Source organism: Triticum aestivum, chromosome 3B (genome assembly GCF_018294505.1).
Source record: "Triticum aestivum cultivar Chinese Spring chromosome 3B, IWGSC CS RefSeq v2.1, whole genome shotgun sequence".
NCBI lineage: Eukaryota > Viridiplantae > Streptophyta > Magnoliopsida > Poales > Poaceae > Triticum > Triticum aestivum.
The window spans coordinates 699,883,415-699,955,240 of record NC_057801.1 but is presented as its reverse complement, the minus strand read 5'-3'; the positions used below and the strand labels follow the sequence as shown (position 1 = coordinate 699,955,240).

The window sequence follows — 71,826 nt, the reverse complement described above, 5'->3', positions numbered from 1 at the left end:
ATGGGATTCACTCGAACTAGCTTGATCTCACTTACGAATTCAAGTCTGTGTCTCGATTACAGAGGAATTAGGTTTACAGAATGGGGAATATCTGAAGAGGAGAACTAGGGTAAGCCGCCGTCGCCGTTTGCCTTGATCCACCGGATGACCTGATCTCCGAGGGGTGTGCCTCAAGTAGTCGGCCGGGCGGTTGGGCTCAGTGGGCCCACTGCGGCCCAGAGTTGGTTGGGTTGGGCTTCTTGGTCCTGTTGGGTCGAGAGGCAGCGATGGAGTCGCTGCCGCCTGGGTCCTTCCTATTAGCGATCAGAGTAGGGTCACCTGGGCTAGGGGCGCTGACAATAAATTACAACCGGATTTTACTTGTGCCCAGTAATATACAACTGAGAAGTTCTTCCCTCCGTAATCCTATGCCGCACAGTTTTGATGTTCCTGTAATCCTGCATCTTTCCATTTTCTCCGCTGACTGCTGGAAGAAGACAGAGATGGATCAGGAGCAGCCGGCGGCGCCGTTGCCCTCCACCGCCACCATCTCCTCCTCCTCCTCCCTCCACCACCACCATCTACTACTCCTCGTCTGAGCACCCGTCTCCAATGGCGCCCTCTGCCGGGGACGAAGCTGACCTTCCCGGCCGACCCATTGCCGAATGCCAACGGCCACCCTTTGGAAGCCCTTCCCGGCAGCGACCAAGCCGCCCTCGTCGGCCTTTTGCTGGTCTCGACGGTGTCTGCAAGCCGCCTGCTCGTCCTCGCCTCAACTCGCCGGCCGGTGAGAGGTCAAGCTGTACGGCGGCGCCAGCACCGGAGACCAGCGCGAGGCAGCTAGATGCCCCACCAGGTCCAGGCTCGTGGTCCTCAGCCCTTCCCCTGTGGGCCCAGGGTGTACGACACGGTCCAGTCCGGCGGTCCGGCTCGTGGCCCGCTCGGCTCGGGCCGGCTCGGTCCTGGCCCGCTGAAAAAATCGGCCGGTCCGAGCTCAGCAAACCAGCCCGACAAAGCTTCGGTCCGGTCTGGGCTTTAACCGAGCCGACCGAACGGACCAACGAACACGAGCTGTGGCATGGAGAGAGCATGGCGGGGGCATGTTAGGACGAGGCAGGGGCGTGGCGGGGGCGTGCCAAGGGCGTTGCAGGGGCGTGGCGGGGGCGTGTCGAGGTCGTGCCGGGCGCGTGGCGAGCGTGTGGCCAAAGCGGCGTGGCGGGAGCGTCGGCCGTGCACTGGTCTGCGCCGCCGTCGTTCATCCGCGCGGCCACCGGCCTCCCTGACGCTGGAAAGCATGTCTAGTGGATGCGCCATGCTCGGATCTATCATCTGGAAGGTAGAACTTGAAGCGGGAGGCCCTACACCGCCGTTGTACACCGGCCGTCGTGCCAGATTCGTCGTCGCTGTTGCTGCCCGAGCTCTGTCTGGCCGCTGTGCCGTCCACCGTGAGTCACAGAAGTCGCTGGACGTCTCCATGACGAGCCCCGCTGCCTCCAGCGCCCTCCCCGCGTCGCCATGCTCCGGCGCATGCTCTGTGGTGAACTCCGGCCAGTCCAAACGAGCCGCTCGGTCCGGCTCGGGCTTCGTCCCTGCCGGTCCGGTCCCTGGAAACAGGACCGTGACCTTGCTTGGTCTGGTCTGGTCCGGACCGCCGACGGCCGGTCCAAAGGACGGCTCGGTCAGGGACCGGACCGGCCCGGACCGTGTCCACCCTGACCTGTGGCTCCGGTCCTCCGAGATCGAGATCGAGCGAGAAATACGGGGGAAACGAGGGAAAACGAATGACCGAGAGGTGTTTTGGAAACCTGCGGAATACCAAGGCAATACAAGTGTAATTTGTAACCACGTGTAAAGTTTACAACGCAAAAAGATGTTTTAGTTGGATGCAGAAGAAAGAAAGAAAACCTCGGTAGCCACTTTCCCTCGTGATTTTGGGCGATTTAGAGTTGGATGCAGAAGATGTTTTAGTTGAAGAAAAGATAGATCAAGGTAAGATATATCCAATAATTAGTAACTGAATATTGTATTATTCGGTTTGACTAATAATCAAGTGGAAAAACATTTTAACATCCGTATTTACGTTTGAAATAATCAATTTTTATTAATATCCTTCGGTTCCACTGTAAACATAATAATACAATGATAACATTTAAATATCGTATGACTTAAAAAATAACCGTATTTCCGTTAGCAATAATCAGTTTTCTTTTAGTATCATTTGCTTAGAATTTAAACATAATAGTTTGTTTACGGATAATAATGCGACAAATATTCAAAGCAGCGGTAACATCATTCACAACAGTACATCAATATAAAAAATATTCACAATATTACACGGCGTCATTTATACCTCAGCTTCAATATGGATGTCATTCCGAATAAAATTAACCGTCACAAAGATTCGAAAATATATCCGTCAGCATGCACATATCACCACTAATATATCAACGAGTTAACCTATTATCACATGAACATAAATATTAGCCACGTATTATTTCCCCTATCAACAACATCAAAATAGCACTTGCATGAATCGTGGTCATCACCTCAAAAGGGAGATAATCGAGGATCGAAACGCAATTTCTTCAACTACGTCATCTCCTCCTTGTTTGTTACTCAGATGATACTTTTTTTTACCTAATTACAGACATTATTAATGATATTAGCATTTTAATATACAAAACTTAGATTATTAACAAAATAGACCTACTGTTTGGTAACAATACAACTTATTAATAAACTTACCACATGAAATAACAACGCATTAAATCATCCAATGACCAATAACAACACAAACTTTTTCTTACTTACCATATTTATAAATTCTTGCATGTCAAACTAAATCGATACATTTTAAAGGCCTAACGATGATCTACAATACTGTTAAATATTTGCTTTACTAATTCCTGCTCTAACACAAAGGTTAATGACAAAATTAACAACATCGTACATGTCAAGAAAATAACTACTTACGGACATGGCTAACATTGATCTACAACATCTTCAACCTACTCTTCTAGAAAAAATTACTATAAATGCAGCATATCTCGTCTCAAAACTTATCTAACTTCTAGGCGGTAAATATTGCATAACTAATGACGAACTTAAAAACTAACTTATTTTTACCATGCATGCACCAGAAAATCATTGTATTGCAAAGCTCATACCTTGATCTTCAACTTCGTAGTTCACTTCGCATGGAAAATCCTGCTCCAGAAGGTCCAAATGACTCCACAATGTGATGAAATAATACCTAAAACAACAGAGAATACACAATTAGGAACTAATCAAAGAGAACAAAAAGATCATGCATGCGAACCAAACACACAAAAACTGGATATATCTTACCTTGATCTATCTTTTCTTCAACTAAAACATCTTCTGCATCCAACTCTAAGTCCCCCAAAATCGTGAGGGAAAGTGGCTACCGAGGTTTTCTTTCTTTGTGTTCTAGGTCACTTAGAGAGAGCAGAGAGGCACTGAGGCAATCAGTGTCAGCATGCAGCAGTAGTGGCCGGCTAAAAGCGCATGCAACAGCAGTACCAATCAGCAGCAGTGGCCGGCTAAAAGGGCATGCAGCAGCAGTACCAATCAGCATAGTGCACAGCAGAACGGCAGGGCCATGAACAGGGCCGCGAGGCGGCAGCGCCCCAGGTACAGTACTGCCGCCACGCCCCTTGGCGGCTGGGCCCCATACGCCGCTACCGTTCCATCGCCAGCGCCGATTCCTGTTGGTACAGTGCTGCCGCCTCGTTGTGTGGCGGCAGGTGCCACGTGTCGCCTGCCGCACCTGCCATCACAGCCGAGGGGGTCCTTTTTGTCAAATTTATCAGCAGGTGGTCCTTTTTGTCAATTCGTTCGCGCAAGTGATCCTTTTCAACAAAAAATCAGTAACATTCACATACATAGGGGGGTTGTGCTGATGTGATCGGCGCAATAATCAGGCAAACCCAGACTCATTGCATTAGGGGTTTCGCCGTTGAGGTAGGTAGGTTAGGGTTTCTCGCATTCTGTGCGCGACAACGGGATCTAGTGTCATGTTGGAAACATGCCCTAGAGGCAATAATAAAAGCATTATTATTATATTTCCTTCTTCATGATAATTGTCTTTTATTCATGCTATCACTATATTATCCGGAAATCGTAATACACGTGTGAATACATAGACCATAACATGTCCCTAGTGAGCCTCTAGTTGACTAGCTCGTTGGTCAACAGATAGTCATGGTTTCCTGACTATGGACATTAGATGTCATTGACAACGGGATTACATCATTAGGAGAATGATGTGATGGACAAGACCCAATCCTAAGCATAGCACAAGATCATGTAGTTCGTTTTGCTAGAGCTTTTTCAATGTCAAGTATCTCTTCCTTAGACCATGAGATCGTGTAACTCCCGGATACCGTAAGAGTGCTTTGGGTGTACCAAACGTCACAACGTAACTGGGTGACTATAAAGGTGCACTACAGGTATCTCCGAAAGTGTCTGTTGGGTTGACACGGATCGAGACTGGGATTTGTCACTCCGTATGACGGAGAGGTATCTCTGGGCCCACTCGGTAATGCATCATCATAATGAGCTCAAAGTGACCAAGTGTTTGGTCACGGGATCATGCATTACGGTACAAGTCAAGTGACTTGCCGATAACGAGACTAAACAAGGTATTGGGATACCGACGATCGAGTCTTGGGCTTGTAACGTACCGATTGACAAAGGGAATAGTATACGGGGTTGCTTGAATCCTCGACATCGTGGTTCATCCAATGACATCATCGAGGAGCATGTGGGAGCCAACATGGGTATCCAGATCCCGCTGTTGGTTATTGACCTGAGAGCCGTCTCAGTCATGTCTGCGTGTCTCCCGAACCCGTAGGGTCTACACACTTAAGGTTCGGTGATGCTAGGGTTATTAGGAAGACTTGTATGTGAATACCGAATGTTGTTCGGAGTCCCGGATGAGATCCCGGACATCACGAGGAGTTCCGGAAGGGTCCGGAGGTAAAGATTTATATATGGGAAGTTGTCAAACGGACACCGGAAAGTTTCGGGGGCATATCGGTATTGTACCGGGGCCACCGTAAGGGTTCCGGGGGTCCACCGGGAGGGGCCACCCCTCCCTGGGGGCCACATGGGCTGCGTGGGGCAGGAGCCAGCCCCTGGAGGGCTGGGCGCCCCCCCCCCTTGGGCCCATGCGCCTAGGGTTGGAGGGGGAACCCTAGAGGGGGCGCCCCCCTTTGCTTGGGGGGCAAGTCCCCCCTCCCTGGCCGCCGCCCTCCTCTAGATCCCATCTAGAGGGGCCGGCCCCCCTTGCCCCTTCCCCTATAAATAGAGGGGTGAGGGGAGGGTTGCATACCCAAGCCAAGGCGCAGCCCCTCCCCTCCCCAACACCTCTCCTCCTCCGTACGTGCTTGGCGAAGCCCTGTCGGAGTACTGTTGCACCAACAACACCACGCCGTCGTGCTGCCGTTGGAGCTGTCTTCCTAAACCTCTCCTTCCTCCTTGCTGGATCAAGACGGAGGAGACGTCGTCCGTACCGTACGTGTGTTGATCGCGGAGGTCGCTGTCCGTTCAGCACTTGGTCATCGGTGATCTGAATCACGGCGAGTACGACTCCATCATCACCATCCCCGTGAACGCTTGCGCACTCGATCTACAAGTGGTATGTAGATGCAAACTCACTCCCTTGACTCGTTGCTTAGATGAACTCATAGATGGATCTTGGTGAAACCGTAGGAAAATTTTTAATTTTCTGCAACGTTCACCAACAGTGGCATCATGAGCTAGGTCTATGCGTAGTTCTCTATTGCACGAGTAGAACACAATTTAGTTGTGGGCGTAGATCTTATCAACTTGCTTGCCGCTACTAGTCTTATCTTGCTTTAGCGGTATTGTGGGATGAAGCGGCCCGGACCAACCTTACACGTACGCTTACGTGAGACCGGTTCCACCGACTAACATGCACTAGTTGCATAAGGTGGCTGGCGGGTGTCTGTCTCTCCCACTTTAGTTGAAGCGGATTCGATGAAAAGGGTCCTTATGAAGGGTAAATAGAAGTTGACAAGATCACGTTGTGGTTATTCGTAGGTAAGAAAACGTTCTTGCTAGAACCCAATTGCAGCCACGTAAAAGATGCAACAACAATTAGAGGACGTCTAACTTGTTTTTGCAGCAATTGTCATGTGATGTGATATGGCCAGAAGTTGTGATGAATGATGAATGATATATTGTGATGTATGAGATCATGTTCTTGTAATAGGAATCACGACTTGCATGTCGATGAGTATGACAACCGGCAGGAGCCATAGGAGTTGTCTTTATTTTTGTATGACCTGCGTGTCATTGAAGAACGCCATGTAAATTACTTTACTTTGTTGCTAAACGCGTTAGCCATAGAAGTAGAAGTAGTCGTTGGCGTGACAACTTCATGAAGACACGATGATGGAGATCATGATGATGGAGATCATGGTGTCATGCCGGTGATGAAGATGATCATGGAGCCCCGAAGATGGAGATCGAAGGAGCTATATGATATTGGCCATATCATGTCACTATTATATAATTGCATGTGATGTTTATTATGTTTATGCATCTTGTTTACTTAGAACAACGGTAGTAAATAAGATGATCTCTTACAAAATTTCAAGAAGTGTTCTCCCCTAACTGGGCACCGTTGCTAAAGTTCGTCGTTTCAAAGCACCACGTGATGATCGGGTGTGATAGATCCTTACGTTCACATACAACGGGTGTAAGACAGTTTTACACATGCAAAACACTTAGGGTTAACTTGACGAGCCTAGCATGTACAGACATGGCCTCGCACTACAAGAAATATGTCAACTTATGACCTTCTGTCAGTGACCCTAGAAGAACTGGTCATAGATTTATGACCATTTGAGACCAATTGGTCAAAAGCTGTTCGAGGGGCTCCAAACCCTAAACCATTGCGACCATTTTGGTCAGAAAGGTCATAATTTCCTTACATGAAATGGTCATAAAGCTAACAGCGCTAGTCCACTGCCTTATTTCTAGTTGTTAACGACCAATATAGATGGTCATAGCCTTGTAAATTGTGGTGGGTTGCTATGACTAGGCGCCACCTCATCAGTTTTGCCTATGTGTCATGTCCATGTGGCAGTTTTTGCCCTAGGTTGTGAAGCAACCTATATTTCTGTCATTCCCAAAATTCCCAAAAAAAATCTCATAAATTCTTTGGGTCATATCTTCGTCAAATATGTAAAAACCTTCCTTGCCTAGTTCAAAAATAATTCAAAAATATTCATTTTCCTATTCTGTTCAGAGTAACAGTTTGTGAAGGAAGTACCACTTTGGCATGTCCAAATAGTATCCATTTTCTACAGTGCTTTCCTATGCCCAAATAACCATCCTCCACCAAATGCCAGCTCAATCCATTCATTATTTTGAGCCGAGCTTCAACATTCGTATTTATGTCCAGTGTGGTGGTTTGCAAAGCAAGTACCACCTAGGCTCCTCCTTTTGAGATGAAAATTTATGAAAACGGTCTTCTTAGTAACTGATCATCCTCAGCCAAAACTCACGCCCATTAGCCATGTACATTTCCCGTACCGCTAATCAAACACTTGGCTGCTAATTCATGTTTGAGCATCGATTGGTCTCCTCGTGAGAATCTTATGTTGTAATTTTCTTCCTAGCACCAACCTGGGGAGTGCCCAACCCACTAGACATGCCTAGGCCACCCAGAACACATGGCAACGCCACGGTCACGCGGTGACCACGCGGCGGGCATGCGAGTTTACGCGCTCTAGAGTTGGGGCCCTCGGCCACCGCCCAAACCTCGACGTATCGCCACCAAACCATGTATTTATGATTAAATAGGTCCTTATGTAACTAGAAATGATTTTTGGAAAAAATAAATAGCAAACTATGAGGCAGCTGCAGTTCAAATTTGACCCGCTTCCAACTGAATCGGCAGAAATTTGTCTTTTTCACGAGAGGTGGATCAAAAATTTTACACCAGACCATTTTGTCAATTGTGCATTAAATATGGCCTAGTATTTTATAAAAATGATTTGGTCCAATTTTGCAACAATTATTTGGTAGTTCCTTCACAAAAAAACCTCCTTTCAAGCACTCGAAAAATGGAAAATGGTTTTTTCGTCCAACGAAAATGAAAACTTCCTTAGGCAACATTGTTTGCTATTCCAATATGCACCCTTGTGCACAATATGAGATCATTTGAACAAACTATGCCATGAATGTGGCCATAAGATTGATCATTTGGCTTGAAAGCCATGAATCTTCACACTTGATAGCTCATTTCTGAGAACACTTTTTTAAAAAAATTACCGTATTATAAGTTTATTATTTTTCCTGGAAACTTGGTCACATATAATGACACAATGCGAAGGTTTTCCAATTTTTTGATTTTTTTTAATTTTTTATGCCCGTTTCAAAATGCGGTCAAAACGGCGGGCTTGACCGTTCCTAGCTAGTGGTTGAAACTTGGAATTTTTTTGGTGTTTCTATGATTAAATAGATACTTATGTACCTAGAAATGATTTTTGGAAAAAATAAAGAGCAAACTATGAGGCAGCTACAGTTCAAATTTGACCTGTTTCCAACTAAATCGACGACAATTTGTCTTTTCCATCAGAGGTGGATCAAAACTTTTTTCACCCAACCATTTTGTCAATTGTGCATTATATATGGCCTAGTATTTTATAAAAATGATTTGGTCCAATTTTGCAACAATTATTTGGTAGTTCCTTCACAAAAAAACCTCATTTCGGGCACTCGGAAAATGAAAAATGGTTTTTTCGTCCAAAGAAAATGAAAACTTCCTTAGGCAACATTGTTTTCCATTCTAATATGCACCCTTGTGCACAATATGAGATCATTTGAACAAACTATGCCATGAATGTGGCCATAAGATTGATCATTTGGCTTGAAAGCCATTGATCTCCACACTTGATAGCTCGTTTCTGAGAACACTTTTTTAAAATAATTGCCGTATTACAAGTTTGTTATTTTTCCTGGAAACTTGTCCACATATAATGACACAATGCAAAGGTTTTCCAATTTTTTGATTTTTTTTTGAATTTTTTATGCCCGTTTCAAAATGCGGTCAAAACGGCGGGAATGACCGTTCCTAGCTAGTGGTTGAATCTTGGAATTTTTTTGGTGTTTCTATGATTAAATAGATACTTATGTAACTAGAAATGATTTTTGGAAAAAATAAATAGCAAACTATGAGGCAGCTACAGTTCAAATTTGACCCGCTTCCAGCTGAATCGGCGGCAATTTGTCTTTTTCACGAGAGGTGGATCAAAACTTTTTTCACCCAGCCATTTGGTCAATTGTGCATTAAATATGTCCTAGTATTTTATAAAAATGATTTGGTCCAATTTTGCAACAATTATTTGGTAGTTCCTTCACAAAAAAACCTCCTTTCGGGCACTCAGAAAATGAAAAATGGTTTTTTCGTCCAAAGAAAATGAAAACTTCCTTAGGAAACATTGTTTGCCATTCTAATATGCACCCTTGTGCACAATATGAGATCATTTGAACAAACTATGCCATGAATGTGGCCATAAGATTGATCATTTGGCTTGAAAGCCATGAATCTTCACGCTTGATAGCTCGTTTCTGAGAACACTTTTTTATAATAATTGCCGTATTACAAGTTTGTTATTTTTCCTGGGAACTTGGCCACGTATAATGACACAATGCGAAGGTTTCCCATTTTTTTGATTTTTTTTTGAATTTTTATGCCCGTTTCAAAATGCGGTCAAAACGACGGGAATGACCGTTCCTAGCTAGTGGTTGAATCTTTGAATTTTTTTGGTGTTTCTATGATTAAATAGATACTTATGTAACTAGAAATGATTTTTGGAAAAAATAAATAGCAAACTATGAGGCGGCTGCAGTTCAAATTTGACCCGCTTCCAGTTGAATCGGCGAAAATTTGTCTTTTTCACGAGAGGTGGATCAAAACTTTTTACACCCAACCATTTTGTCAATTGTGCATTAAATATGTTCTAATATTTTAAAAAGTTGATTTTGTCCAATTTTACAACAAATATATTGTAGGTCCCTCACAAAAAACTCATTTTGGGCACTTGAGAAATGAAAAATGAATTTTTAATCAGCTAGACCAATTTTTTAGTCAATTACGACCAATTTAGATGGTCATGACATCGTAGCCGTGTGCTGCATTTTAATTGGTCTGTGGGCGTTTCACGCGGATCGTGGATGGACACCGTCGGATGCTCGCGAATCCAACGGCAGTCCTCACCGCAAGCCCACCTAAGGCAAAACCCTAGTCCTCGTGGACATTTTCCATCCACCCCCCCCCCCCGCCTCCATTCTTTCTCCCCTCGCTCTCTTCTCCGTCCGCGCATGCCTCCCCTCCCCGCTCCCTCCCATGGCGAACCCCGTCGCCTCTCCTCTCCTCCTCCACTCCCCGACCTTCCCGCCCCGCTGCCTCACCACCCCCCAGCACCACGGCCTCCACCACCAATCCGCCATGCCGTCCTCGCTCCGCTGCTGCCGCCACCTCCATCGCCATCTCCCTCTCTCCCTCTCCCCGATCTCTGAGCCAGCCACCACCCATGGCGCCAGCCAGAGCAGCCACCAGCTATGGCGACAGCGAGGCTAGAGGCCGCCGGATCCGGGATCAGGGTGGCGCATAGCCCCTCCTCCCATGAGATCCTCTGCATCGAGCAGCTCCTCTGCACGCTGCACCTTGTCCCCATCCAGATCAAGCAGTTCCTCTTTGTCCGCTCTACCAATCCCCTCCGTCAGCTGTTGCTACGCAGTACACTTCCACCGCTTCCGCCGCCTCCCAAGTCGCCGTCCTCCTGATCCCCTCCCCTTCCCCTTCCTCTGCTCTGGACACCCCATCTCCGTCGAGCCGGGCGCCCCATCCACCTCTACGGGCATAGACGGCGTTGGTGTATGAGCAATGGCGCCGCCCGGGTCGCGACGGTGGGCGTACGTGCGGATCATGGCCGGCACCATCGTCGGCGGCGGCCTTGGCTTCTACGTCATGCTCGGCATCGAGACCTCCTACAAGGTACGGCAACTCCCGTCGCACCAACCTGCCGCGATCTGTGGACCATTTGGTCGAAGCCGCGGTGCTTACTCCCGCTTTTCTTTGTCGTGTGCAGGTGAGGATGGAGGAGAGGCTGTGTCGATGGCAAGCTGGAGTGCCTCTACCATGGCTGGCAGTTGGACGGCCAGGGCAAGTGCGTCAAGATCCCACAGGTCCCACCATTCCACACTTCTTTTCAGTCTGTTGTGTTCGTGTGAGTATGTATTATGATATGGTTGTCCAAACTATTTCCATGCATTAAATTGTCACAGCGATGAAGAGCTGCTAAGCGCCTCTCATTGAATGATGATTTGCAGCGTGTTCTAGCAAAACATGATGCAGTTGCTGTAGGCATAGCTGTTCGGGTAGAAAAGCCAAAACTACCACAGGCCCCTGTGAATAGTTCCCCACCAGCAAAGCCAGAGGGGCCAAAAGAGCCAACTCAAATGTACTCACGTTTGATTGTTCTCATCAATAATCATCTGTCCAATACATGATGTGATCCGTTCTGAAATCGTGCTAGTTATTTAGTTTCGCCAGGTTAACTGTCTACATCAGATCCATCATTCATACTCAGGTTGACTGTATGACATACTACTGCAATTTGCACTAGCCTAGCTCTGATTTTTTTTGCTAGGAATAGAATTGACATGCTGCTAGTGTCCATTTAGCAGTTTTTTTACTATGTTTTGGCCTAGTCTTGTTCACGTGTATAATAAGCATCCTGAATGCTCATTTAGCAGTGTATAAATAACACTGCTAGTTTTGTTCACGTGTATTCAGATTAATACACTGTGTTATTAAACTGCACAATGCTCATCCTGTTGGCTACTTGTCGATGTTCTCCGCATAACTATAGGCTGCCATGTCTTTTCCACTTTCCTTTAAGCTTTCTGTAATAATAACTTGACGGTAACCCTATAGTTTGTTGGCTGTTGGAACCCAGCAGCGGCGCTTCCATTTTAACACATGTACTAGTGTGCTAAAACTTGCAAAAGACACAAATCTTGAGCTTTCTTTATCGGCTTGTTGCTGCTGCTCCTTGTGTACAATGATTGATGTTGCTCTAGCTAGTGTTGTAGAGGAAGAAAGAGGATGTATTTATATTACTTGCTTCTGCTGCTTATATATAGACATGTATGTATGTTTACTTCATTTCTTCCTTGTTTCTCCGATCCCCTCCTAATGAATTTGTTTGTTCGATTTGGATTTGCAGGCTCGTCCCTGGACCAGATGTTCAAGTACAGCCCCATCCACCGCATCGACCTGGAGTCAGGTATGTACTCGTCTTGTTGAACAAATCGGACAGATGCTTCATGGCCTAATGCTTGATGCTAAGCATTAATACATGGATCTATAGCGGTCTAGATGAAGAGTGTGATTTGATTTGTTTGGGTTTGAATTGATCGTGTGCGTGTGTGTGTGTGTGTGTGTGCGCGCGCTTAAGTTACTACTATACTGTTCCTTTATGTCCTGCTACAGTTTGACACTATTAATTAGGCTTGCTGGACATGTCATGGTACAAGCCTTTATCTTTTTTAGCATCAAGAAATGTTTATCTACTGTAAAGTACTATTAATTAGGATACGGCAGTAACTATAACAGCAGTAACTGTTTGGAGAAATGACTCCAAACAGAGTTGCATAATTACCAATGATACATTTTTTCTAATTTTTGCATGAGAACAAACTGGTGTAGCAAGCTGGACTATGCAGCCATGAATCAGGAAGTAGCATATTCAGTTTTGCTAATAGAAAATAAATGTATTAAAAACTTTAAAAACTGCATAATAAGTACTTGTTCATGTTTGGTTTTCTCTAAACTTTGTTTGTATGATTGAGGGCAAATTTACTTGGTTCTTTTCTCTAAACTGTGCTTGGAACATTCCTTTTTATGATCTAAAATTGCCTTCCTGTGATGATGCAGGTGCCCAGTTTGTGCTCGCTACCGAAGGAGCTCCATGTTGAAGAAGATTGAAGACACTTGTAGAGCTACAGGGTTAACACCAGGGCACCGTATCACGTGTAGAGCTTGTAGAGCTTGTATATGTTAGAGCTTATTATGTGTAGAGCTTGTAAAGTATATGTTATTTGTACAATAGGAGCTCTGTCCTGAATCTGGCTGATAATATTTGGAGTATTATGTGTGTGTTTTGTTTGTGCCAATTTAAATACTGGTTATTTATTTACTGTTCAATTGAAATATGAAGAATATGAACTTGCTAGCTGGGACCCACGTACCTGAACCTGACATCTGGGACCCATTTAACTAGTGGACCTTTTTATATTACAAAAAAACTAAAAATTTCTAGCGGAAAAGGCCACGGCCCAAAAATGAGAAGGCTTAATTGTTGGGCTTGGCCCATCTACATAGCCAAAATTAATATGACAAAAAAACACTAATAGGATGAATTAATGGGCTCGGCCCATGTAAAACACCCAATTGGACCGGGCTGAATCTTGTGCCATGTCAGATTGCCACGATGGATGCCTACGTGGCCTGGGGAGGTTGCTAGTGACCAAAACGCCACAGTAGGAATATTTTGGTCGTAAACGTCTTTGACCATTCCAGAAGAAAGGTCGCTATAGTCAGTTTACGACGGCCAGCTTTTGACCTTCTGTTTTTGGTCACAAAAAGGTCATAAATGGAAATTTGTGACCTTTCAGTGACCAATAGTGGTGGTCACAAGTTGACATATTTCTTGTAGTGTCGGAACACGGAGACCCAAAGGTCGAACACGAGTCGTATGGAAGATACGATCAACATGAGAATGTTCACCAACGATGACTAGTCCGTCTCACGTGATGATCGGACACGGCCTAGTCGACTCGGATCGTGTAACACTTAGATGACTAGAGGGATGTCTAATGTGAGTGCGAGTTCATTATAATAATTTGATTAGATGAACTTAATTATCATGAACTTAGTCTAAAACCTTTGCAAAATATGTCTTGTAGATCAAATGGCCAACGCTCATGTCAACATGAACTTCAACGCGTTCCTAGAGAAAACCAAGCTGAAAGATGATGGCAGCAACTATAGGGACTGGGTCCGGAACCTGAGGATCATCCTCATAGCTGCCAGGAAACAATATGTCCTAGAAGGACCGCTAGGTGACGCTCCCGTCCCAGAGAACCAAGACATTATGAATGCTTGGTAGTCTCGTGCTGATGATTACTCCCTCGTTCAGTGCGGCATGCTTTATAGCTTAGAACCGGGGCTCCAAAAGCGTTTTGAGCAACACGGAGCATATGAGATGTTCGAGGAGCTGAAACTAGTTTTCCAAGCTCATGCCCGGGTCGAGAGATATGAAGTCTCCGACAAGTTCTATAGTTGTAAGATGGAGGAAAATAGTTCTATCAGTGAGCACATACTCAAAATGTCTGGGTTGCACAACCGCCTGTCCCAGCTGGACATTAACCCCCCGGATGAGGCGGTCATTGACAGAATCCTTCAGTCGCTCCCACCAAGCTACAAGAGCTTTGTGCTGAACTACAATATGCAGGGGATGGTGAAGACCATTCCTGAAGTATTTTCAATGCTGAAGTCAGCAGAGGTTGAAATCAAGAAAGAACATCAAGTGTTGATGGTCAATAAGACCACTAAGTTCAAGAAGGGCAAGGGTAAGAAGAACTTCAAGAAGGACGGCAAAGATGTTGCCGCACCCGGTAAGCCAGTTGCCGGGAAGAAGTCAAAGAATGGACCCAAGCCTGAAACTGAGTGCTTTTATTGCAAGGGGAAGGGTCACTGGAAGCGGAACTGCCCCAAATACTTAGAGGATAAGAAGGCCGGCAACACCAAAGGTATATTTGATATATATGTAATTGATGTGTACCTTACCAGTACTCTTAGTAACTCCTGGGTATTTGATACCGGTGCCGTTGCTCATATTTGTAACTCACAGCAGGAGCTACGGAATAAGCGGAGACTGGCGAAGGACAAGGTGACGATGCGCGTCGAGAATGGTTCCAGAGTCGATGTGATCGCCGTCGGCACGCTACCTCTACATTTACCTACGGGATTAGTTTTGAACCTTAACAATTGTTATTTGGTGCCAAGTTTGAGCATGAACATTGTATCTGGATCTCGTTTGATACGAGATGGCTACTCATTTAAATCCAAGAATAATGGTTGTTCTATTTATATGAGAGATATGTTTTATGGTCATGCTCCGATGGTCAATGGTTTATTCTTAATGAATCTCGAACGTAATGTTACACATATTCATAGCGTGAATACCAAAAGATGTAAAGTTGATAACGATAGTCCCACATACTTGTGGCACTGCCGCCTTGGTCACATTGGTGTCAAGCTCATGAAGAAGCTCCATGCTGATGGACTTTTAGAGTCTCTCGATTATGAATCATTTGACACATGCGAACCATGTCTCATGGGCAAAATGACCAAGACTCCGTTCTCCGGAACAATGGAGCGAGCAACCAACTTGTTGGAAATCATACGTACTGATGTGTGCGGTCCAATGAGTGTTGAGGCTCGCGGAGGATATCGTTATGTTCTCACTCTCACAGATGACTTGAGTAGATATGGGTATGTCTACTTGATGAAACACAAGTCTGAGACCTTTGAAAAGTTCAAGCAATTTCAGAATGAAGTAGAGAATCAACGTGACCGAAAGATAAAATTCTTACGATCGGATCGTGGAGGAGAATATTTAAGTCATGAATTTGGTACACACTTAAGAAAATGTGGAATCGTTTCACAACTCACGCCGCCTGGAACACCTCAGCGTAACGGTGTGTCCGAACGTCGTAATTGCACTCTATTGGATATGGTGCGATCTATGATGTCTCTTACCGATTTACCACTATCATTTTGGGGATACGCTCTAGAGACAGCTACATTCACTTTAAATAGGGCACCGTCTAAATCCGTTGAGACGACACCGTATGAATTATGGTTTGGGAAGAAACCTAAGCTGTCATTTCTAAAAGTTTGGGGATGCGATGCTTATGTCAAGAAACTTCAACCTGAAAAGCTTGAACCCAAGTCGGAAAAATGCGTCTTCATAGGATAACCTAAAGAAACCATTGGGTATACCTTCTACTTAAGATCCGAGGGCAAGATCTTTGTTGCCAAGAACGGATCCTTTCTGGAAAAAGAGTTTCTCTCGAAAGAAGTAAGTGGGAGGAAAGTAGAACTCGATGAAGTACTACCTCCTGAACGGGAAAGTAGTGCAGCTCAGGAAAATGTTCCTGTGATGCCTACACCAATTGAAGAGGAAAATAATGATGATGATCAAGGTACTTCGGATCAAGTTGCTACTGAACTTCGTAGGTCCACAAGGACACGTTTCGCACCAGAGTGGTACGGCAACCCTGTCCTGGAAATCATGTTGTTAGACAACGGTGAACCTTCGAACTATGAAGAAGCGATGGCGGGCCCAGATTCCAACAAATGGCTAGAAGCCATGAAATCCGAGATAGAATCCATGTATGAAAACAAAGTATGGACTTTGACTGACTTGCCCGATGATCGGCGAGCGATAGAAAACAAATGGATCATTAAGAAGAAGACGGACGCGGATGGTAATGTCACCATCTATAAAGCTCGACTTATCGCTAAGGGTTATCGGCAAGTTCAAGGGATTGACTACGATGAGACTTTCTCTCCCGTAGCGAAGCTTAAGTCCGTCCAAATCATGTTAGCAATTGTCGCATACTATGATTATGAGATATGGCAGATGGACGTCAAAACGGCATTCCTTAACGGGCATCTTAAGGAAGAACTGTATATGATGCAGCCTGAGGGTTTCGTCGATCCTAAGAATGCTAACAAAGTATGCAAGCTCCAGCGATCCATTTATGGGCTGGTGCAAGCATCTCGGAGTTGGAACATTCGCTTTGATGAAATGATCAAAGCGTTTGGGTTTATGCAGACTTATGGAGAAGCCTGCATTTACAAGAAAGTGAGTGGGAGCTCTGTAGCATTTCTCATATTATATGTAGATGACATACTTTTGATGGGAAATGATATAGAATTCTTGGACAGCATTAAGGCCTACTTGAATAAGTGTTTTTCAATGAAGGACCTTGGAGAAGCCGCTTATATATTAGGCATCAAGATCTATAGAGATAGATCGAGACGCCTCATAGGTCTTTCACAGAGCACATACCTTGATAAGATTTTGAAGAAGTTCAAAATGGATCAGTCCAAGAAGGGGTTCTTGCCTGTATTGCAAGGTGTGAGATTGAGCTCGGCTCAATGCCCGACCACGGCAAAAGATAAAGAAGAGATGAGCGTCATCCCCTATGCCTCAGCCATAGGATCTATTATGTATGCCATGCTGTGTACCAGACCTGATGTAAATCTTGCCGTAAGTTTGGTAGGAAGGTACCAAAGTAATCCCGGCAAGGAACACTGGACAGCGGTCAAGAATATCCTAAAGTACCTAAAAAGGACGAAGGACATGTTTCTCATTTATGGAGGTGACGAAGAGCTTGTCGTAAAGGGTTACATCGACGCTAGCTTCGACACAGATCTGGATGACTCTAAGTCACAAACCGGATACGTGTATATGTTGAATGGTGGAGCAGTAAGCTGGTGCAGCTGCAAGCAGAGCGTCGTGGCGAGATCTACATGTGAAGCGGAGTACATGGCAGCCTCGGAGGCAGCGCATGAAGCTATTTGGGTGAAGGAGTTCATCACCGACCTAGGAGTCATACCCAATGCGTCGGGGCCGATCAAACTCTTCTGTGACAACACTGGAGCTATTGCCCTTGCCAAGGAGCCCAGGTTTCACAAGAAGACCAGGCACATCAAGCGTCGTTTCAACTCCATCCGTGGAAATGTTCAAGATGGAGACATAGATATTTGCAAAGTACATACGGATCTGAATGTCGCAGATCCGTTGACTAAACCTCTCTCGCGAGCAAAATATGATCAACACCAGAACTCTATGGGTGTTCGATTCATCACAATGTAACTAGATTATTGACTCTAGTGCAAGTGGGAGACTGTTGGAAACATGCCCTAGAGGCAATAATAAAAGCATTATTATTATATTTCCTTGTTCATGATAATTGTCTTTTATTCATGCTATAACTGTATTATCCGGAAATCGTAATACACGTGTGAATACATAGACCATAACATGTCCCTAGTGAGCCTCTAGTTGACTAGCTCGTTGGTCAACAGATAGTCATGGTTTCCTGACTATGGACATTAGATGTCATTGACAACGGGATCACATCATTAGGAGAATGATGTGATGGACAAGACCCAATCCTAAGCATAGCACAAGATCATGTAGTTCGTTTTGCTAGAGCTTTTTCAATGTCAAGTATCTCTTCCTTAGACCATGAGATCGTGTAACTCCCGGATACCGTAAGAGTTCTTTGGGTGTACCAAACGTCACAACGTAACTGGGTGACTATAAAGGTGCACTACAGGTATCTCCGAAAGTGTCTGTTGGGTTGACACGGATCGAGACTGGAATTTGTCACTCCGTATGACGGAGAGGTATCTCTGGGCCCACTCGGTAATGCATCATCATAATGAGCTCAAAGTGACCAAGTGTTTGGTCATGGGATCATGCATTACAGTACGAGTAAAGTGACTTGTCGGTAACGAGACTGAACGAGGTATTGGGATACCGACGATCGAGTCTCGGGCTTGTAACGTACCGATTGACAAAGGGAATAGTATACGGGGTTGCTTGAATCCTCGACATCGTGGTTCATCCGATGACATCATCGAGGAGCATGTGGGAGCCAACATGGGTATCCAGATCCTGCTGTTGGTTATTGACCTGAGAGCCGTCTCGGTCATGTCTGCGTGTCTCCCCAACCCGTAGGGTCTACACACTTAAGGTTCGGTGACGCTATGGTTATTAGGAAGACTTGTATGTGAATACCGAATGTTGTTCGGAGTCCCGGATGAGATCCCGGACATCACGAGGAGTTCCGGAAGGGTCCGGAGGTAAAGATTTATATATGGGAAGTTGTCAAACGGACACCGGAAAGTTTCGGGGGCATATCGGTATTGTACCGGGGCCACCGGAAGGGTTCCGGGAGTCCACCGGGAGGGGCCACCCCTCCCTGGGGGCCACATGGGCTGCGTGGGGCAGGAGCCAGCCCCTGGAGGGCTGGGCGCCCCCCCTTGGGCCCATGCGCCTAGGGTTGGAGGGGGAACCCTAGAGGGGGCGCCCTCCTTTGCTTGGGGGGCAAGTCCCCCCCTCCCTGGCCGCCACCCCCCTCTAGATCCCATCTAGAGGGGCCGGCCCCCTTGCCGCTTCCCCTATAAATAGAGGGGTGAGGGGAGGGTTGCATACCCAAGCCAAGGCGCAGCCCCTCCCCTCCCCAACACCTCTCCTCCTCCGTACGTGCTTGGCGAAGCCCTGTCGGAGTACTGCTGCACCAACAACACCACGCCGTCGTGCTGCCGTTGGAGCTGTCTTCCTCAACCTCTCCTTCCTCCTTGCTGGATCAAGACGGAGGAGACGTCGTCCGTACTGTACGTGTGTTGAACGCGGAGGTGCTGTCCGTTCAGCACTTGGTCATCGGTGATCTGAATCACAGCGAGTACGACTCCATCATCACCATCCCCTTGAACGCTTCCGCACTCGATCTACAAGTGGTATGTAGATGCAAACTCACTCCTTTGACTCGTTGCTTAGATGAACTCATAGACGGATCTTGGTGAAACCGTAGGAAAAATTTTAATTTTCTGCAACGTTCCCCAACAGGACACTTCATATTGATTCAAGGGTTCAACGACAATGACTACGTCTCCAGGCTTGTCTTTAGGGACACGTGTACAAAGACTTCCTGGTTCACATTGGCAAGATCAGGCTAGCTTAGGTATGAAAGCAGCGACAATACGCGTTGTTTATATATACTACTCAAGTAAGTATTGCGAATTATTACGGCAAATAAATCACGCATCACTAAAACCTAGACTGGAAGTTTTGAATACTACTAAAAAGAAAATCAATTGTTTTTTTTTGCGATGAGAAAAATAAATCTTTCCCTAATAATAAAGTACGGATTGAGTCTCTCGGGTTCACTGTCGCAGCGTTTCTACACAAAGTTTCCTATGTTTTCGGGTAATTAAACCTGCAGTCCAATATTATATTATACTCCCTCCGTCCCATAATATAAGAATATTTTTTACACTAGTGTAGTGTTAAGAACGTTGTTATATTTTGGGACAGAGGGATTATTAATCTGCCGACAGAAGGAAAAAACGGTTCTGAAAATAGGAACCCGTACGCATCTGCCTCCTCAACTCGAACCCTCGCCTTTGCCCATGCCGAGCCCTCTCCGCCGCCACACCTCAGCCCCCTCGCCGCCGCCACACCTCAGGCCCCTCGCCGCCACGGCAGCACCTCAGCCCGCCCGCCGCCCCCGTCGACGCGGTCGCACCTCAACCCGCTGGCCGTCCCCGCCCCGCCTCCGCGGTCGCACCTCTGCCCGATCGCCGCACCCGTCGGAACCCAACGCCCCCTCCCCCCTCCAATGGATGCCGCCCCAACTACCTCATCCAATAGGACGCCGGCCGCGGCGTCACGAAGTTGCTGGCGTCGCCCAGTTCGCCGTGGGTGAAGGCGCCTCAGACGCAAGCGAAGCTGGAGCTTCTTCAACGTATGCCTCACCATGGGGCTCGCTGTGCTGCTGGTGGACAGCCGCGGTCTCGCTGGTGTGGTGCGAGACTTCCAGATCACCCGGCGGCTGGGTTTGGAGGATGGCGTTCCCACAACTCCTCATCGGGGGTGAGCGCAGCATGGAGCAGCAAGCCCATAGCTCCCTCAACCATCATGCTAATCTCTTCTTGTTATTCATCCTGAATCTATCGTACACATACAGTACATGCTTATGTATTGTCTCAATGATTATCCTATTTTTTTAGGATTCAACTTGCGTTTTGTGCAATGTCATATACTCAATCAACAAGTTCTCAGTTTTTTTTGCAGGATTTGTGTTTGTTCGGATGCTTAGGTCGATTGCCTGTTTTGTGCAGTTCCATAGGGGCTGCAGGTGCAGCTGCATCAAGCGAATTGGCCGACGGCGTGCAATGCATAGACAAAGCAAAAGTCAGTATGGAGCAAATACGAGTTCGGTTGCTTTTCTATACGACCACTACATTTAAATTTGGATAGCTATTTCTCTAAATGTAGCCAGGGCACTAGATTCATTTGCTTTTCTTTTCTTTTTTCAGGACAATTTCACTTTGATTTTGTTGTTAGTGACTGATTGAGGCGTCATTCCCACCACGGCGGTGACGGCAACCTTCGTTCCCCCTCCAGCCGCTGTGTCCGCAGCGTACCGCTCCAACGCCATCTGACACAACCGTCTTGTGGTGGAGGAGGGCCACCTCGATCACATTGGGAAGCAGTGAGTGTGGGCTTCGCCACATGTTCTGCCGAGTCATCGATGTCAGTTTGTAGGTTTGTGAGTGCACTGTCTGGTGCTTCTTTTTACGGTGTCCGTCAACCCAAGCACAGCGTGTTCCAAGTATTAACTGAGAGAGTGTGCTCCCATTGGGTTCTGCATGCGGACACTTTGGCCGGTGAGGAATAACTGGAAGTTTCTCTGATTGTCGACAACAAGTTACCCCACTGCTCTGAATATTTACATGGTTAATGTGAGTTGAATCATCAAAGGTCTGCGCGTTGGTAATGGTTGAAAAATTCATTGCATTAGAGAAAACTGAACAGTCTATCAGTTCTCTAATAATACATATTACAGAATGTACCTTTCTGTTCGATCATAGGATCACTGCACAACAGGCTTTGGAGCAGGCTCTGATTCACGGAGAACTCCCCAGTAACCTCACCTTTATTAGATGGATATTGAATCCAGTAAGCCTCCAAGAGATAAACAAAGTCAATTTTGTGTTGGTAGTTTGCATTACAGGGTTCTACCTAATTTATGATTGTGCCTACAACAGACTACCTCTGCCTGAAGATTTGAGGTGTGACTCAAATTTCGTGCTGTTAGAAATCAACAATGGAGATTTCAGTTTTTTTTCATGTATATTCATACGGATTTCAAGTTTAACAGATCGTAAAATTTTATTCTTCATACGGATTTCAAGTTTAACAGATCGTAAAATTTTATTCTATAATCAGATCTTGGTATGTTTTCATATTTTTCAGAGAAGAAAGAGGTCTAGAGGCGTGGACGTATGTTTTTAGGGGGAATCAAGTCTGCAGAATATACACTAATTTGAGGAATTCAGATGTTACCCATGGTCATACAGGGAAAGTGTGAAGCACTCTGGACAATTTTCCGCATTTCTCATCCAAGAAGCCGTTACATTTATGATCTTTTCTATAGAAGAAGGAAGGATATATCTAAGGAGCTGTATGAATTTTGCCTGGGCCAGGATTATGCAGACCGTAATCTGATTACAAAGTGGAAAAAGGTTAGTTGCCTCAGCTTTATATCATTTGAGCTAGGGACCAAGACGGATGAGGTTGATTTGGCTTGATCATGCCAAAGAAATTTACTTCTTTTTCGGAAAATGAAAGCATGTTTTAGAAGTTCAGGGTTAAGTTACCAAATCTGAGCTTTATAGCAAAGCAAAGAGGATCAAGAGAAGCAGAGTAGGATAATATAGGTTCACATAGATGTAGTAATATGTCACTATCAGCTAGCTCAAGTATGTATGACTGTAGGATAATACAGGTTCACATATATGTAGTAATCTGTCACTATCAACTAGCTCTAATTGAAATGTTCTTGGAGCAGTTCCATTTGCAAATAGACCAGCTACATGGGCACACACATACACACACATACACCCTAATTGAGATATCATATTACTTACATGATGTGGGTTATTCAGGTTATTATGATAAATTATTTGACTGATCATTGTACGCTGACAAATGGCTAGGCTTCCTTTAGATCCAATGTACTTCAAGGCATTGATAGTGTCTACCGAATTCAAGTGCTTGGAAGGAATATCGATTGATGTTCGTAGCTACACTTGTCTGCAATGAGACGACGTACAGGAGCAATAAGAAGGATCTGATGATGTACTTATGGGCTGCCGAGCAGAACCACAAATAGCCGTTTCTCCTTTGCTGCATCAAGGTCAGGAACCTCCAGACTCATTGCTTTTTGGTCTTTATTTTGTTGGTAAATAAATCGTAGTGCAGTGAATTACATAGAATGGAGGGACTTGAGATCTTTTTTATGTCTAGGTGAATAACAGAATTTTTTTTCTTTAACATAGCATTCTGTTTTGCTATTCCAAACGTGCTTGCCAATGTGCTCTTTATCGAACAATCTTTTGGCCTTCAATGTTTCGAACCACTGTTTGTCACAGTTTTTTAGATCGGTTGTAGATTTTATTGACCCCCTCACCTAAACGTGGAATTGAGTGATTTTGTTTACTTTCGAAAGCTTAAGTCAATAAGCATATGGAGAAAAAATTATTAAAAATTTGGTAAAAAATTCAGAGGATAAATTGAAGAGAGAAGTTTCATTGTCCCTGTTTTGGAGCTTATATTTTTGTTATCGAGAGCTAGGTTTGTTGTTCCTTTTGTGCAATTAAGCTCGTGCCGCTGGAACCATGTGTACATTTAATCATGGCATCGGGGTCCACAGATGTTGTTACGACACGAAATGTTTGATGATTATCATTGCAGATGCCCTCAAGCTCAGGAATACTCTTATTATGTCTTTGATTCTGTTAAAGACCCAATATATGATGAGGTGCTGCCTCTCCTGATGCTGAGCTATTTAGAATTTGGTATTTCACATATTTTTTTGTCTGGCCAGTAAATTTCACAAACATAACTGCAGGCCATCTGCTCCTGCGCAATGAAACTGTTTCAAAATTCCTATTGTGTTTGACACCCTGAACCACTTTATTAGATAACAGCTTATAACTTCCACTTCTTTTTTATCGACTATATATGCTCTATGGATGTCGACAAATTTGATTGCAGGGGCTAGCAATGCTTCATTTCAAGCTACTGTAATAACTGTTGTTGGTTAGTTACCTCTGATCCTAGCAAGTGAAATTAGAACTGATACATGTACAGGATTGTTGTTTTTAGTCGCACAGATTGACACATGTATGAATAAGTTTCAGTTTTAGATTGGTGTATTGATCATGGCTATTTTGTGGAAGAGCTCTTGCAGGCATTGAGCATACTTATGTTCTCTGTAAATTGGTACTCCCTCCGTTTTTTAATATAAGATGTTTTAGGTGTTTCACATGTTGTCTAGATTCATACTAAATGAATGAATGTACACACTAGAACATGTTTAGATACATTTGATACGTATGGAATGTGGCCAAAAGCTAAAACATCTTATATTTATGAACGGAGGGAGTACTATATAAAAAGGATGTTCCATTTTCTGTAAATTGATAGAAAATGGATGCAGGTGTGACCTTGGGGAAGAAAGAGCCGGATGGCAAATGAAAGACTGGGAGGACTAGGGATTCTTCTTTGCAGGTGGTAAGGTGGAGACCCTGCTTAGGGAACATGTTGCGTACATCCTCGCTGCTTTTCTTCTTTCAGTTTTAGATACTTTCCAGCAGGCGTGTACCTATCTTGCTATGTACTGAATTCTTTGCAACTATGTTGCAAACTGTATTAGGAGACAGATAATCAGGAAGATATATAATTCGTGTGTGTATTAATTAATTATTACCATCACCTAGCTAGCTTGACGTGAAAGATCGAGGCAATTTTTTACTGTATGGATGTTGTGTCGCTGGTTTGTTGTGATGTTTCACGGACACTTTGTTTTTCATTTTCGGGACTTCATGTGAGTTTTGGGCCGTGGCTCCCTCAAATCAAGTGGGATCAACACTCCCTATATGTTAAGACGGTCCTTAATTAATGCTATAATCTTATATATGATGACATTAAGGGACACTTTCCACGCCTTGCTCCTTTTCATTCCGTTTTAGACCATTAGGTACTTTCCAGTAATCAATTTGCAAGTCGAACAATATGTGTCAGAGATTGTTTCCCATTAAACGAGGTGAATGCATTAAAACCGTTCAGCCCAGCCCCTCTTTCCCTCCTTCCTGATCAACCCGCTCCTTCTCGATCAATGTGTGCACCAGAAGGCACCGTTTGCCAGGCACGGGACTAACGCGCCCGCTGCAGTATTGGGCCTAAGGTCAAGTCCCTCCGGCCGCATGTGCCCTAGGTCGCCTAGCACCATCAGGCACCATCAGCGATGGCGGCGAAGAGAAGTGGCAACATGGATGGGTCGCTGGGGCATGTGAGAATTATTTCTCCCGTGGAACGCACGGGCATTTTTACTAGTCTTTACCAATAAGTATCACTGGTAGAAAAAGAGGCTTCCGTCCAGCCCCATTAGTCGCGAAACTGTAGGAACCGCGACTAATGAAGTCTTTAGTCGCGGTTCGGCAGACGAACCGCGACCAAAGGCCTGGGCCCAGGGCGCTCGGTGGCCAGCTGGTGCACGTGAGGGGCTTTAGTCGCGGTTGGCCAGGCCAACCGCGACTAAAGGTGCGCAAAGGCCTTTAGTCGCGGTTGGCCAGGCCAACCGCGACTAAAGCTCCTCCCCTATATATACCAGTTCAGCACGCTCACTTAGCCATTTGGTGCCACTTCTCTTCACAAGCTTCACAAGGGGGTGTAGGTTTGCTTTTGGTTCCTCTTATGCACACAAGGTGTTTGATAATTTATTGTACCAAACTTTGTATTTGGTCGATGAACTGAATGATGTATCAAACCTTTTGTCAAACCTTCAAGGGGTTTTAAAATGAATTAGTTTTATTTTTCTGATTTTTTTGATATATAATTGTATTTTTAAGATTTTAAAATGAATTAGTTTTATTTTTCTGATTTTAAAAGGAAAAGGGAAGAAGAAGAAAGAAGGAAAAAGGAAGAAAAAAACAGAAGAAAAAAACAGAAGAAAAAAGGAAAAACAGAAGAAAAAACAAACAGAAGAAAAACATAAGAAAAAAACAGAAGAAAAAAACAGAAGAAAAAAGGAAAAAGGAAAAAAGGAAGAAAAAAAGAAAATATGCCACCTACTGGGCCACCACGGCCTGAATACGACTAGAAACCCATTAAAGGGCCAGGATTCAGGCCCGCGGAAGGCCGAGTAGGCCCACAGGCACATAGTGACAGAATAGGCCCGTAAGCCTGCATTTGAGAGGAGCTCGAAGTGATGAGCGCAGCCGCGCTTATAAACCACTGTCGAAGCCTCTCGGCTAGCGAGGTGGGACTAAACATCCCACCGCACCGCGCCAGTTCTAGCACAGACCTTTAGTCCCGGTTGGGGAGGCGGACCGCGACTAAAGGGTACCCTTTAGTCACGGTTGTTGTCCCCAACTGCGACTAAAGGGTCTTTCTGCGCGGGAACGGAAGCGGCGCCAAAACCCTTTAGTCCCGGTTGGGGAGGCGGACCGCGACTAAAGGGTACCTTTAGTCGCGGTCCGCCTCTCCAACCGCGACTAAAGGTGCGTCTATAAATACTGCACTTAGCAGTTTTGCCACTTCCCATTCTCCTCTCTCTCGACGCCGAAGCCCTGCCCCGACGCCGACGCCGACGCCGAAGCCCTGCGCGCCGCCGCCCCCGTCCCCAGTGAGCGCCGCCTCCGCCCGTGCCCTGCCCTTGCCCGCCGCCCGTGCCTTGCGCCCTTGCCCGCCGCCCGCCGCCCGCCGCCCGCTGGCCCTGCCTGCCGTCCTCCGCGCGCCGGCAGAAGAAGAAGAAGGAAGAAGAAAAAGGAAGAAGAAGAAGAAAGAAAAAGGAAAAAGGAAGAAGAAGAAAGAAGGAAGAAGAAAACAAAAGAAAAACAGAAGAAAAACAAGAAAAAGGAAGAAAAAAGGAAAAAGGAAGAAAAAAAGAAAAAGGAAGAAAACAACAGAAGAAAAAAAGAAAGAAGAAAAAAAAGGAAGAAGAAAAAAAGAAAAAAAGAAACAGTGAAAAAATTAAATACGTGAACTATTCTGAAATCACAATGTTTTTGTATCCATGAACATTTTATGATTCATTTTTTTGAATTCACATACATTTTATGATTTCTCAAATATCTTTTTTCATTGCTATATTTTGATATACTGAATTGTTTTAAAGATGAAAAGGATAAAAACAGGAAAAGAAAAAATGAAATGAAATGAAAAAGAAAAGAAAAAAGAGTGTGGCCAGCACCCCCCGCCCTGCACATGGGCCATCCCGACCCCACATATATTCGTCTCCATCCGCATCCCTGGCCAAACCCTAGCCACTCTACTCCAAGCTCTGTTCGGACAATTTGTTTATACGGAGAGGGGCGGCGAGGGGGGCGGCGATGCGCGCGGTGTTTTTTTAGGGATCGAGAGGGGACGGCGAGGGTTATAAATGTGTTGTCCTCGCCTCCCCTCTCCGTGACGCCGTCGTCTGCCGCCCCGTCTCGCGCTCTACCGGGGCAAATTAATTAAACCCACCCAAGCCCTTATTAACGCAATGAGGGATGCTCAACAGGGGAAGATCAAGTTCAACAGAGAGAACGACGCGCTGACAAAAGCCCTCGGGAATCCTGAACACGGAGGACGTGTACGAGGCATGGGGCACATTCCGTGGAAAATAGGGTTCCCCCAGAACGATGACCCGTACGGTTACAGAAGCCGTAAGAGAAAGATGGATCGGGAAGCAGATGTTGTGGCGCAGTTGGCATCGGAAATGGATGTGATGAAGAAAACCATGAGTGTACTAGTAGCCGAAAGAGATGCAGCTCGGGTGCAGCATGAAGATCATCCAGTGGATCTCGGAAGCCAGCAACAGAGAAGCAGCGTGGCTTCCACGGAGGCCCCACCGGCTGGTGCAGATGCACCGACGATCGAAATTACTGCACCGGAGCCTCTGGTGGTCCAAATTACTGCACCGGAGCCTCTGGTGGTCGAAATTACTTCACCGGAGCCTCCTCGCTACCCCGTGGACGATATAAAGGAGATGAAAGAATGTCATCTGTATTATCCTATCGGGAACATGTCCATGAAGGTAGCCATCGGCAGTGCTTTACCATGTTTACCTGGAGCACTCCACCACAACAACCCCATTCAAGATGGCTATGCTCGTGTCACGGTGGAGGACATAGTCCAAGGGTTTGAGGACCTGGAGATTGACATTGCTACACCTGAAGGGGAGAAAAGACTTGGAGATGTCAAGCGCCATTTCATTCTATGGCAAAAGAAGTTTATCAAGTTTCCAGGCGAGGCGCCAAGGACAACATGTCCACCCCCCTACGGTGGTGGTGGTGGCGGTGGCGGTGGTGGTGGTGGTGGTGGTGGCGGTTCACCTACACCTCCGTCACGTCAGCCGACGCCGCCCCCCAGTCCACAACGTCCGGCGGGTGATCAGCCGCCGCCCCCCAGTCCTCGTCCGGCGGGTGATCAGACGCCGCCCCCCAATCCACCTCCGGCAAAGAAGCAGAAGCAGTCCTGGATTATTAACCCGGACCCTTATGTACCTAAGACCACAAAGGTACCGGAGCCATCACTGAAGCCTCTCCCCACAAGGCCTTGGGAACGTAGTGCCGAGGAAGTCGACGCGGCCGCGGCTGCTGATTTGGAGAAATGGAAGGCGGACTGCAAGAAGAAAAGAGAGCCCGAGCCCAAGCCAGTATTTTCTGATGAGCAAAAGAAGTGGGCTAAGTCATTTTTTAGCACACCGTCCCAAGCCGCGAAGAATCTGCCTAACGACTATGCACGTGAACTTCGCAGGCAGGCACTCATGTTCAAGGAGAACAAAGAGCGGGAGAAGGCCGAAAGTAAAAAAAGCGGGAAACAAGTTGCCCAGCTCGGGGAACAAAGTAAACAATCGATTGCCCCGCTTATAGTGGAAGCCTTCTGTCCGGATGCCCCCGAGATCATACAAGCTGCGGCAGCACAGGGATTGACTGTAACGAGTGCCAGAGAACAAGCGGCCAACTTAGGTATTACTCTTCGTGAACTGTTAGGCCTTGATGAGGCGCCAGTGAAGGAGGTAGTAATTACATATGTCAAGAATGGGCCTCTCGTCGAGCCTGCGCAGGAAAAGGATCTACCTCCACAAATGAAAGGTCTGCTGAAATGGTACAAGGGTTATATAAAAAATAAAAACGCCAAAGAATATATTTATGCGGAAGTTAGACATGAGCATCACTTCAAACATTACTATGTACAAATTGAACTGAGTGAATTGTTCCAGCTTTTCAATCTGCGCGAGCTCGATAAATCTATCATCAGTTGCTACGTTCTGTAAGTGATTTATTAATTTCTACCCCATCTCGTTCATATTGCCTGCACTATATATATGTCCTAACTATATTGTTGTGTCCGCTATTATACATGCAGAATGAAGATTAAGGAATGCAGAGTAAGGAACATCCATGATGTTGGGTTCATTGACCCACACATCGTTAATGGACATGTGTTGGAGCGTTACCCCGCCGACGTGGAGGCAGACCTGTGGCAGTTTCTTACAAAGCAGGAACTCAAAAGTGATATTCTATTTCCTTACCATTTTGAGTGAGTGTTTCTGTCTTGAGCACATTCTCTTTTGTTTACTCCATGCATGGTATGTGGCCGGCTAATCGATGAGTTATGCATGACGTACTGTGCATGTATCGTGTCCGCAGGTTCCACTGGATTCTGCTAGTAATTAAAGTTAACACCTCAGAATGTCTCGTCCACGACTCTGTGAATATGGATCCAAAGCTTTGGGGCGGCATGAGAAGAATGCTGCAGAAGTAATTATTTTCATTCATTTGCGCTCTATATCGATCGGCCTATTTCGTTCATTTCCTAATATCAAGTAACTAATTAATAACTCTCTTGTTCATTTAATTTTCTTTGCCTCGTAGGGTTTGGAGACGGTTCGTAGATACAAAGGTCGGTGAATTCAAAAAAGAGCTAGAATTCAAAATGTTAAAGGCTAAGTATGCTGGGGATATTCAGCCACCGGAGACCAATCTATGTGGATACTATGTCTGTGAGATGATCCGGAGATACACCTCTGAGCGGGTTCCGAGTGATACCAATGCTCAGAGGAATAACCTCCGGTGGATGCTTAGTCCAGAAGCTCGCTTTCGACCACTTCAAGAGGAACTAGCTGGATGGTTCAGCAGGGAAGTCCTCCATCCTAAAGGAGAACACTATTACGAGGACGTAGAACATTATATGCATTAAATCATGTATGGAAACTTGTTCAAAATTGTATATGGTCATCCGATGATATTGAATATATATTGTATATTCCTCTTGAATTCTTTTTGGTTCTTATTTCAAATTTATTTGAAATTGTACATTCATATGCATGTATGTAGTACCGTAGAATATATGAAACTCCTTCAAAATTAAAATAAAGCACAAAAGAAATAAAACAATACAAATTAAACAGAAAACAGGTTTAAGGGGGGGGGGGCTAAAACCCTAAACCTGCGGCGGCCTTTAGTCGCGGTTGGCCAGAAGAACCGCGACTAAAGGTCCTCCGCCCCGACGGCCACCTGGCGCCCAGGTGGACGGGCCTTTAGTCGCGGTTCTTAAGCAACCGCGACTAAAGGGGGGGCCTTTAGTCGCGCCCGTTCGGTCGCGGTTGCGCAACCGCGACTAATGACAGTTGCGAACCGCGACCAAAGGCCCTTTTTCCACCAGTGTATACAATAAGACTGTAGTAGTAATAACAATCTTCTGAAGTCTGAACTACAAATGATCTAAAGACTGCAAAACTTGTAGGAAATCTTTCTCAGCTCTCGCGTCGCTCCCTCCCTGGGGCGACACGAGCGGCGGCTCAGCCCCGTCCACCGCGCGCCCTCCTTCCACTCACTCCCCTCGCCGTCGCCGGTGGGCTCCGCCGGGCGAAGCCCGCACGGATCCGGCGGCGGCGGGGCCTCTTCTTCCCGTCGTTTCTTGGGCGCTCGCGAGGGGGAGCTCGCGGCGGATGGTGGCCGGCGCGCGGAGCTCCGCGTAGGCTGCGGGCGGAGGGAGGGGTGCTGGGGCGGCGGCTTCGGTCCGAGCTCCTGGCGCGGCCTGGGCGTGGACGGCGTGCGCAGGCGGCGACTTCGGATGCGCGCGTGGGGCGCGGACCGGCGGCGGGCGCGGCGGCGGGCGGCGCGCGGCGGGCGCAGCGACTGCTGGGCGTGGCGGGCTTGACGTCCCTGTAGCGCGAGGTGTGATGCGTGTGGAGTGCCGGCTCCTGCTCAGATGCTTCGCTCGAGCGGTTCGATCTGGATCTGGCGCCTCGGTGCTCCGTTCTGGTTGCTGCTCCTTGCGATGCAGGTGGTTGCTGCGGTGGTGGTGGCCGCGACGGTGCTGCAGTGGTGGTTGGCGGCTACGGCCAGGGGGTGGTGCGTATCTGGGCGCGGTGGATCGTGGGATCCCGCGGTCAGAGTGAGGTCGACCTCGGCTTGGATGGTGGCGCGTGGGCGGCGGTCGGTGGCGATTGATGGTGGCACAACTCTGGGAGAAATCCTTGTTCCGATCTTCATCGGAGCCGGCGACGGCGGCTCCCGCGGGTGTCGTTACCTTTCTTGAAAGCGTCGTCTTGGAGCTGTGCTCCTCCTCTTCACGGCATTGGCTCCGGAGGGAAACCTCAGATCAGCTGGATCGGGCGATGGGGGCGTCTTCGCGTCTTTCTCCTTCTTGGGGGCATCGTCTCGGAGCCGGCTACGACTGGAGACCGGTGGATGGCGGCATCTTCGCTGCGTGGCTTGCTGAGGCGGGGCGTTGGTTTCTGTTTTGGCAACAATGATGGCGTTGAGAGGAGCTCGGGTCGCAGCATGGACTTCGGTAGTCGGTTCTTCCCGGCGTGTCTGAGGTGCCCTTCCGTTTGGAGGGCACGCTCGGCGCAAGTCCTGCATATTTCCCTTTCAAAGCTCGTCGTCAAAGTCGGAGCTGACGGTTGCTTGCGCGTGTGGCCATCTGTTGGCATGTGCCGTCGTGGCTTCGGCGGCTGTTTGTAGCCCCGTGTTTCTTGTCGGTGGCCAGGTTGGCCGGTGGTGCCCATGTCATATGGGTTGAGCTGTATCGGTTTTAGCCTGGTTTTCCGCCAATTAACGGGGCAATTCTATTCTTCTTAATCAATGAAATGGCAAGTCTTTTGCCTCGTTTCAAAAAAAAACAAATGATCTAAAAGGAAAAACAACGTTTCTATCGGTTTTCTATCAATTTTTCCTTGGTTTTCTTTGGTTTTTTTCTTCTTCTTTTCTTCCATTTTATGTTTCATAATACATGTCTATTTTATGCAACACAAGTTGTACATTTTTTGTGTATATCAGAAATATTTTTTTAATACACATTGAACATTTTTAAATTATATGATTAATATTTTTGGAAATACATCATTTTCAATATTTTTTGAATATGTGTTGACCATTTTTTCAATACACGGTGATACTTCTTTATTGAATGATAGGGAACATTTTTCAAACTACGCGGTCATTTTTTTTACATCATATAGTAATATTTTTTAAATGTCACAGACATCTTTTGAAATGCATGGGCATTTTTAAAATGCAGCGCACCTTTTTTTTGAATGGTATGAATTATTTTTTTAATTACAGAAACATATTTTTCACACTACAAAAATATTTCACGTACATCTTTTTGAAATGAATACTTTTTAAATATCACATACATTTTTGAGTGATATCAACATATTTCATAACTACGCTAACAATATTTTTACATTGCATTAACATTTTTCAAATTCACGGTTTTACATTATTTAAGTGATTTATCATTTTGAAATGTATGTATTAGAATATTTATCCTTTTACATGATGGGGAACTCGTCAAGATTGGGACACATCCGTCGCCGTCCGCTACAAATTAGTTTAGGTTTTAGTTGAACGGACGAAATATCATTCGGTTTATATAAAATATATCGAATTTATGTTCGTTTGCATGAATTATGTCGTCTTCGCATCAATTATGTCTGAATCTATTTATCTTACGGATGAAGGTTTACGGTAAGCGTTGGATGGCCAGCTCTTCATATCACTATCTACGAACATGACCACAGACAAATACAATATCCGGCGTTGGAGATGCCCTAAGAAAATACACACACAATAGAATACAGTGCTTGTATTTGCGTAGAAGTCACACGATTGAAGGTTGTTTATACACATATAATACTCTAGTAAGTATTGGAAATTATTACATCACGCATCACTAAAAGAACCCTTGACTGGAAGTTTGAATACTACGAAAAGGAAAATCAAATGTTCTTTTTTTTTGCGATGAGAAAAACAAACGCTTGACCTATAATAAGTATATAAAACTGTAGTTACTAGTAGTAATAACAATCTTGTGAACTACCAATGATCGACGCAAGTGTGCAATATATTTAACCGGCGGGCGGCATGAGTCCGTTGCACATTGGAATTCTTGACCAAAGACGTTGCTCGTGTGTGATTCTGATCGACCGTGGAAGATGTTGCAGGCCCTGAAGCAGGCCTCGGAACCTCTCCACGTTGCCGCCGAACTGCCCGTCCTTCAAAATCCGGAAGGCCAGAAGCGCGCGCACGCCGGCGGCGCCTGCGAGGCGCGGGCTCCCCCATGGCGGATGGATGCGCAGGTTAGCGGCGATGCAGTCCAGCCCCACCGGCATGCCCGTGCAGTCGGCCGCCATGGTGGCGACGTCGTATACCTGCTGGCCGAGGTAGTACTGCACGGCGCCGAGGAACCCGGCCACGTCGTGCGGCAGCGGGGCGCCGCCCGTGACGATCTTCAGGAGGTACGCCACGTGGTAGGCGCCGGCGTGGATGATCCATGACAGCGGCCGCCCGTGTCCGGCGCCGATGAGGCCGGAGCCCATGAGCAGCGCGCCGAGCATGTAAGCGTCGACGCCGTGGTTACGGAGCGTGTCGAGGTCGAGGCCGCGCTCGGCGAGGTAGTCGAGGGCCTTGTCGTCGTGCGGGTCAGCGACGCGGCAGAAGTCGCGGAGGTTGAACTCCCAGGCGACCTGCTGGCCTAGGTGGTCGCAGACGGCGATGCCGACCTGGAGCGGCTTCAGGCCGTCCACGTTGGCCTTCATGAGCGCGTAGCGGTGCTCCACCGTCAGGCTGCTGAGGTCCTGTCCGGCGGCGTGGACGAGTCCCGGGTAGTGCACGTCCACGGCGATGTAGCGGGCGCACGCGGCGAAGCTCTGGAGGTAGGCCCACTCTTCGTTGAAGCTCCCCGCCCACACAGGGCGCACCTGGACCGCCAGCTGCGGCTGTACCGGCGGCAGGGGAACCGCGTGGTAAGCAAACGGCGGGGCCTGCACCTGCACGGGAAACGGCGGCGGAAACATGGCGAACGTGCCGGCGGCCGGGTTCACGGCGATGCGTCCGCGGTGCATATCTAGATCTCGGTCGCTTCTTGTTGTTAGATTAGAGATCTCTTGTTGTAATTGTGTTGTTGGCGGTGCGGAGGAGTATATAAAAGGAGGGTGCCGAGCTGGGCTCGAACAAGAAAGGGAGCTGTAGTCGGACTCCGACACAGGATTGGTTTTCGAGTCAAATACGGTACTATCATCTGTTTAGGTGCAGTTATACGCTCATACATCCGGCCGTTGTGAACGCGCGGGACAACACCCAGCATGCTCGAGGTCCTGCATGTTACAACTATCTTCGTCCTAGTTTCTTTGAGTCATATAAATCGATTAATCTTTTTATTCATACTCGTAACAATTACACATACACTTATTTGAACCTAAGATGCAAGAAAATAGGAAGTAACTCCTATGACTAAGAGTTATAATGAAATCTCTTTGACACCTTCTTCGCGGCATCAATCTCTGCTCGAAGAAATACTTGAAAGGCTTCGATAAAGAGGCTGCAATTGCACTGGACAATGATGTTGTCACCCTTGCACATGCACGAACCCGGGACTCGTCCACGCCGCCGGACAGGACCTACTACTAATGGTTTTTGAAGGCGCCTGAGTCGCCCATCTAAAAAGATGGGGATGGGAAGCCTTGATCGATGAACGTCTTGGGCCGAGGATGACCCCCTAGAAGTGCAGGCCATTGAATCACTATATTTTCATCATGGTATCGATGAAAGATTTCACCTCCACAATGAATCAGATCAATAAAAAAGCTTAATACAACAGCATAAACTCATCAGATCCGAATAATCAGATCCACGAGGATAGAAACTCTCTAACCTCATGGCACTGCCAAAAGAACGAGAGAAAATTTTATTCTCAGAAAATTATGATGATCACTAGACGTTCACGAAGAACACAGAGCCCTTGTAGATCCACCCCACCTCTCAGCGCCAAGATGGCAGCCGGAGGCAAGGGGACCTAATAAATTTCTCAAGCGGTAGCGGCAGAGACTACAGTACGACACAATCGAGATAAATAAAGGTTAAATCGATTAATCGAGGGGGATTGTGTGCAGTCGGTACAGTGATCGGCAACAAGCCCGACCTCCCGTGAGGCCGAGGGGCTGTTTTGATTTGGCATGTGCTGGCCCTGCCAATATTGGTATGCCAATTAATTGGCGGCCGATATCGGCACCCACTGTTGGCTAAAAAGTTGGCATCAAATAGAACTAGGAGAGCTGAAGAGGGCAGGGTGCACCTAAGCCAAAAAGTTGGCGAGGCGTCCGATGGATTCCATCCAAACAACTCCCGAGTCAACGAGGATAAGACGTGTTAGTTGGAGCGGTCAGCAATGCACTTTGAACCTGCTAGTAAAAATATAACTAAAATTCTCATTAGAAATACATGGAAGTACCGACACCTACATATAGTTAACTAAACACAAGAGATCATCAAGCATCAATCTCTGATGATCTAAAAAGAGACCATGAAGTCAATTTTGGAGTAAAGATAAATAAGCCACGTTTTAGAATGAAAAAAAGGCTGAAGAGAGAAATAAGCCACAGACTAAAATGAAAAAAAAAACTAAAGAGAGATAAGCCACGGACGAAAATGAGAAGAAAGAGAGAAATAAGCCACGGACTAAAATGAAAAAAAAAAGTAAAGGGAGATTAGCCACGGACGAAAATGAGAAAAATTTGAAAATTTGCGCCCATGAAGTAAATTTTGGAGTAGGGAGAAATAAGCCACGGACTGAAATAAAAAAAGGTGAAGAGAGAAATAATGCATGGAATAAAATGAAAAAATGAAAAAAAAACTTAAAAAAAACTGCGACGCCTGAGAGATTCGAACTCTCGCGGGGAAACCCCATGTACTTAGCAGGCACACGCCTTAACCACTCGGCCAAAGCGTCGCTTGTGTTCTAGCACCTACTTTTTAAGGAAAAAGGCGTGAGATATGTAAACCCGACTCGCTCCCTGAAATCCCACCACCAGCCGAGGCCCCAAGAAACAGCAGTCAGACCATGGACGGCGGCGGAGGCGTGAGGCCATCGCTCCCGTCCGCGGCGGCGGGAGGAGCCTCCGTCCCGGACGAGCCTCGCGACGCGCGCGTGGTGGGGAGCTCCTCCGCTCGATGGGCCTCGGCGAGGGCGAGTACGAGCCGCGCGTCGTGCACCAGTTCCTGGACCTGGCCTACCGCTACGTCGGGGACGTGCTCGGCGACGCCCAGGTCTACGCCGACCACGCGGCCAAGCCGCAGCTCGACGCCGACGACGTCCGCCTCGCCATCCAGGCCAAGGTCAACTTCTCCTTCTCCCAGCCGCCGCCGCGCGAGGTACGAGTACCACCAATCTCAGCAAGAACGAGTGTACATATCTTCGTTAGATTCGGACAAATTACTAGGTCTCGTAGGTTCATTCAATTCGTGAATGACGAGGATAAGGGGCCACTTTAAATTCTAGATCGAGGACTGGCTTTCCTGTGAATCCATCAGATTCAGTGGGGGTAATGTTGTCGACTCCAATTGGGGAAAGGATAAGCACAACAGAGGGTGTGCCGACGTGTTGAAACAATCTTGATACAGGAAATGACGTGTGCTGTTAAGAATTCGTTGAGTTAATTCTTAATTGCTTTCTTGGTTGAGAGGTATATTTGGGTAAAGTATAAATTCAAGTAAGGGTCAATTTCTCGATTAAATAAATGCATTCCACAATAAAAATACATCAATCAAAGTTTCAGACATGGTGGTTAGAAGCCAGCATCTGCAGTGAAGGAATTGCGGTTTTGAGTCCATCAACTCAAATTCATTTTGTCTACACTCGTAGCCATCCAGGGGACCAACATATCAGTCAGTGTTCTACTGAAATTTAAGGAAAACATATGAGGGAATGTGGGATTCAAACCCAGAACGTCTCGAGTAGAACTCTCAAGTCTCAACCCTACCGCTAGGGCCATGATGAGTCCTGTATCCTTTAGGAAGTTGGAACCGACCAAACTCAGATTCAGCTGAGTCCATGTCTTGTTTGGAAAGTTGAATGCTTATCTGCTTAAGGGTCCATATACACAATGTAACCTTTGAAAACCAAGGAAGAAGTAAATAACCTCTTCTGTTAGCGCAGATATCCTGCTGGTACTGTAAGCAGCCGCCTTTACTGTTGGACTTGGAAACAAGAATGCTCTTTGTCTTTATTAGTTGGCTTTACTCTTTAGATATATTATGTGTACAAACATCGTATGATTCTTAATGTGTATGAGGCTGGCACGTGAAGATATACCTAATGTTATGAATCATATTAGATACTCCCTCCGATCCATATTAATTGTCGCAGCTTTAGAACAACTTTAGTATAAAATTGTACTAAAGCTGCGACAATTAATTTGGATCGGAAGGAGTACTACAAAGATATTAGGGTCATGCACAAGTGTACTCACTTGCATGTTAGCTGCTAAGTGCAACTAAAGAATATCTTGCGTAGATAAAGGCTATGAACAACTTTGTGGTTATGCTTTGAAGTTAAGTGCTTGTTTTATGTTTTATCAGAATCCTTGAAATTTAAAGCTGACACAAAGTAGTCTATAATTATATGCCTAGGTGGATGATAAGTCATTCCCCACATAGCATTCCGTAATGACGCTTAGCTGCCAATTCACTGATACACTGGTGCCCCCACTCCCACCCCTCCAATTCTTTGGGAACAGGCTATGTATAGTAGTAAACAATGTTTTGAAATACATAGCTAGACTTTTATGGAAACACGAAACAAACAGGGTATGATTTTTATTTGTGTATGAGGCTGGCATCTGAAGATATAGGTAAAATATTGATGAATCATATTAGTAGTACAAATATATTGGAGATTGAGGGTCATGCACAAGTATACCCCCTTGCATGTTAGCTTCCAGTGCCTTCAACTAAAGAAGATGTTGCGTTGATAAAGGCTGTGAGCAACTCATGTGGTTATGCTTTGAAGTCAAATGCTTGTTTTATGTTTAATCAGATCCCTGGAAATTCAAGTTGACACGAAATACTCTATGCATAGGTTGATGACAAGTCATTTTTCTGATGTCACACAGGTTCTACTCGAGTTGGCACGCAGCCGGAACAAGATCCCGCTGCCCAAGTCTATAGCTCCACCTGGCTCAATCCCCTTGCCACCCGAACAGGACACATTGTTGAGTGAAAACTACCAACTCCTACCTGCATTGAAGCCGCCAACTCAGACCGAGGAAGCAGAAGATGACAATGAGGGAGCTGGTGCAAGCCCTACCAATCCTAATCCAAACTATCCGCAGGATCAGAGGGGCAGTGAGCAACATCAGCCTCAGAGCCAGAGGGTTTCTTTCCAACTGAACGCGGTGGCCGCCGCAGCTGCAAAACGTTCTCTAGTGACAATTGATCAGTTGAACATGGGCTAACTAACTGTAGATCGTTGGCTGGTTCCTAGTGCTTGCTCCCGCAAGCCTGCTTGCTGATGCTTGTGTAGCTGCTGAGATGACCCTCCTATTTCACCATGAAAAATGCTGATTGTTGAGGAAAGGGAGCAGCCTTGCATGTAGTGTAAGTTGTAGCCGTGCACCTCTCTGGTTAATTCATTCCTGTCCATCATTTGTACTTATGGATTTTGTTGAACTTGATCTGTCCCGTCGTTGTTTCTGATTGCGAAATTGGTGTTCGTACTGCGACTGTTCCTATCATGCTTTTGATGGCATGTACCCCCTAGTACAAAGTTGAGTAATCTATTTTGGAACGGAGGGAGTAGCACATACGTATTTGGTTGGTTAAAATGAGGACCAAAACATGTGGAGATAAATATCTTTTGTGCATTCAGCATAGAACACTTAATAAATAAATTAAAAATGCAACAAGGCCCGTCTAGCTCAGTTGGTAGAGCGCAAGGCTCTTAACCTTGTGGTCGTGGGTTTGAGCCCCACGGTGGGCGCTTTATTTTTCTTTCTACTCTCCAGGAATCCAGTTTTCATATGCAGTGCATGAATGAATGATGATGGATGGCCATTGCATTGCAATTAGCCCATGGTTGCTTTGAGATTCATTTTATTTTGCTTGTTGTTGTCCAAATTTATCTCGTTCCAAAATGCTTGCTCGGTTTTTGTCTTGTTTCAACGTGTATCACCATGCTACGTCGTGGTTGCTTTGAGATTCATTTTACTTTGCTGGTTGTTGTCCAAATTTATCTCGTTTCAAAATGATTTGCTGGGTTTTTGTCTTGTTTCAAGTGTAGCACCATGCTACGTCGTGTCTAAGAATAAAAATAATACATTTTTGTGGATCAGATTTGCTTTTTTTTCTTGAGAATCTGTGGATCAGATTCTCTGATATATGATGATACGCAATGAAACATTAAAGGACACTTTGGAACAAGAAGAAAAACCTAATGCAACACTTAGAAACAAGACACAATCTAAAAACAATCACACAATTAACGTTAGTCTAGAAGTAAAAATGGATGGTGGATCCATGCACGGGATATACCGTACACAGTAGAATTGTTTTTCTCGTCAAATGTCGTAAACATACTTATTTTAATGAAATGATTCAGGTGGTGAAACTCACCTTTCTCTTCCTCTTGTTAGAGCATCTCTAGACTCTAGTCGACCCCCCCCCCCCCCCCCCCCCCCCCCAAATTATATTTGAGACATGGATTTTTTATTTTTTAAAACTTTATCAAAAAAATGTGTTTTTAAAGAATTAACACCCATCTGTGAGATCTCTCATTTTCTTTAGTCCCTCAAAAAGTAACTTTTCACTACACAAAACTTCCCCTCTCACTCATTTTTCTCTAAGAAGAGCACTTCTCAATAGAAAAAAAAAGGTGGAGATCGCTCCCTCCCGCATTCATGGCCTGGCGACCGTCGCGCTAACCGATCGGTCTGGCTCTGACTATAACCACCCCCAACCATAACCCACACCGCCACTCATCCATTTTTGTCGTCGACGCTCGGCCACTATCGCCTCCCGAGGCCCGCGCCATTGCCTCCCTATGCGGCTCACCGCCTTCGCCCTTGAGCTCCCGCTATTGTCTCGTCTTGTCGCCTCCTTCACCGAGCACCCACACTACCGATCATGCCACAGCTGTCACTACTGCCGAAGTACCGCGACGTGAGGCTCCGGTCGTGAGGCAAGTGGGCGACGATCCATAACCCAGATGTGGCAGCACAAGTGTGCCTTGCATGCTCGCCATCATGGAGGAGGTCGCGTGCGCCTGCGTCGACGTCGCCGAGCTTTGCTTCTTCGAGAGACGGGCGAAGCTAAGAATCCTCTCCAACGCCGCAATCGCGAGTGCGCCTCCCAGGCCAAAGGGAGGAGGAGTATAGCTCGACCAAGCGCGCCAATGAGGAGCTGCCTTCAGGGCCGCGCTCCTCGCCAAGAATTGCATGTTCTACCTTCTTTGAGTTCATGGAGAATGCGCACGATCGAGAGCGCCGCAAAATCGCCCACCTCGAGGCCGAGCTTGACGAGATGTACAAGGAGCTTGTCGATTGCAAGGAGAAGGACAACTCGTTGTCATAGCGTCGGCTCACCACCAACGACTAGGAGGACGGCCGCTCTGGCGGAGGGTGATCCGCATCTCCTCCTCCGACGAGGAGTACAACTCCTCTTTTAGTTTATTATCTTGATGCTTTAGCTAGCTTTATGTCTGTCAGTCTGTGTAGTGTTAGCAGGTAGTGGATTGTTTAATTAAGTTATGGATGATGTTAATATGCTAATGTTGTTTAATTATGCAATAAAGTAGTTTAAACTTGTGTTTGAAATGAACTTGTGTGCAAAACATTGTGTTTTTTTAGGGTTAAGTTTTGACGGATCTGCTAACAAAAGTTTAATCAAAACGTAAAGGATGAGTGATAGACTGATGGATTCGGCTCTTAGAAGTCTTCGACTCCATGGCGTACACGCCGGAAAAAACAGATTAGGATGCTTAAACTCCGCATAATTGGTGCACATACTTGTGTACTAACAGATACGGATGTTTCCTTCTCCGTACCCGTTTCCAAATTAGAAATGAGCCTTGTGTGCATGAAAATGATTCACAAATGAAAATATGAAATCAAAAACAGCACAGCCCGTCTAGCTCAGTTGGTAGAGCGCAAGGCTCTTAACCTTGTGGTCGTGGGTTCGAGCCCCACGGTGGGCGACCTGTTTTTTTCCTTCCTCCACGCCACTGTTAGTGCATGCCATGATACAGCATGCCTGAGGATCAGTTTTTTCTTTTTCTTTTGAGGGGTGCCTGAGGATCAGTTGTGAGTTGTGACAGGCCACTGCGTTGTACGAGAGCCGGTGTGCAGGTCAGCTTGTGCGACCTCTCATCGCACATCCGATGTCCATCTCCGACCACTGCAGGGCGACCCAGTTTGCTGCTTGCTCATAGTTAAACTGGTTTGGCGTGTCAACCCATCCGCAGGTTAGGGAAACCATGCTATCTGATTAGGGCAACGATCTGCGCCGGTGCGCCGGCCCAACTGTTAGGCCGGTCGCACCGCGGCCGTTGGATCTGAGCGAGTGGGCCGTTGGATCCGGCTGAACAAGCTCGCCCTATCGTCTTCTACCTCGCACCACGGCGTCGCGCCTCCTACCGCCCCCGCCGCTCCAAGCGTTGCGCAGCCCCTCCCCTCTCCCCTCCCCTCTCCCCTCCCCTCCCCCCCCGCCCCCGGTCGTCCTCGTCTCCGTGCTCGCCGCCGGTCGCCGTAGCCGCTCGCCGTCGCTGCTGCAGCAACATTGTAACTGCTAGCCGCTCGCCGTTGTTGCTTTGCCCCGTGCAACAGCCCCACCCCGCGGTTGAAGCTTTTGTTGAGACCGTTGTAGCTCCGGTTGCAACGACTGAAGCTCGCCGGCATGCTCGCCGCCGCTCATCCCCGGTGTGCATCTTGCAAACAAAAAATCGAGCACCGGGGAAGATGCCCAGTGCTACAACCAACGACCAAAAAGGCTACAACTAGTGATAGAAAAAGCTTCAACCGGCTACGGAAAAAGCTTCAACCAGTATACGACTGGAGCCATGGATGACCAAGAAAAGTTACAACCGTTGACAGAAAAAGCTTCATCTAGCGACGAAAAAAGCTTCATCCGACTATAAAAAAAGTTTCAACCGTGGAATTGAAGCCATGGACGAAAAACGAAAAGTTGCAACCGACAGTTACAAAAGTTACAACCGCATTGAAAAAAGATTCAAACTTCTTATCTCAGCTGCGACCCCGCGATGACGATGACGCCGTTTTGCTGCAACCGTAGTAGATTTTTGCTACCACCGGCGAGTGAATTTGTTACAACCGGTTCCAGCAAAATTTCGCCGCGGGCTGTAGTCTGCCATGGCTGGTTGCGGCTCCAGCGTGGCCGGGTCCGGCGAGGTAGGCAGAGCTCCGATGCATGCGGATCCGCGCGGATCTGGTTGAGGGCGGCCAGATCGGCTGATTCTCATGACGGCGGCGGCCCTGGGAGGCCTCCGGCGTGGGCGATGGGTTGACCATGGCAACGGGGAGAGAGAAGAGAGAGATGGCTGAGAGGAAGAAGAGAAAAGGCAGGAGGAAGAAGACGCACATGGGCGGGCCCTCCAATCCTACGTGTCGCTAGGCGAGTCGCTGGCGCGTTTGCGCGTGGCCGCGACCGGCCGAAGCTTCGGCCGGTGCGCCGTTGCCAAACGATTCCCATCTGATTAAGGTTAGAGAAAGCAATAGCCATGCTCTATCTGCTGAAGGTGGCCTCGATGAACGAGTACTAAGCATTGACCTGCTGACACATCGCGCCAACCAGGAGTCTTCCCCGCAAAGCCACCACCGAGCATCTCGAGAACATGGACTAACTATCTTGTTGCAGCGCAGTGAGTTGTGGTTGTATATTGGAACCCGTAAGCATGGAAGGCCGATACCGAGAGATTACCCTTACACATCAGGTTTCCTCAGTTTTGCCCTCTTGGTTTGGTGTTTATTTTTTGTTAGACTTGTAGACTTGTACGTATTGTAACCCCTGTACATTGTATCTGTACGCGATGAGGTACCCCTTGTTATATATGTTATCGTGGCCGACCCTCTCGGGTGTCGAAGCTTATAACCCCAAAACCCTTTGTCTATCATGGTATCAGATGCGATCTAGCGATCCTGACCTAGCCATGCCGTCTTCCGGTGCTTCCTCCGAGGCCGCCGCCGCTGCCCTCTCCGGCGCGGCCACCCTCGCTGCTCTCACCGGCACAGCGACTATGTCTGCCGTTACCACCTTGCTCGCCGATCCCTACAAGGCCCCTGCGTCGCTCACCGATCCGATCGGGTCGGGCGCGTCCGTCTTCGCCCCGCCGTCCGTCTTCGCCCCGCCGTTCCTGTCCAATCTTCTCCAAGGAGGAAGATCGATAGGGGCCTTGTTTTCCGGGGCGACTTCCTCGGCTCCTCCCAGCTCACCGGCTCTGCGCCCCAACTACGGCGCGATGGCGCCCTACGCGCCGCCACCGTCGTATGCGTACGACCCCGCCGCCTATAGTGCCTTCTACGGCGCTCCCTACGGTGCCCCCTACGGCGCCCCCTACGTTGGTCATGGCGCTCTGAAGGAAATATGCCCTAGAGGCAATAATAAAGTTATTATTTATTTCCTTATTTCATGATAAATGTTTATTCTTCATGCTAGAATTGTATTAACCGGAAACATAATACATGTGTGAATACATTGACAAACATAATGTCACTAGTATGCCTCTACTTGACTAGCTCATTAATCAAAGATGGTTAAGTTTCCTAACCATAGACATGAGTTGCTATTTGATTAACGGGATCACATCATTAGGAGAATGATGTGATTGACTTGACCCATTCCGTTAGCCTTAGCACTTGATTGTTTAGTATGTTGCTACTGCTTTCTTCATGACTTATACATGTTCCTATGACTATGAGATTATGCAACTCCCGTTTACCGGAGGAACACTTTGTGTGCTACCAAACGTCACAACATAACTGGGTGATTATAAAGGAGCTCTACAGGTCTCTCCGAAGGTACATGTTGGGTTGGCGTATTTCGAGATTAGGATTTGTCACTCCGATTGTCGGAGAGGTATCTCTGGGCCCACTCGGTAATGCACATCACTATAAGCCTTGCAAGCATTGCAACGAATGAGTTAGTTGCGGGATGATGTATTATGTAACAAGTAAAGAGACTTGCCGGTAACGAGATTGAACTAGGTATTAAGATACCGACGATTAAATCTCGGGCAAGTAACATACCGATGACAAAGGGAACAACGTATGTTGTTATGCGGTTTGACCGATAAAGATCTTCGTAGAATATGTGGGAGCCAATATGAGCATCCAAGTTCCGTTATTGGTTATTGACCGGAGACATGTCTCGGTCATGTCTACATTGTTCTCGAACCCATAGGGTCCGCACGCTTAAGGTTTCGATGCCAGTTATATTATGAGTTTATGAGTTTTGATGTACCGAAGGAGTTCGGAGTCCCGGATGAGATCGGGTACATGACGAGGAGTCTCGAAATGGTCGAGACGTAAAGATCGATATATTGGACGACTATATTCGGACTTCGGAAAGGTTCCGAGTGATTCGGGTATTTTTCGGAGTACCGGAGAGTTACGGGAATTCGCCGGGGAGTATATGGGCCTTATTGGGCCATACGGAATAGAGGAGAGAGGGCAAAAGGAAGGAGGCCTGCGCCCCCCCCCCCCTCTGGTCCGAATTGGACAAGGGGCGCGACCCCCTTTTCCTTCTTCCTCTTCCCCTCTTTCCCCTTCTCCTACTCCAACAAGGAAGGAGGGAGTCCTACTCCCGGTGGGAGTAGGACTCCCCTTGGCGCGCCCCCTCCTAGGCCGGCCGCCCCTCCCCCCTTGCTCATTTATATACAGGGGCAGGGGGGCACCTCTAGGCACGACAACAATTGATCTCTTGATCTCTTAGCCGTGTGCGGTGCCCCCCTCCACCATAGTCCACCTCGATAATATTGTAGCGGTGCTTAGGCGAAGCCCTGCGACGGTTGAACATCAAGATCGTCACCACGCCATCGTGCTGACGGAACTCTCCCTCGACACTCGGCTGGATCGGAGTTCGAGGGACGTCATCAAGCTGAACGTGTGCTAGAACTCGGAGGTGCCGTAGTTTTGATGCTTGATCGGTCGGCCCGTGAAGACGTACGACTACATCAACCGCGTTGTCATAACGCTTCCGCTTTCGGTCTACGGGGGTACGTGGAAAACACTCTCCCCTCTCGTTGATATGCATCACCATGATCTTGCGTGTGCGTAGGATTTTCTTTTTGAAATTACTACGTTCCCTAACAGTGGCATCCGAGCCTAGGTTTTATGCGTTGATGTTATATGCACGAGTAGAACACAAGTGAGTTGTGGGCGATACAAGTCATACTGCTTACCAGCATGTCATAATTTGGTTCGGCGGTATTGTTGGATGAAGCGGCCCGGACCGACATTACGCGTACGCTTACGCGAGACTGGTTCTACCGACGTGCTTTGCACACAGGTGGCTGGCGGGTGTCAGTTTCTCCAACTTTAGTTGAACCGAGTGTGGCTACGCCCGGTCCTTGAGAAGGTTAAAACAGCACTAACTTGACGAACTATCGTTGTGGTTTTGATGCGTAGGTAAGAACGGTTCTTGCTCAGCCCGTAGCAGCCACGTAAAATTTGCAACAACAAAGTAGAGGACGTCTAACTTGTTTTTGCAGGGCATGTTGTGATGTGATATGGTCAAGACGTGATGAGATATAAGTTGTTGTATGAGATGATCATGTTTTGTTGAAGTTATCGGCAACTGGCAGAAGCCCTATGGTTGTCTCTTTGTTGCATAAGATGCAAGTGCCAAATAATTGCTTTACTTTATTGCTATGCGATAGCAATAGTTGCAAGAGTAATAGTTGGCGAGACGACCATGTGACGACACATTGATATAGATCAAGATGATGAAGATCATGGTGTCATGCCGGTGACGATAGAGATCATGACAGTACTTTGGAGATGGAGATCAAAGGCGCAAGATGATCATGGCCATATCATGTCACATATTTTGATTGCATATGATGTTTATCTGTTATACATCTTATTCTGTTTTGTTTGACGGTAGCATTTTAAGATGATCTCTCACTAATTATCAAGAAGTGTTCTCCCTGAGTATGCACCATTGTGAAAGTTCTTCGTGCTGAGACACCACGTGATGATCGGGTGTGATAGGCTCTACGTTCAAATACAATGGGTGCAAAACAGTTGCACACGCGGAATACTCAGGTTAAACTTGACGAGCCTAGCATATACAGATATGGCCTCGGAAACGGAGACCGAAAGGTCAAACGTGAATCATATAGTAGATATGATCAACATAGTGATGTTCACCATTGAAAACTACTCCATCTCACGTGATGATCGGACATGGTTTAGTTGATTTGAATCACGTGATTACTTAGATGACTAGAGAGATGTTTGTCTAAGTGGGAGTTCTTAAGTAATATGATTAATTGAACTTTAATTTATCATGAACTTAGTCCTGGTAGTATTTTGCAAATTATGTTGTAGATCAATAGCTCGCGTTTTTTGCTTCCCAATGTTTTTATATGTGTTCCTAGAGAAAACTATGTTGAAAGATGTTAGTAGCAATGATGCGGATTCGATCCGTGATCTGAGGATTATCCTCGTTGCTGCATAGAAGAATTATGTCCTTGATGCACCGCTAGGTGACAGACCTATTGCAGGAGCAGATGCAGACGTTATGAACATTTGGCTAGCTCAATATGATGACTACTTGATAGTTTTGCGCACCATGTTTTATGGCTTAGAACCGGGACTACAAAAACGTTTTTGAAATGTCATGGAACATATAAGATGTTTCAAGAGATGAAATTGGTATTTCAGACTCATGCCCGTGTCAAGAGGTATGAGACCTTTGACAAATACTTCGCCTAAAAGATGGAGGAGAATTGCTCAACTAGTGAGCAAGTACTTAGATTTTCTGAGTACTACAATTGCTTGAATCAAGTGGGAGTTAATCTTCTAGATAGGATAGTGATTGGCAGAGTTCACTAATCACCATCACCAAGTTACTGGAACTTCGTGATGAACTATAATGCAAGGGATGACGAAAACGATTCCCGAGCTCTTCGTGATGCTAAAATCGACGAAGGTAGAAATCAAGAAAGAGCATCAAGTGTTGATGATTGACAAGACCACTAGTTTCAAGAAAAGGGCAAAGGGAAAGAAAAGGGAACTTCAAGTAGAATGGCAAGCAAGTTGTCACTCCCGCGAAGAATCCCAAAGCTGGACCAAAGCCTGAAACTGAGTGCTTACACTACAAAGGAAATGGTCACTGGAAGCGGAAATGCCCTGAATATTTGGTGGATAAGAAGGATGACAAAGTGAACAAGGGTATATTTGATATACAGGTTATTGATGTGTACCTTACTAGTGTTTATAGTAGCCCCTAAGTATTTGATACTTGTTCGGTTGCTAAAAATTAGTAACTCAAAACAGGAGTTACAGAATAATCAGAGACTAGTTGAGGGTGAAGTGGCGATGAGTGTTGGAAGTAGTTCCAAGATTGATATGATCATCATCGCACACTCTCTACACTTTCGGGATTAGTGTTAAACCTAAATAAATGTTATTTGGCGTTTGCGTTGAACATGAATATGATTTGATCATGTTCATTGCGATACGGTTATTCATTTAAAGTCAAAGAATAATTGTTGTTCTGTTTACATGAATAAAACCTTCGATGGTCATACACCCAATGAAAATAGTTTGTTGGATCTCAATCGTAGTGATACACATATTCATAATATTGATGCCAAAAGATGCAAATTTAATAATGATAGTGCAACTTATTTGTGGCACTGCCGTTTGGGTTATATCGGTGTAAAGCGCATGAAGAAACTCCATAAAGATGGATTTTTGGAATCACTTGGTTATGAATCATTTGATGCTTGCGAACCGTGCCTTTTGGGCGAGATGACTAAAACTCCATTCTCCAAAACAATGGAACGAGCTACTGATTTATTGGAAATAATACATATCGATGTATGCGATCCAATGAGTATTGATGCTCGTGGCGAGTATCGTTATTTTCTGACCTTCACTCATGATTTGAGCAGATATGGGTATATCTACTTAATGAAACACAAGTCTGAAACATTTGAAATGTTCAAAGAAATTCAGAGTGAAGTGAAGAATCATTGTAACAAGAAAATAAGGTTTCTACGATCTGATCGTGGAGAAGAATATTTGAGTTACGAGTTTGGCCTTTATATAAAAACAATGTGGAATAGTTTCACAGTTCACACCACCTGGAACACTATAGTGTTATGGTGTGTCCGAACGTCGTAACCGCACTTTATTGGATATTGTGCGATCAATGATGTCTCTTACCGAGTTACCAATATCATTTTGGGGTTATGCATTAGAGATAGCTGCATTCACGTTTAAATAGGGCACCATCAAAATCCGTTGAGACGACGCCTTATGAACTGTGGTTTGGCAAGAAACCAAAGTTGTCATTTCTTAAAGTTTTGGGTTGCGATGCTTATGTGAAAAAGTTTCAACCTGATAAGCTCGAACCCAAACCGGAGAAGTGCGTCTTCATAAAATACCCAAAGGAAACTGTTGGGTACACCTTCTATCACAAATTCGAAGGCAAAATCTTTGTTGCTAAGAATGGATCCTTTCTAGAGAAGGAGTTTCTCTCGAAAGAAGTGAGTGGGAGGAAAGTAGAACTTGATGAGGTAACTGTACCTGCTCCCTTATTGGAAAGTAGTTCATCACAGAAATCAGTTCCTGTGATTCCAGTGGTGTGCAAGTCAGCGTGTGCGACCTCTCATCGCACATCCAACGTCCATCTCCGTCGACTGCACGGCGACCCAGTTTGCTGCTTGCTCATAGTTAAACTGGTTTGGCGTGTCAACCCACCCGCAGGTTAGGGAAACCATGCTATCTGATTAAGGTTAGAGAAAGCAATAGCCATGCTCTATCTGCTGAAGGTGGCCTCGATGAACGAGTACTATGCATTGACCTGCTGACACATCACGCCAACCAGGAGTCTTCCCCGCAAAGCCACCACCGAGCATCTCGAGAACATGGACTAACTATCTTGTTGCAGCGCAGTGAGTTGTGGTTGTATATTGGAACCCGTAGGCATGGAAGGCAGATACCCAGAGATTACCCTTACACATCAGGTTTCCTCAGTTTTGCCCTCTTGGTTTGGTGTTTGTTTTTAAGGAAACGCCATCATGCTTTACTGATTTAATAAGGGTATTACATCGTTCACAAGTTTAGAAGCCAGACAGCTCGGAGGCACGTCCGTCCAGCTAAGAGAAATCTTATTACAATAAATGTAATTCGATAGCACATGCACAACTTGGTTACAACTTCCCTATCAACGAAGAAATATCCACAGATTCGGCAAAAATTGCTGCTGCTTCATCCCACCATCTTGCTTGGCCATCACATGATTCTATCACAATCGAGGAATCACACTCCGCTTCAATCCTAGGGAAGCTAAGTGAGTTCGCAAATGCCAGCCCATCTCCCGTCGCAAGGGCCTCGATGATGACCACATTATATTAGCTGCATAGCGTGTAAATTTACATTGCGCCGCTAGGAACGAGACCTTCTCATCCCTAATTGTAGTTGTCGTAGCACCCACACCTTCATCAATATAAAAAGTGGCATCAACATTTAACTTGATAAACTCGGGGTCCGGCGTCCTCCATCTTTCTTCAATATTACCCCTCTTCTTCTCATTAGCCTGGTAAAAATTGTTTGCAATAGCTAGTACAGTAGTACCGACATCGGCCATTTAGAAGTAGGAGGTGGCGATCCATCATGTGTGAACTGCAGACGAATCCACCACAGATACCAGCTTCCTACCGCTATGATTTGCTTGACATCTAAATTAGGTTTCAGAGGGGCCCGGGCTGTGACCGTCCCGAAGAAAATTTGAAGACCAAATTGCCCCTCCTTACAAGTGGGCCCACTGACTAAAAACTACCGACATCTTTTCTTGTGTAAAGGCATATGCCATATATTTAGTATCACAAGACCTTACAAACATACTGTCGGTGTCAAAACCGGCGGATCTCAGGTAGGGGGTCCCGAACTGTGCGTCTAGGCGGATGGTAACAGGAGACAAGGGACACGATGTTTTACCCAGGTTCGGGCCCTCTTGATGGAGGTAGAACCCTACGTCCTGCTTGATTAATATTGATGATGTGTGTTACAAGAGTAGATCTACCACGAGATCAAGGAGGCTAAACCCTAGAAGCTAGCCTATGGTATGATTGTTGTTCGTCCTACGGACTAAAGCCATCCGGTTTATATAGACACCGGAGAGGGCTAGGGTTACACAGAGTCGGTTACAATGGTAGGAGATCTACATATCCGTATCGCCAAGCTTGCCTTCCACGCCAAGGAAAGTCCCATCCGGACACGGGACGAAGTCTTCAATCTTGTATCTTCATAGTCTTGGAGTCCGGCCGATGATGATAGTTCGGCTATCCGGACACCCCCTAGTCCAGGACTCCCTCAGTAGCCCCCGAACCAGGCTTCAATGACGACGAGTCCGGCGCGTATGTTGTCTTCGGCGTTTGCAAGGCGGGTTCTCCTTCATGCTTCCATGTGTTTGCCGGATAGTGTCCGGTTGCTTCATAAATGTTGCGCTCCTTGGCTTCTACGTCCAATAATGGCCTTCTTCCACGTGTCGTACGAATGCGAAAAGCCAGGGTATTCTTACGTTTTACCCCCTAGCTGCGCGAATAAGCTGCCTATAAGAGAGGCGAGGATCCAGATCCAAATCACACCATCCTCCTTCCGCAAGTACTCATCGAGGCGCATCTGACAAAAAATCCATTCCAACATGGACAGTCGACGCGGCTCCTCTTCTCGCGCTCCCAGTCCTCAGCCAGGAGATTGGAGGAGATGCTCAGTCCCGCATAGCGAGTTAGTGACGCTCCAAACAGAGGGATACCTTCCCCCGGCCTTTATGGTTCCGGTTCGAGCCGGACTGGCCACCTACAAGGGTGGGAAGCAGGCGGAGAGCGTCCCCAATCCCTCCAAAGGAGAGCGGGTATGCTTCGTCCCCTACTTAATAAGGGGACTCAGATTTCCTATACATCCGTTTCTCCGGGGGCTCCTGGAGTTCTATGGACTCCAACTTCACCACCTCACGCCTGCCTCCATTTTGCACATCGCGGGCTTTGTAGCTCTTTGCGAGCTGTTCTTGGGCATCGAGCCTCATTTTGCGCTGTGGAAGAGGCTGTTTTGCCTCGTACCCCGTTTTCACGAGGGGTCGATATATCAAGTGGGCGGAGCCGAAATATGGCGCATCGCCGGGACCGGATATCTATCCGGAACCCCGAAGAAGGCGTCCGAAGACTGGCCTTCGGAGTGGTTCTATATGGAAGACGCCCCGCTGCCGGATCCAGTTCGGATCGGCCTCCCGGAGTTTAGCAACGCTCCTCTGAAGAAACGCCTGAGTTGGCGCCCACGGATCCCTCAACGGGAAGATGATAGGAGCGTCCACTACCTGATGGGCCGGATACGGCTACTAGCCCATTCTGGATTAACCATGATTGGAGTCATGGCCACATGCATTATGCGAGGGGTGCAGCCGCTCCAATATAGGGGCCACCCCATGTGGGATTTTAATGGGGAGAATGACGCCACCCGTCATGGCCGCACGGGGCCGGGATCGGCCGCCGATCTGGTGAAGATCCTGTCCGGCTTGTACAAGGGGGAGAAGGAGGACTTCCTTCGCACTAATCCATTGAATGGATTCTCCATGAATAACCCTCGGAGCTGGGTAAGCGGACGCTTATATATCTGATCCGTGCTCTCAAAGATAAGTGTCTTACTTTATGATTTCGACGCAGGAAATACGCCGGGATGTGGCGGGCATAGAAAGCCCAACTCCACAACCCGAGGATCCGGGAAGATCCCTTGATCCGGCCTCCGAAGAGGATCCGGACATAAAGGTGGATTTGATTGACGGGGTGTTCCACCAGCTCAGCATAGACAATGCTTTAGTCGCCATTACGGCTGACTACCCCGGTTTATGTCCGGCTTCCCAGGTAAGTACGACCGAAGTCCTGACACCGTTACTTTTTAATGCTTATTTCTGACCACCGTGTACCAATGGTGCTTGGCAGGAGGTGCCTTTACGGCGGGAAGCCGAGCCCGCGGCGACTGACCAAACGAGGTCAGTGCGGCCTAGCAGGCGGAAGAGGAGTGCGGCGCGAATCGAAACGTCGCCGCAAAGGTATGGTGCACCATTGTCTTTTAAGGGAAAGACTCCTGGGAGGCATATTAATGCTCATGATTCTTCCAGGAGAAAGAGCGCTCGCCGGACTGAGTCCGGAGAGGGTGCCCACCAAGCCTCCGCCAGCCAGGCTCCAACGCCTGGTCCGGAGGGGGAGGCGAGCGCAAGGCGCGAGCCGGATGCTCCTCCAACGGAGGATGCCGACAGGTTGTCCGCCACCAGGTCTGAGGTGGAGAGCGCCATGAATCACAGGCGCCGTCGGACAGTTCTTCGTGACGCGTGTTTCTCCCCTGAGGCGTTAAATGCCTTTAATGCGGGAGACGCGCACCTCCGTGCTGCTCAAGATGGTTTAACCAGAGCCACGGAGCAGTATGTAAAGGACATACGGGTAAGGAATTTTAATAGTTATATATGCCAGTAGCCCCCGAGACTTAAAATAGTTAAACTAACTGATTTAAGGATCATTTGTTATGCAGGATCTTACTGAGAAGAATACCCACCTGTCTCAGGAGCTTCAAGAATGCAAGGCCCAACTTGAGGCCGCACTAGCCGCTGCCGGGGGAGCCACGGAGACCCCCTCTGGTAATTCATATTTTGAAAAGAAGTAGTTTATGAAGTGCGGCGTGTGTGTATAGTCTGACAATAATATTGCAGAGGGTGCCGGACTAGATCCGGACAAGCAACAGCTGCTGCGCCAGTTGAAGGCCGGCGAGAGGGTGCTTATGAGGGTGCAGCAGGAGAGGAACAAACTCCAAGATGCCAACACCCAGCTGGGCGAAGAACTAAAAGATGTTCGGGTCCAGCTGTCTAACTCCGTAAAGGAGAATCGGCGGCTTCGTCGCGGCATTTATAGTAAGTGCTTGAGCAAACTCTTTTGAAAAGAAGAGTTCGGCGAGGAAGTCGATTGACAGAAATGTGTCTGTAGGTGTGCTCACGGGTCGTCCGGCGGAGGAGATGCCTGGTTCCACGGGAGACCCTCTTCCCGAGCTGCTGCAACTGCACGAACGTGTTCGGCAGGCGATGAGCGGCGTCGTTCAGGCCTTATGGCCTTCCGTCTCCCTACCCGAGGGTCTTGGAGGGCTTGCTGAGAAGCTTCAGGGAGTACGGCGGCGTCTCCGTCTGTGGAAGATATCGGCCTGCCGTCAAGGCGCCAGGGAGGCCTGGGCCATGGTGAAGACGCGGTACCCGAAGGCTGACCCAAACCACATGGCCGAGGTCGGACCTGTGGGGCCCGATGGGAAGGAGATCCCTGTGAGCCTGATGTACGGCCAAGTAGAGTTGGCCGCGAAATATTCCCAACAGGACTGTAAATTAGACAGCCTGTTAGATGGGATTGAAGAGGAGTACAATCAGTCAGTTTGACGATGTAATTTTAAAATGACATGTAAAATGCCTTCTAGCCGGATTGTAGATCGTTTGCCTTTGCGGACCTTTTCGCTTCAACCTCGGGACCCAACAGTCCGGAGTGTGTCCGAATACCCTTACGGTTATAAAAGAACCGGGGCATGCATGGAGACAAGGCGTAGGGGTCATAATTGCTTTATCAGACAAGTGCCCAACTAGCTATGTTATATTACATGGTTAGTAAGAAACATCTTCCAGGGAGAATAGTTCCGTTAAGGGTTCCTTTCCCTGGGAGGCATGCCCTAAAGTGCATGTCCGGACTGCGAAAATAGCAGAAAAAGCATCTGGGGGCAGATAAATAAGTAAGTAATAAATCATCTTTCAGGTCACCGACCGAATATTCCCTTAAGAACGCTAGCCTTCGGCTTCACCCAGTCTGAGGTACACATCCGGCTGACCCGGCAGTAACAATCGCAGAGGTGCTCCCTTTACCTCCTAGCCGAACAATCGGGAACGTAGGGGTAAGCACAGGAGCCAGGCAACCCGGCTTGGCCAAAACTTAAGTCATATCGATGCATATAATGGTGATCAAAAGGTACATGCGGAAGTGTGACACATGTGGTGGGCATGAAGCCCATATAAATAAGCTTCTGTTAAAGAAGCCCCCAGGTATAACGAGTGCGAGTAGCACATCGAGTGAGTGCGAACAAAGCGCAGATTAGCCCTCAAGAGGTTTGTACTGAAAGAGGGAGGAAAAAGGAGGGAAAACAAAGACAGCGAAAAAACATGAAAGGTGGACGGAGGAAGGAGACGAACCCTGAGTCCGGCGCTAGGCGTAAAATCTTCGGAGACGGGCTGCGTTCCATGGGTTTGGCTCGAGTCGGTTGTCAGATGCGTTGCGTAGACGGTATGCACCGCCGGTAAGGACTTGGTCGATGATGAAGGGACCTTCCCATTTGGGCTTAAGTTTGTCCTTTTTCTTGTCCGGCAGGCGTAGAACTAGCTCGCCAACATTGTAAGTTTTGGCCCGTACTTCTCTGCTTTGATATCTTCGAGCCTGCTGTTGATAGAATGCGGAACGGGATTTTGCCACGTCGCGCTCCTCCTCTAAAGCGTCCAAACTGTCCTGCCGATCCAACTCGGCTTCTCTTTCCTCGTACATGCGCACGCGAGGTGAGTCATGAATTATATCGCAGGGCAAAACTGCCTCAGCGCCGTATACCATAAAAAATGGTGTGAATCCGGTTGTGCGGTTTGGCGTGGTCCGCAGCCCCCAGAGTACGGAGTCGAGCTCCTCTACCCAGTGCGTGTTAGATTCCGTGAGGGACCGCACTAATCTGGGTTTGATGCCGCTCATGATTAGACCATTTGCTCGTTCCACTTGACCATTAGTTTGAGGGTGGTAGACTGAAGCGTAGTCGAGCTTGATGCCCATGTTTTTGCACCAGAGTTTAACCTCGTCGGCCGTGAAATTCGTGCCGTTATCAGTGATGATGCTGTGGGGGACGCCAAAACGGTGTACTACCCCGGATATGAAGTCTATCACAGGTCCGGATTCTGCCGTTTTAACCGGCTTGGCCTCTATCCATTTGGTGAATTTGTCCACCATGACCAATAAGTATTTGTGCTTGTGGGTTCCCCCTTTAAGGGGTCCAACCATGTCAAGCCCCCAGACCGCGAACGGCCAAGTAATGGGTATAGTTTTGAGGGCGGTGGGTGGCATGTGGCTCTGATTAGCAAAGAGCTGGCAACCGACGCATCGTTGGACTAAGTCCTGAGCATCTGCCCGGGCGGTCGGCCAATAAAATCCTGTACGGAAGGCCTTGCCTACAAGGGCCCGGGCGGCGGCGTGGTGCCCGCCGAGTCCGGCGTGAATTTCAGCCAGGAGATTTCGCCCTTCCTCTTCGGAGATACACCTTTGAAGGACTCCGGTTGTGCTTTTCTTATAAAGTTCTCCCTCATGGACCTTGTAGGCTTTAGATCGCCGAACTATGCAGCGGGCCTCATTTTGGTCTTCGGGAAGTTCCTGCCTGATTAAGTAGGCTAGGAATGGTTCCGTCCACGGGGCAATTACTGCCAGTATTTCGTGGGCTGAATCTGTTATTTCATTGGCTGAGCCACCGATTGTGTCAGAATGTTCTGCGTTAGGTGATGCAGTTGGTTCCGGATTGTTATTTCCGGACTCCTCTTCCCATAATACGGATGGCTTAAAGAGCCGCTCCAGGAAGATGTTTGGAGGGACGGCGTCGCGTTTTGCGCCGATGCGTGCCAACACGTCTGCTGCCTGGTTATTATCCCGGGCTACATGGTGGAATTCGAGTCCTTCGAACCGGGCTGACATTTTTAGGACGACGTTACGGTAGGCTGCCATTTTCGGATCCTTGGCGTCAAAGTCTCCATTTACTTGGGATATTGCGAGGTTTGAATCCCCGCGCACCTCTAGGCGTTGAATACCCATAGATATTGCCATCCGGAGGCCATGTAGAAGGGCCTCGTATTCGGCTGCATTGTTGGAGTCCGTGTACATTATTTGAAGCACGTATTGGACTGTGTCTCCGGTTGGGGACGTCAAGACGACGCCAACCCCCAAGCCAGCCAACATTTTGGAGCCGTCGAAATGCATGATCCAATTGGAGTATGCGCCGTACTCTTTAGGGAGTTCGGCTTCGGTCCATTCGGCGATGAAGTCAGCCAGAACTTGTGACTTGATAGCTTGCCGTGGTTTGTAGGTTATATCAAATGCTAAGAGCTCAATGGCCCATTTTGCAATCCTGCCCGTCACATCGCGATTGTTTATAATGTCGTTGAGAGGTACTTCGGAGGCCACCGTTATGGAACACTCTTGAAAGTAGTGTCGCAGCTTCCGGGATGCCATGAACACCGCATACGCTATCTTTTGATAGTGTGGGTACCGGGACTTGCATGGAGTTAAGACAATGGATACGTAGTACACTGGTTTTTGAAGAGGGAATTTGTGCCCTTCTGTTTCTCGTTCGACGACGAGTACCGCGCTGACAACTTGCTGTGTAGCTGCGATATATAACAACATCGGTTCGCCCAGGTTGGGCGCGGCTAGGACCGGATTTGTTGCCAATACGGCTTTAATTTCTTCGAGTCCGGCCGTGGCAGCATCCGTCCATTCGAAATGTTCGGTGCGCCGGAGGAGGCGATAGAGGGGCAGTGCCTTCTCTCCCAAATGGTTTCATCGGGCTCTTGCCATATTTGAGATAGATCGCTTATGTTTGGGTGGGCGGGTGGAATTAATTTTGGAACCCCGCCCGATCTGAGGCTCAAAGGCCAAGAAATTTTCGGATTTGGAAGCTTGGTTTGTTGGATGCCTTCCAACAAATCTGGTCCGATGCCTGACTTTAGGTTCAGTATTTGATTGACGGCTGTCCCTCCGTGGGAATCCGGCATGGAGGGATCGGGAATCCGGACATAGCTGGTTTTTAACATAGAAGAAGAGTCACCGCATTGTTTCTCTACCACAACAACATGGTGGGTAGCCTGGGGAGAGTTAATTTCTCTCAGATCGGTTTTAAGACCAATCTGATCGTAGTCTGTAGCGACTCCCAGGGCGGCGATGCGATCCAAGAGCTCGTTTACGGAGGAGAGCTCAATCGGATCTAGCTGCTCAGTGAATTCCGAGATAACGTGAAGATCGCTTTTGATGACCTGAGAGGTCATCGTCGGAGCGGTGGCCGAACAAGCGGTCATAAGAAAACCACCTAGCCGGATAGTTTGGCCGACGGCCAAAGCTCCCTTGATGACGGCGCCGTCTTTAAAGACGGGAAAAGGCATCCTTCCTGATTGCGACGACATAGAGGAACTCTCAATGAAAGCACCAATGTCGGTGTCAAAACCGGCGGATCTCGGGTAGGGGGTCCCGAACTGTGCGTCTAGGCGGATGGTAACAGGAGACAAGGGACATGATGTTTACCCAGGTTCGGGCCCTCTTGATGGAGGTAAAACACTACGTCCTGCTTGATTAATATTGATGATGTGTGTTACAAGAGTAGATCTACCACGAGATCAAGGAGGCTAAATCCTAGAAGCTAGCCTATGGTATGATTGTTGTTCGTCCTACGGACTAAAGCCATCCGATTTATATAGACACCAGAGAGGGTTAGGGTTACACAGAGTCGGTTACAATGGTAGGAGATCTACATATCCGTATCGCCAAGCTTGCCTTCCACGCCAAGGAAAGTCCCATCCGGACACGGGACGAAGTCTTCAATCTTGTATCTTCATAGTCTTGGAGTCCGGCCGATGATGATAGTTCGGCTATCCGGACACCCCCTAGTCCAGGACTCCTCACATACCGTTATACTCCTCGCAAAAAATATTACGCTTATATTTTATTTTTTGTTTACATTTAAACCGTTAGTGGTATGAAAATCTTATTCCTCTTGCATCCATCCGTAATGCTCCGTTAGCGAAGGCCAATGCCACCTCTAAGCATTAGCCTCAATGGATTGAACTTTATTTAAATCCAAGAGTTAGAAGCAGTGGTCGGAAAGGCTTCGATGTAGATCAGAAGACACCAACTACCGCTATTTGTTCCCCGCAAAAAAAAAAAACTACCGCTATTTGCATAGCAAATCATCACCCCGAAAAATAAGACCCAAAAAGAGCATATAGATGTTCCAAAGGCCACGAACAACGATCAAGTCTAGATAACACCAGAGACCAAAGCCAACTAAAACGAGAAAGATTTATCAGACACACACCTACACATGTCCTCCAGCGGCACTGAGTGCATCTACGGAATGGGGATAAGACATGGAGGCCATTATTCCTAAACCGGGGAACATCGCCACCTCGCCAACCCAACCAAGACACGGGACTCCCTAAAATCAGCCTAAACCAAGCTATCCACGTCATTATAAGCTCACCCCTATGGACGAGCTTACACACATTCTATCTCAATGAGCACCTCAGAGATATCAAGCCGGCATAATATTTTGAGATTAACGAAGTAACCGCAGTCGTCTCGTAGTCGATGGGAATGTCTTGTCCCACTGAATAAGTATCACCGGATTCAGGAAAGTGCAAGCAGCAGCGTCAAATCTATGACTTGAACCTTGATGGACCGGTTCCATCACAATAAACCTACACTGCGACACATCTGAGCTATATTCAGCTCGCAAAAAATGGCATGAAATTTCATAAGTTGCCAATCAAGGTGTGAAACATTTCCACCCATCGATCCGGTTTACAGCCAACTGAAAACCAGGTGCAGCTCACTACTCGGCAACTCCTCCTATACCGCAAACAAAATCGTTAGAGCATTACTAGTAGAGCCCTCAAATCCTCAAACCCTAAAAATAACTGCTTTTTTTTACAGTTTTCGCGGAAAAAACGCCGTAGACTAGAACCTCTAAACCCTTAAACCCGTAAAAAAATTTAGAGGTCCAACCCTCAAACCAGTTTGCAATCCGTAGAAGTAGGGGTCGAGAGAAAAATCACCCCCCCGACCCACAGTCGCTAGCGCGGGAGCCAACTGCTCCTCCTCCCAGCCTCCTTCTCCTGCCATGGAGGGCCCCGCCGCCGCCGCGCCTGCCCCGGCCGCCTCGCCCGCCCCGGCCCCCGCCCCCGCCCCCGCCGTGGCCGACGTGGTGGCGGCGACCCACGTCGGGGCCAAGCGGCGGCGGGCGGGCCTCGCCGCGCCTCCTCCCGCCTCCCCGGCTCCCGCCCCGGCCCCCGCCCCCGCCACGGCCGCCGCGCCCGCCCCCAAGAAGAGCCGGTCGAAGGCGGCCGGCCGTGGGCCTCGAGGGGCTTCCTCCAAGGTCGCCGGCTCGTCCCCGGCCGTGAAGAAGCCGCGGAAGAAGCCCGCCGCCGCGGCCGCGGCCCCGCCCGCCACCGTCGCCGAACCTCCTCCCGCCGCGCACGAGGTGTTCAAGGAAATGGCAACCCCATCCTCGTTCATGGACCTCCTCCAAAACCTCCTTCCGTGTTGCGTCCTCTACTTTCCGAGGTGACACTCCGATGAGTAGTTGTGGTGATGGCGATGTGTACGACTCCACCGGTGCCGATGGAGATGCTTGATGGAGCCCGCTTGTGGTCTAGGAGATGGCGCCGAGGTGCAACTTTTGATGATGTTGCCGATGAGAGGAGAAAGATGATGATTTTTGTGATGTAAACTATTAAACCATGCATCAATGATTGTCATTTGGTAGTTTGTTTGGAAGTTGATTGTGTTCTTGTTGTCATAAATTGTGAGATGTCAAATGATAGTTTTAAAGGTTGGGGTTGAGGCAAAGACTAGAACCCTCAAATCCAACCCTTAAAGCAGTTTACGGGTTGGGTTTGAGGGTTCTAGTCTTTGCCCCTGTTTTTCAACCCTTAAAAGTGTCAAAATCTGGCACTTCTCAACCCTTAAAACTGCTATAAGGGTTTAAGGGTTCTACTAGTAATGCTCCTAGTCCCGATTCTGTAGACGCTGCTTGATTGACGATGGCGTGCACGGGAAAACTCTTCGTCGGCGCGATCTGTGAGAAGGTCAATGCATCTCATGGAAGCAACTTCCCCACAGGCCACAGGGATGGACAGATAGATTGAACATGGGGTTCTCCCATCAGATCGATCACGCCCATGCATACCTTCCCCAGTACGCCGCAGCACGATCCGACACTGCCGCAGGCCAAAACCATTTAACTAGTCCTCACCGTCGACGGAAACCCGCCATTAATTCCGGTGTCGAGAGAGATCTCACCTCCAATAGTATATAAACAATGCCACACTCCACTCAGCAAGTCGCAAGTTACAGTTCAACAGCAAACATCCCCTGCGAACCCAGAAAGAAAGATGGCGCGGCTCCTCCCCCTCGTCTTCCTGGCCGTCTCGCTGGCGTGGCCGGCGTCGAGCAAGCCTCTCCCGGTGCTCGTTCCGGTCACCAAGGACCCCGCCACCCTCCTCTACACCATCCCCTTCCACCACGGCGCCGACCTCGTCGTCGACACCGCCGGCCCGCTCGTCTGGTCCACGTGCCAGCGCGGCCACCTGCCGGCCGAGTTCCCGTGCAACAGCCCCACCTGCCGGCTCGCCAACGCCTTCCACGTCCCGGGCTGCCGCGCGCGCGGCTGCGGCCGCGACAGGCGCAAGGACAGGACGTGCACGGCGTACCCGTACAACCCCGTCACCGGCGCGTGCGCGGCCGGGGACCTGGTGCACACGAGGTTCGTCGCCAACACCACCGACGGCGTCCACCCGGTGAGCCAGGTGAGCGTGCGGGCCCTGGCGGCGTGCGCGCCGAGCAGGCTCCTCAAGTCGCTGCCGCGTGGCGCCTCCGGCGTGGCCGGGCTCGCGGGCTCCGGCCTCGCGCTGCCGGCGCAAGTGGCTTCCGCGCAGAACGTCCCCAACAAGTTCCTCCTCTGCCTCCCCCGCGGCGGGTCCTCCGGCAGCACCGGCGTGGCCATCTTCGGCGGCGGCCCGTTCGAGGTCTCCGCGCAGCCGGGGAGGAACTTCACGCAGGAGCTCGTCTACACGCCGCTCGTCGCCGCCAAGAAGGGCATGCCGCCCGCACACTACGTCTCGCTCGAGTCCATCGCCGTGGAGAACGCCCGCGTGCCCGGCGCCGGCGCCGCGGTGGTCTGCACGAAGGTGCCCTTCACCCTGCTCCGCCCGGACGTGTACCGCCCGTTCGTGGACGCGTTCGCCAGGGCCCTGGCGGCGCAGGGCGCGCAGGGCGGGCCCGTGGCGCGCCCGGTGAAGCCCGTGCCCCCCTTCGAGCTGTGCTACGACACGCAGTCGCTGGCCAACACGCGGATCGGGTACCTGGTGCCGGGCGTGACGCTGACGCTGGGCGGCGGCACGAACTGGACGATGAACGGGCTGAGCTCGATGGTGGACCTGAGGCCGGGGACGGCGTGCCTGGCGTTCGCGCGGATGGAGGGGGTGAAGGCCGGGGACCGCAGCGCGCCGGCGGTGCTCGTCGGAGGGTTCCAGATGGAGAACACCGTGCTGGAGTTCGACATGGCGAGGAAGCGGCTCGGGTTCGTCAGGCTGCCCTTCTTCACCCAGTGCGGCCACTTCAATTTCACCAAGATCGGTTACTAGGCCTTTTGCTGCCTTTTCTTTGGATAATAAATCTGTACCTCTACTGAACTAAAGTGCTACTGGATGCTAAAACTGTTGTTGATCATGGCGGTAGCCAGCTACATTTGTCGTCACGGTTCATCCCATTTTGCAAAGTTGCACTTGTTTTGTGTGTGATATGGGACCAACCATGTTAGCGACCCTGACGGTGCGGACCCGCGAGCCAGCAAGTAACGCCAGGAAGAGGCGCGGCCCAACCGCGCCAAGAAGCCCAACCCAAGGTACACGGGCCCAGAATGGGCCACCGCCAAGCAGCTGTTGACGCTGGAACGTGTCACACGAACACGTCGATGTGTACCTGCGGCGCCGAGGGAGATGCTCCGCAACTCACACCGCGGGAGGCCGACTTCCAGCGCGATACACAAGACAGCAAGCCGGCGCTTTTGGTACCCGAAACCCCACACGCCCGGGAAGGACCCCGTCTGGGCGCGCGGTGGCTATGGGCTGCCCTAGGTCGACCTGATCGCCCCTAGGGCCTCGAGGTTCGCCGCCCTGCAATGAAGAAGAACGAACGAAGAACGAGGAAGAAGAAGAACTAGGGTTAAGGAGAAAAGATAAAAGATAAAAAGTGGTAGATTGATTGATCGATTGTGTGTTGTTCAATCGGCCGCCACCCCCAACATATATAAGAGGCGGCTGGACTTCCCGTACAAGAAAAGGATTCATCTAGGCTTTCCTTACAATAAAATTGCATCAATTCACGTCCAAAACCCTAGTTAAATTCGGACTGGTTTTATCCGAACTTTCCAAAACGGTTCGGTTTACAACCTGGCTGCACCTTGCTGGTCATGTTTGAGGCAGTAAACGACCTCGGATGGAAACGAGTCCAAAAGCAATCTTGACCGTTTCGACGAGACGAAAAACTTTCATGTCGAACGATTTTTCATCAGAGGTCATCTTGAGGATCAAATAGCTCGCGCAAAACGGACTGTGACGCAAAACATCCGTCCCTCGCGCTACCCATCACACATGGCGTCTGGTGGGGCGCGCCACACTTTGCCTCCTGGCAGGGCTACATTCCGATGGCTCTAACTTTTGCATACGAACTCGGATTTGAACGATTTTTATATCAAAATCGATCGTTTCGACGAGACGAAGACAATCCGTGTAGATCCTTTTTCCTTACGAGGCTGTCTTGAGGGCGTAATGAGCCAAATAGTGTTCTGAATACAAAATCTCAGTATTTCAAACACAACTTCGGCCTTCGAGATGAGATCGGATGGCAATGGCCCAAACTTCAAAGATGTTCGTATTGACAATACGAAACTTTTTCATGTAGAACACTTCTCCATTTAAGGCCATTTTAAATAAGTTCTTGACTGTGCCAAAATCTGGTGTCAACACATGCCCCCCTGTTTTTCGGCAAAGCCTGTGTGCCGAAAAATAACTTGCACATAGCTTGCTCTAAGGACGATGTCAATACTCCATCGGCCATTTTGGCATATTCTTAGGACGATAAGTTTATATCGGCCATTGCTTGTGTGAATATTTTGACGCAAGCTTGGGTGAAACTTTCTCAACTCCCTTAACAATCCGATGATAAAGTCCCATAGATATGTATCTCAAGGTCATCTTCAGAACCATATTATTCACCCTTTTGCTAGGATTTTGCTGATAATCAATAATAAACTTTCTCCAATCCTTACTTTTTGCCTGCATAAAAAAATCATTAGTGGCCGAAGCGATGGACTTCGATTCAGCCTTACCTATGTTGACGAGACTAAGCATCGGCTATTGAATGAAATACAATACACCATGATTAACATAGTAGCCTGGTGCTTGCTGTGCCAACTCTTTTGAATTGTCATGCCTAGAAATATGAACAGTTTTAAAGCAACCAAGGTAAATTTTGCATCTAGGCATACCTCAAGATAAACTACAAGTGATTCGTCAAAACATTCATAACCCTTGGATATTTGTTGCACTACTCATAACGAATCACCAAAAGCCTCAATATGTTTAGCACATATGACAAAAGTTCCAAACCGAATAACATTGCATATTCGGCTTTGATTATTGTGCAATAAATATTTTAAGAGACATGAGGCTTCACGTAACAGCACCATATGGAGATATATAAACAACACCAACACCATGGCCATTGTTATGAATTCAACGATCGAGACATAATCTCCATAGCACTAGAGAGACAAGGTTAATATCACTTAACATGTACCTTGTCTCGGTTCCAATTGAACTAAGGACGATGTTAGAATTTCACACTGGCCATGATCGGATAGTTTCTTAGGACGATAGTTAATTATCGGCCATTATCATGAGGTCCATGTAGAATTCATCCATTAAAGAATGTATAGCCGAAATAAACAAATAAAATAGCAATAAAATATTTCGGCCCCTTTGTCTTAGCAACAAAAATGTAACTAACCAAATGTATAGTGATTTGGTAATACTCTGTCATGATATGGAAAATTATGTTGCATCTATGGATCAAAATAAGTCCATGGAGGGTAACTGATCATACCTGTGGATGAATTCCATGGCAAACGCATCAATGGCATTGTTGAAGAAAATGGATGATGTGCTAACCGAAGATTTTGATGTTGTGATGCGCACCTTCGGCTTAATTGTTTGTGGCTTTCATTATTTTCCTTCTTCACTTTTATTGTACTTGTTGCAACAGAAGCATGCATATAATTTTTGTCTTGATTGATCTTCTTGGGAACCCATGCCATGTTCTTCTTTTTCAGGTCTTGTGCACTAAGATTTTGTAATTTCTTCTTTTGCCAATATGATAAGCCGAGTGGGCATCTCAGCTGTGATTCTGTTTTGACCAATGGTAATTCTTTTTTGGCTTTTGCACTCTCAACTTCTTTTCTTCAGATTTGGCACTCTGAGTCTTAACAATTGATTGCTTCATCTCATTGTCTGTAGTAGCCAATGTCAACACTTTCATTGGCTCTTTTTCATTTGAGATCAAATCTGAAGCAGCACACTTACGACCATCTCTTTTCATGCGGTAAACTTGCTTTACCACCTCTTTCTTCTTTCTTGAGGTCTGGACCGATTCCTTATGATTGAAACGGTCTTTGACGCGTGATTGTTCAAATGTTGATCTCCTTGGAGCTGCATAGTATTGGTGAGATGGTCTAAAGTAAGATGGAGAATGTGCCCTTGTATCATACATGTTCCATGATGAATATGTATCTATATGAGCATAGGGAGGCATCCACGGCATTGGCATTGGCGGCCCAAAATAAGGATATGAATATGTTGCATTAAAATTATCACTTTGCCAATACCAATCCTCATATTTGCGCCTTGGCGGTGATCTTGGTTTCTTTGCATGATTTGGCCGATAAGCATTCTTCTCTTCACTCTTCTTTTGATATTTATATAATAGTTCAGCAAAGGTGATTTTTGATCTCTTACACTTGCGCTTATTCTGGCCTTTGTTTTCTTTTGGTTTGCTTTCATCGATCATTAGATTTGCTTGCTGCCCCCCAGTCCTTGGCATCTCCATTGTAGCTTCGATGGAATTCTCGCCCTCAAGATTATGTTCATTATGCTCTTCAACAACTTCATTATTTGAAAGCTTAATCCCATCACCTGCAGTTTTTACCTTCTCTTTCAATGGATCGGCTTGAAGCAGCTGATGCAAAAACTTTTTGCCATCGGGACCAATTGGAATAGACTGGTCATCTTTTGGTGTCTCAACAAATTTCAATCGTCCTTTATCAATGGCCGATTTAACTATTTGACGAAACATATTGCAATCCTCAAAACTATGCTTTAACGAATCATGCAACTTACAATACATTCGTCCTTGGATTGATGGCTTGACATGGTGATCAAGAATTCTTATGTAATTATTTTTTAGCAACAAATCAAATATTTGATCACACATGCTTGAATCGAAGGTATACCTTTTGTTTTCTAGCCGATCTTTTTGTGAGAACGACTTTGGAGTTAAGCAAACGAATGGTTCAGATTTGGCATCTTCCCATTCGGCTATGAATTCTCTTTCACATTCATTTTCCGATGTCCTTAAGTAAGAAACTATACCAGCATCGGTTTTCCCAAAAGATTTTAACCTTGGCTTTAAATTTCTGAAACGAAAATATTTAGAACATACATGTCTCAGTTGAGACCAAGTGCAAGCCAAGTACAAAATAAGCAAAGCTACCCAACTAGATATGAACTTTAGACAAAGAAACACGGAAAGCTTTGGCGGTAACAATAACTCATTATCGGTCTTTATAAATGGCGCAATGGGTTGACCGATATTATTCCATAACAATTTTACTGCTAACAAGTAAATTACCCTTCCTCATTGGTCTTTCAAAATTACTTATGATAATATTTCTTATAGATGCATCAATAATGAAGTTGCGACCAAATATGAAAATAGGTAAATTACTCGCTATGCATACCTCTTCCAATATGTTGGGAGAGCATGATAGTGGTGCCATTTGAAGAACATCTTGCTCCGTCTTTGGATGGCTCCCCAACACCTTGTCATCATCTTTTTCTTGAATCCGTGCATCATTGCTTTGAAGATTTTTGTCGGCCGAACTTTGTTCGGCTACTTGTTCTTGTCCTTGAAGCTTGTCAATTTCTACGGCACGGAACTCATAGGGCAGGAAGTAGGTTCCATTAACTTCAGAAAAATCAAGCACCATTGTTTTCCTATGCTTTCCATGCCCTTTCTTAATAATGCTTGCCTCATTGGATTTGATGGATTCAGAATATATACTACTTGATTCGGCTTTTTCAACCGAAGCACTTTCATGTTCCGAATCATCCTTCTTTTCATTGATAGTACCAATTGGCAATCCTTCTTTTATCTGAGCCAATTCTTTTTCTATTTGTTTCTGATGGCGAGCGGCAAAAATAGCTTTAAGCTTTTTCTCAATTTCAGCCCACTCCGGATATGATTGCCCCCCAATGCTTTTAGATTCTTACGGCAATGACACACGGGTGTTGCCGAAATTTTGCAATTGTGTAGGGGGTGTATAATATGATGTAGTACTAGGTGAAGGCATATGCAGTATTGTAAGACCATACTTTTGCTCGCCAATTTTATCAATTGGCAAATATTCATCTTCTTGCAAAACTCTAGCTTTTATTGCGGCATAATCAGGAAATAGCCCCTTTTCATGTTGTTCAAGGCAAAGAGCACTAATTCTCTTATTTTTGGCTAAACTCTTCAATGCAGCCACCACTACCTCATCTTCTATAATGTTGGGCACAACCGCTCCTGTAAAATTTACATTCATTCGGCTATAACCAGGAAGGTGTGAAGCCGAATTATGAGCATCTACAGTTGTGTATGATGCCGAAGAATTACTAACATGAGGTGTAGCATATGACGGTTGAGAGTAACTGGCCAAATAGCCATTAGTAGCATGGCCAATTCTCTCATTCATCGGCATGGTTGGATTACTATATTGCACATTAGCTGCCGATGAATAAAAGGGTGAAACACTTTCTCGTATGGCATTGGAAATTCTAACTTGGGGTGTTTCAAATTGATTAATCGAACTCATCATGTTGCTCATCGGCATATGAATTTGCTGGGTTGCCGATCCGTGTGAGTTGGGATACATATGGTGCATATTACTAATATCATAAGAAGTTGAAGTATATAAATTACTTTGAATCGGCCCTTGCACGTAGTTAGTTGCATGATTGAAAAAACTAGGGTTGGCCGATAGAGTATACTCATTGAACGATCTAGTAACACCATATGAATTATTTGCATCTACATAAAGGGATTGGGTATTCATATTATCTTTGTAGACTGCAAACCCTAGATGACGATCTCTTTGTAGCAAGAACGGGCCGGAGACCGTTTGAAGCTTCGTCCCCAGCGGAGTCGCCAAAAAGTGTGTTGACGCTGGAATGCGTCACACGAACACGTCGATGTGTACCCGCGGCGCCGAGGGAGATGATCCGCAACTCACACCGCGGGAGGCCGACTTCCAGCGCGATACGCAAGACAGCAAGCCAGCGCTTTTGGGACCCGAAACCCCACACGCCCGGGAGGGACCCCGTCTGGGCGCGCGGCGGCTATGGGCTGCCCTAGGTCGACCTGATCGCCCCTAGGGCCTCGAGGTTCGCCGCCCTGCAATGAAGAAGAACGAACGAAGAACGAGGAAGAAGAAGACCTAGGGTTAAGGAGAAAAGATAAAAGATAAAAAGTGGTAGATTGATTGATCGATTGTGTGTTGTTCAATCGGCCGTCACCCCCAACATATATAAGAGGCGGCTGGACTTCCCGTACAAGAAAAGGATTCATCTAGGCTTTCCTTACAATAAAATTGCATCAATTCACGTCCAAAACCCTAGTCAAATTCGGACTGGTTTTATCCGAACTTTCCAAAACGGTTCGGTTTACAACCTGGCTGCACCTTGCGGGTCATGTTTGAGGCAGTAAACGACCTCGGATGGAAACGAGTCCAAAAGCAATCTTGACCGTTTCGACGAGACGAAAAACTTTCGTGTTGAACGATTTTTCATAAGAGGTCATCTTGAGGGTCAAATAGCTCGCGCAAAACGGACTGTGACGCAAAACATCCGTCCCTCGCGCTACCCATCAGACATGGCGTCTGGTGGGGCGCGCCACACTTTGCCTCCTGGCAGGGCTACATTCCGATGGTTCTAACTTTTGCATACGAACTTGGATTTGAACGATTTTTATATCAAAATCAATCGTTTCGACGAGACGAAGACAATCCGTGTAGATCATTTTTCCTTACGAGGCTGTCTTGAGGGCGTAATGAGCCGAATAGTGTTTTGAATACAAAATCTCAGTATTTCAAACACAACTTCAGCCTTCGAGATGAGATCGGATGGCGATGGCCCAAACCTCAAAGATGTTCGTATCGACAATACGAAACTTTTTCATGTAGAACACTTCTCCATTTAAGGCCATTTTAAACAAGTTCTTGACTGTGCCAAAATCTGGTGTCAACAGCAGCGCCCTACTTAACACTGGAGCGACGACTGAAACGCCATCCAGTGGACCAGGAACGATCCAGCGGTGGCTACGTACTCCCCTCTCCCCCGAACCCTAGTTCATCCCTGTTCTTCCCATTCGAGCACCGCTCCTGTAATCGACTCTAATAGCTACTACTTCAGAGAGCACAATAGATCGATCCTCCTACCTTGAACCTATCATCTGGTATCAGAGACACCAACCACCCCCCCTCTCCGCTCCGCCCTGGCGCATCTTATCGAGATGCGCGGTCTCCCCCAGGCTTGTGAAGCCATGGATCCCAGCGTCTCTGCCTTCGTCACCCGCTTCGAGACCAAGATCGAGGCCGCCATCGATGGCCTCACCAAGGCGCAACAAACCACAACGACGAAGATCGACGATCTGCTAAGCTGGCGCCCAGATCTCGAGCGTTGCGTCGCGGATCTCAGCGACGCAGTGGCTGCCCTACAGGCGGCGCCACAGCCACCACTGATGGAGCCGGAGGACCAGCAACCGCGCACCTCTACGCCGCGACCACATCGACACCTCGGCAGGCGCGACAGGTGAGGGAGTCCTGGATTAGGGGGTATCCGGACAACCGGACTATATACTTTGGCCGGACTGTTGGACTATGAAGATATAAGATTGAAGACTTCGTCACGTGTCCGGATGGGACTCTCCTTTGCGTGGAAGGCAAGCTTGGCGATTCGGATGTTAGATCTCCTTCTCTGTAACCGACTCTGTGTAACCCTAGCCCCCTCCGGTGTCTATATAAACCGGAGGGTTTAGTCCATAGGGCAACAACAATCATAATCATAGGCTAGCTCCTAGGGTTTAGCCTCTACGATCTCGTGGTAGATCAACTCTTGTAATACTCATATCATCAAGATCAATCAAGCAGGAAGTAGGGTATTACCTCCATCGAGAGGGTCCGAACCTGGGTAAACATCGTGTCCCCAGTCTCCTGTTACCATTAGCCTAAAATGCATAGTTCGGGACCCCCTACCCGAGATCCGCCGGTTTTGACACCGACAGCAGGCAACACCCAAGGGCCTAATGGCCACGGTGTCACCATCAACCCTCGGGGGCCCACGACGGTGCCCATTCCGGTGCCGCCGCCCCCTGCATCTGGTCAGTATGATTCCTTGATCCCTTCGTCTATGGACCTGTCTCCGTTTGCTCATGCCAGTCAGTTGCTCTCGGCATTGGGTCAAGCCCACCCATCGATCAATTTTCCACGGTTCTCTGGTGAAAATCCAAACCTCTGGAAAAGGTTGTATGAACAATATTTTCAGATGTCTGGAATTCTGCCATCTTTTTGGGTCCCTATGGTAGCTCTCAATTTTTCCGGTTCGGCTTCAGTCTGGCTTCAGTCGATTCAAAAGCGGCTCGATGAGCTGGACTGGGAGTCCTTCACATCTCTCTTATGCACATGTTGTGGGCGAGATCGACATCAAATGTTGATCCGACATTTTTACACTGTCCGCCAAACCACCAATGTCTCTAATTACATTAAACAGTTATGAATTGATCATTAATCATTTGAGCTCATATTCGGATTCTATTCACCCATTTTACTTTCTCACCTGTTTTGTCGAGGGCCTGCGGAAGGATATTCGTGCTGTCGTGCTGGTCCAACGACCACCTGATCTGGACACGGCATGTGCTCTCGCGTTACTGCAAGAAGAAGTGGCGGAAGGAGCGTTCGGGTCTCTACCGCGACCACCAGAACCAGCGGTGCGCTCGGCCCTGCCCCTCCCGCCGCCACCAACACTTCCCGCGCGCCCAGTACCTGCCGTTCCCGCGGTGGATCGACGGGGGACCGACGCGGCGCGCGCCGATACAACGAAACTCAAGACCCTGCGCGATTACCGCCGAGCGCGCGGCTTATGCTTCAAGTGCGGCGAACGATGGGGACACGATCATGTATGCCCAACATCCGTGCAGCTCCATGTTGTGGAGGAGCTGCTGGAACTCTTCGGCATCAACGACACCATCGAATCCTCGCCCACGGCCCCGAGAACTGAGACAGTGATGGCGATCTCGCGCCAGGCCCTTTCCGGTGGTGTTTCCGCGAAGGCATTCCAACTACGCGCATGGATTTAAGGCTAGGAAGTGCTCATGTTGGTGGACTCCGGTAGCTCCACCTCCTTCATCAACCACACACTCGCCGCGAAGCTGTCAGGAGCGCGGCCTCTACCACGCGCTTGCAAGGTCCGTGTAGCTGATGGGGACGAGCTTGCCTGTGTCTCTGAACTGCCAGCTTGTGCATGGTGCACCCAAGGCAGTGAATTCATCACAGATATGAAGATCCTGGTGCTCGGCACTTACGATGCCATCCTGGGGATGGACTGGCAGGAAGGAAATAGCCCTATGATAGTGGACTGGCATGCCAAACTCATTGAGATCAAAACCCCTGACAGTGTCACTCGTCTGCAAGGTCATGAAGCCCAATCTTCTGAATGTTCAGTGATCAACGCATTGGAATTGCAGAACCTGTGCAGAACAGGAGCTATTACACATATGGTGTATGTGTGTGCACCCTCCTCAGAGGAGGGCAATCCATATGCAGTACCAGACAACATACAACAAGTGGTCGATGATTTTTCTGCATTTTTTGGTGAACTAGTGGGATTGCCACCACAGCATGACTGTGATCACAAGATACCACTGATTCCAGGAGCTCAACCTGTCAACATACGATCTTACCGTCACAAGCCTGACCATAAAGACGAGATTGATGCTCAGGTTGCAGAATTGCTGCGTCAAGGAGTGATCCAGGAAAGATCCGGCCCATTTTCTTCTCCAGTGATCTTGGTGAAAAAGAAGGATGGCACGTGGCGGATGTGTGTAGACTACAAACATCTGAATGCAATCACGACATTGTCTAAGTTCCCGGTGCCCGTAA

General features: G+C 47.5%; 2 protein-coding genes, 1 long non-coding RNA gene, 3 other non-coding genes and 1 pseudogene across 13 annotated transcripts; 5 read left to right on the top strand and 2 right to left on the bottom strand.

The window, feature by feature from the left end:
* Positions 1-20,259: 20,259 nt before the first annotated feature.
* On the top strand, positions 20,260-24,736 carry LOC123071854 (uncharacterized). 8 transcript variants are annotated; one of them, XR_006434559.1, is made up of 4 exons: positions 20,260-20,783; positions 21,032-21,104; positions 21,230-22,438; positions 22,913-24,736. It is a non-coding gene; the product is annotated as an uncharacterized lncRNA (long non-coding RNA). The 8 variants fall into 8 exon arrangements; XR_006434557.1 differs by having other exon boundaries at positions 21,032-21,125; XR_006434560.1 differs by having other exon boundaries at positions 20,985-21,104.
* An 8,452-nt stretch (positions 24,737-33,188) lies between these two features.
* On the bottom strand, positions 33,189-34,359 carry LOC123071852 (probable CCR4-associated factor 1 homolog 11). The gene has a single exon (XM_044495429.1). It carries the CDS (start codon positions 34,321-34,323, stop codon positions 33,328-33,330), a length of 996 nt encoding a protein of 331 aa, XP_044351364.1. The 5' UTR covers positions 34,324-34,359; the 3' UTR covers positions 33,189-33,327.
* Positions 34,360-36,124: 1,765 nt separating this feature from the next.
* Positions 36,125-36,206, bottom strand: TRNAS-GCU (transfer RNA serine (anticodon GCU)). Its single transcript has one exon. It is a non-coding gene; the product is annotated as a tRNA-Ser (tRNA).
* A 96-nt stretch (positions 36,207-36,302) lies between these two features.
* On the top strand, positions 36,303-38,958 carry LOC123071853 (transcription initiation factor TFIID subunit 9-like; annotated as a pseudogene).
* A 202-nt stretch (positions 38,959-39,160) lies between these two features.
* On the top strand, positions 39,161-39,233 carry TRNAK-CUU (transfer RNA lysine (anticodon CUU)). The gene has a single exon. It is a non-coding gene; the product is annotated as a tRNA-Lys (tRNA).
* Positions 39,234-41,371: 2,138 nt separating this feature from the next.
* On the top strand, positions 41,372-41,444 carry TRNAK-CUU (transfer RNA lysine (anticodon CUU)). Its single transcript has one exon. It is a non-coding gene; the product is annotated as a tRNA-Lys (tRNA).
* A 19,083-nt stretch (positions 41,445-60,527) lies between these two features.
* LOC123066117 (chitinase CLP-like) lies at positions 60,528-62,055 on the top strand. The gene has a single exon (XM_044489264.1). It carries the CDS (start codon positions 60,692-60,694, stop codon positions 61,940-61,942), a length of 1,251 nt encoding a protein of 416 aa, XP_044345199.1. The 5' UTR covers positions 60,528-60,691; the 3' UTR covers positions 61,943-62,055.
* Positions 62,056-71,826: the final 9,771 nt, after the last annotated feature.

Bases quoted from the DNA above. Each gene is read 5' to 3' on its own strand.
- LOC123071852 (XM_044495429.1), bottom strand. From the start codon at position 34,323: ATGCACCGCGGACGCATCGCCGTGAACCCGGCCGCCGGCACGTTCGCC.
- LOC123066117 (XM_044489264.1), top strand. From the start codon at position 60,692: ATGGCGCGGCTCCTCCCCCTCGTCTTCCTGGCCGTCTCGCTGGCGTGG.